This window comes from Artemia sp. Qi Xiang Cuo, chromosome 4, assembly GCF_049724085.1.
Source record: "Artemia sp. Qi Xiang Cuo chromosome 4, ASM4972408v1, whole genome shotgun sequence".
NCBI classification, from domain to species: Eukaryota; Metazoa; Arthropoda; class Branchiopoda; order Anostraca; family Artemiidae; genus Artemia; species Artemia sp. Qi Xiang Cuo.
This window is the reverse complement of record NC_142797.1, coordinates 61247078-61319166: the sequence shown is the minus strand read 5'-3', so window position 1 is coordinate 61319166 and position 72089 is coordinate 61247078. Positions and strand designations below refer to the sequence as shown.

The 72089-nt window shown below is 35.9% G+C and overlaps 1 protein-coding gene across 4 annotated transcripts; it reads left to right on the top strand.

Annotated features, from left to right (window-relative positions):
- Window positions 1-24472: 24472 nt before the first annotated feature.
- Window positions 24473-67355, top strand: LOC148953302 (vesicle transport protein GOT1B). Of its 4 annotated transcripts, none has more exons than XM_089087610.1 (5): window positions 24473-24702; window positions 38573-38664; window positions 45994-46172; window positions 58913-58989; window positions 67271-67355. In XM_089087610.1, the coding sequence occupies exons 1-5, from the start codon at window positions 24543-24545 to the stop codon at window positions 67300-67302; spliced, it is 540 nt and encodes a 179-aa protein (XP_088943736.1). In that variant the 5' UTR covers window positions 24473-24542; the 3' UTR covers window positions 67303-67355. The 4 variants fall into 4 exon arrangements, with proteins under 4 accessions (XP_088943736.1, XP_088943735.1, XP_088943738.1 ...); XM_089087609.1 differs by having other exon boundaries at window positions 58913-58994; XM_089087612.1 differs by lacking the exon at window positions 24473-24702 and adding an exon at window positions 24914-24978 and having other exon boundaries at window positions 58913-58994.
- Window positions 67356-72089: the final 4734 nt, after the last annotated feature.

Here is a 72089-nt window from a genome sequence, read left to right as displayed (position 1 = left end):
TTGCATATAGTACAAAAGTACTGAATGAGATCATGCCATAAAGGGCATATTGTCGCCATTTTGATCACCGCTTTTCATATTGTCATATTGTTGTTTTGCATATAGTGCATAAGTAATAAAAGAGATCATGCATTTTAAGTAATAAAAGAGATCATGCCATAAAATGCGTATTGTCGCCATTTGCATATAGTGTATATTGTTGCCATTTTGTTGTGCAAAACTTAGCTCTTGATCTAACCAGAGCCGAAATATGCTACCCAGGTTTAAGTTTTTTTTTTCATAGGTATCAAACAGTTCGTGATAACAAACTGTAAGTGAGGACTGATGCGGCTCAATAGTAACCGAAACTCTAAGAAACAGAGTCTTGATACAAATGGATACATCAAAAGAATCGAATTGTGATGCTTATTCGAAACATATAAAATTTATGAAGTTTAATGTTACCTATCAAAAGTTACGAGCCTAAGAAAACTACCTTGATTTTTGAAAAATGGCGGAAACACCCCCAAAAATCAAGTGATCTTAATGAAAATCCCACCCTCGTTCAGCATATCAGAGAAGCCTACTGTAGAGGTTCAAGCTCCTATATACAAAAATATGGAATTTTACATTTTTTGCCAGAAGTAAGATCACGGATGCATGTTTGTTTTTATTTTTTACTTTCTTTTTTTTAGGGGTGATCGTAACGAACCAGTGATCCTAAAAGATTGGGAGTGGGCTCGTTTGATCTGAAATCAAAAGTTCTAGTGCCCTTTTTAAGTGACCAAAAGTACTGGAAGGCAGCTAGCCCCCTCCCGTGCCCCTTTTTCCCAAAGTCGTCCGATCAAATTTTTTTGATAGCCATTTGGTTAAGCATAGTCGAAAGATCTAATAACTTTCTTTGAGGATGATTTAAACCCCCATCTCCCAGGGGAAGAGCTGCAAGCTTTCAACTTTGCCCATTGTTTACATATAGTATTGGCTATTGGGAAGTATACTGATATTTTTCGGGGGTGGGGGGGGGGGATAAGTGGGAGGATCTTTCCATGGAGGAATTTTTTGTGGGGGAAGAGAATTTTCCATGGAGTGGAGCTGGATATCCCGGCATTATTTAAAAAATAATCAGAAATTATATAAAAAAAGCAAGTTGTTTCAACTGAAACCAAGGAGCGACATTAAGACTTAAAACGAACAGAAACTATTACGTATATGAGGGGGGTTGTCCCCTCCTCAATATCTCGCTTTTCACGCTAGAGTTTTTTCAGAACTTTTAAAAAAGCTTAATTTTCCAATTAAACGGCTCTTGTTTTTTAGGAGTCATTCTTAAATAACAGGAACAAAAAGTAAAAGTTCAGCGTCAAGACTGATCCGATTCCATGTGGGATTGCAGGGATTTCTGGATCCCTTTTGGCCCCTTAAAAATTGCACTGAAGCTTTTCAATTTTCTAAAGAACAAGGTCCCTCCTAATATTTATTAGGCCATTCTCCTTTTTTTAATACGAATTAACAAAGGGGTAACAAATTATACATGTAAGACACATCGTTCTTTACTATATATATATGCTGCCTATTGATAGTCTATAATTAGGGTACGAAGGTCTCCAAAATGCATGCATTAGCCAGACGTAGGTACAACTGTAGACGTATAGAGACAGACTATTCAGGATGTCCCTGCGCTTTTTAAAGACTGCGCTAAAGATGAGAGGAATGTTTGATAACTTTCTGGGACATATAAATATTGACTGGTGTTTGGAAGAAGAATCAGAAACTAATGGATAGTGAGTTATGAAATCAGATTAGGGCAAAATTACAAAAGCATAAACTGGGTCAATTTATGAGGTCGTTTTTTGTCAATTTTTCTCAAAAATTGATATTTTCAAAGTTAAACCGCTTTATAAGCGTTTTCATATTCAAATAGTTCATATTCTTCGCAAGTTTTGCTTCTCCAAGTTGGCTATTGCACCACTAGCGGTGCAATAACCACTTAGCTGGTTATTGCACCGAGTGTGGACTTAGCTTGTTTTTGGGCCAAATTAGGACATCTTGAGTTTTTCCACCGAGTCAGTTCGCAGTTTGGATTTATCTCGTTTTATACCGGATTGAGAAAGCTTCTTTTTCACCGACTCGGGAGCTAGCTCACTTTTGCAGCGAGTTAGTCTGAAACGTGGCCATAGCTCACTGTTGCACCGATCCAAGACTTAGCTCGTATACCCAAGTCAAGACTTGTCTTGTTTTACACTCAGTCAGAGCATAGCTTGTTTGTTTTTTTTTTGTTTTTTTCTTCTTCTTTTTATCGAATCAGCACTTGGCACGTTTTTGTATCAATTCAGCCTGTATCTTAGACTTAGCTTATGTTTACACTGACCAGGAATCCTTGTCAAATTCCAGTTGCAAAAGATTACAACATGCCTACCTTTCTAGCCTGGGCAAAAAATAAATAATACGTAAGACGTAAATTACTTCAGTTTACGTTATTGTACTGATTCTCATTAGCTTAGTTAGGCCCAGAGGTTATCTAGTGATTTCAGAGATACAATATAAGGGCTTCGTGATCTTCTCTTTGGGTTAAAAGAAAAGAGTAGATCGGTGCTCTAAGGTTTGTTTTCGCAGTTCGAATTCAGTGGCCTAATTTCATCAAAATTCTGGGGGGGGGGAGTTGGAGCCAGTTTTTCCAAATCAAGTGGAAATGATAGTGAAAAGGGAAAAATAAGCCATATAGAACCATAAGGGCAAAGCTATACTAAAGAATACTGACCTGTTTCTCTGGATGCTTGAATTATGCAGGCTTATCTTAGTTTTGGCAAATTTTTTGGCAGAAACTAAATTTCGGTTGTGGGGGTGGGTAGTAAACTGATAGGCAGTTGCCCTGCCCTGCCCCATATCAAATTATGCCACTATTCCAATTGTCTGTTTGCTCTCGAAAGAGAATTGTTAACTAACAAAGAGCCAACAGTCAACGAAATATAAACATTGACACTCTGGGAGTTTCTGGCCTGAAAAAACTATTTAGATAGGTCACGAGTTTAAAAAATTTTTAGAGCCTTAATTTTGGAAAAATCATGTGAGGGACGTCACATTTAAAGAGTAAAAATTACGTTATTTTTTCCAGTGGTGATTGTATCATTTATAGTATCTATGACGCATGCAAAATTAAACAATATGATAAATGACTCTGAACATCTAAAGAAAAAGGAAAGGAACAAGAAAGATTTTTCAGAGAGAATAGGCGATGGAACATGTCTGGCTGTTATTGATTTATGTAACAACGTAATTAAGTAAAAATATCACCACTGGGGAAAAACTGGAAAAAAATTTGACTGGTATCAATCACGTCATGCAAAATTACACATGTTTTTGAATGAATCCATATAGCTAAAGCAAAACGCATGAAAACGACTGGTGATGATGAACAAAATGAAGCGCAACGAGATCTGCGGCTAGGAGACATGTGAAAACAGGCATCACAGTGAATCACACATTAAAATAATGAAACAAGGAATCTTCGGTTAAAAAATAAGTACCAGGGATGATCAGATCAAATCGTAAGCCAAATCTGTGTTTAGAAGTGGAGCAACAGTGAGAATCACAACGAATCCTGTACCGTGAGTAAAACGCGATGTATTTAAAATACCAAAATAAAGTTCCTTCTTTCTAAAGATAATTCCGACTCCCTATAATTAAGTTAAACCTAGTTTAAAAAATTAAATGTCCTTAATCAGAAAATAATAAAACTGCTGTTAGCCTCATAAAAAACACGGCGCTATCCAAGCTTTGGATTTCGCTAAGACAGTGAGCAATAAAAAAGGTGCTATGCACAATGTTTCTAAGGAAGTTTAAATGATAAGTACCGTGTGATCGTTTGAATCATCAGATATATTTAAAACAATTTATTGGACGAAGGGTTCGCATCCTTGGGCCACTTGAGCCAATTGTGAGCCAGTTCTCACAGCGCAGGACAAAAAAACTACGTTTGATAGTGGGGTAAAAGTGCTTTTTGGAAAATATTCGTAAATTCGAATCAGGACCATTCAGATAGAATTTTTCGCCACTCAAGCTTGGCAATTCTTTCATATTGTATCTCGGCCACCATTAGTGTCATTTGAAGTGGCCTACTGCTGTTCACCCAAATATGCGAGTTTCAATAAATCTAATGCTTTTTTACCTGTGTTTACTCCATTATATTTGTCTGTAGCCAGAATAGTGGCTGGTAAATGGTTAACAAAATCTCTATGGACGTTTCCAGGAACTCTGATATCCAGATAGATCAAGGAAAAGAGGTCACATTTGTACATCTACATGTTTTATTTTCTCTCGATAATTGTGAGTAGTGTGGTCATAAAGTTACTTCACTCCCCATTGTTGTGGCGCGAGGCTTGTTGGCACAATCTTTAGCGCTATAAGCGGCCCTGTCGGAGAACTTATAAGGTGTAAGTTCACGGCCTTTGAGCATAATATTACCTTCGACGCGGTCAATATTTATTACCAATTAAACCCAGTCCCTTTCTTTTATAGCCACACTTTCTTTATAGCCACACAAAAAAACCTTCATTGCTACAAATGGCGCGGTCGGAAATTGGAGGAAAACTTGCGAACTAATTAGGCTATAAAACTTTGTAATTTAAATTTAATTATTAGGGAGATACAGACATATAAGTAAAGTGATTAGGCCTATAACCGCTAAGCTACGGCAGGAAACCCTGTAAAATATCTCATAGGAGATAATAGCCTCCCCCAAAATAGGTCAAGTGAAAAAATAAATTAATTTTGAGTTGATTCAAACGCAAAAAAAAATGTCGGACGACCTAAACGAGTTATTAACAGTGCAGAACTTGGTCGCGAAAAATATAGAAATAGTGAAGTCTATCCCGGAGTACAATGGTCAATCAGATATTGACGAATTCAATACCCAATTGGCCCAGTTTATCCAACTAACAAAAACAGAGCTAGAAGCGTCAGTCGAGCTGCTCCTTCTGCGATTAGAAGGCCAGTCCTTAACCTTTCTAAAACAGATTGAACATACCATAGGCAATAACGCCAACTTGCCAATAAATACGGTTGATAAATTGTTAAAAGAATTTAAAGATAGATTTATCGAAACCAGTTCCATAAATAAATTAAAACAAGGAACGGTGAGCTTTGACTTTTCACAAAATATAAGAGAATATCTTGATAATATACGCATTTCGGTAGAGGCAAAATACGGAAGAGGTTCTGGGCAACTGTATGAAAAAGTCATACTAAATACCTTTTTGCAAGGGCTGCCCCCAAAACTATATAGAATGGTAATATCCAAAAATATTCAGACGTTGGATCTCGCAGTTCAGGAGGAAGAGCGATTGATCGAAGTCGATATGATGTTCGCAAATCGTAGTAAAGCAAAAATAAATAGCCTAGACGATTCGAATACGAACATAAACTTCAGCACTGATGAGACATCTCCCGATTTCTTTTCAAGGGATAACTCCCAAGTGCCACAAAGAAATAAAAAGCGAGAACCCACTAGGCAGAAAACAATACGTTTTCAGCCTATCAAAAAATCCAATTATGAAAATTTCCATACAATAATAAGATGCTATAATTGCAATCGACCTGGGGACATCGCGAGAGAGTGCCATTATGTCCCCAACCGCATACCAAGAATTATTGTCGGCAGTAGGCAAAATAATGGCAACCAATTGTTTGAAATAAAAATTTTTAGTACCGGTGGTGCACTAGGCTACAACCAAGGAAGATTGCGCCAAGCAGTACCCTACAACAGGTACCAACCAAATTTGTATAACCCTCCCCCCAACAGACAAATTAATTACCGATTTGAAAACCCAAATACTCGCCAAGCCCAATATAATGCGAGAAAGCTATATAGAAATAACGAAAATTTACCAACGGGAAATGAAAATTCTGCAAGCCAACGGCAATGGCAGTCAGTGCCAGCAAGCAGCACTGACACAGGACATCCACGTTACCATAATAATACATGGCGAAGGCAGACAGACGTAAATCAATTAGATATGCCTACGGAAACCCATACGTCTGAATATCTATTACAGGCACCGACACATGAAATAAATCCTCAGGGAAACGTTTCAGGCTCCTCAGAAATATAAATTGGACCCAGAGGGTGCCCAGAATATTTAATAGGTCCAAAACAATGGTAGTGCCGTCTTGTAGTGATAATAATAACAAGTAACCTATATTTAATGATTTTTGTATAGAAAACGTTTACTTTAAGGCCTTAGTTGACAGTGGAGCTACGGTCAATATCATAAGCTCATGCGTATTTAATATGTTGCCTCTGCATATTAGGCAACACAGAAATTTTAACAAACCCAATTGATCTAGTATTACAAGGTATAAATTGGATACAAGAGGTTTAATTCGCCTATGCGTAAAAAGGGATAATAAGATCTTTCCAACGAATTTTGTAATATGCGATAACTTTCAGTACGAAGCAATTATAGGTATAAATTGTTTAAGGTCTAATAGAGTACTATTAGACGTAGCAAACGAGAGGATCGTCTACCCGGCTAAGGTAGGGGAAGAAATTTCTACCTTAAGAAATCGTAACAGAGGTTACGGAGACAACGTAACAGTAAACAAAATTTCTGACGGTATAATGTCACAATCTTTTGAACCTTATGTCTCGCAAGGAGGAAAAGGAATAATTGGAAATTTGTCCAATTATTCTGAAAGACATTGCAGAGATGAAGTAAATTTAAATAATAAAACTATTGAATCCGCAAAAATAAAAATAGGAGATATGTGACAGTACAGGTTAAACGAAATCAAGAAAATAGTGGAATTATGGAAAAACATAGTAAAACCCAACGTGACGCCACAAGATGCCGCAATGGCGCAGCATAGCGCCAGTATGAATCTAATAAACAATGAAAATAAAGAGAAATATTACGGGTTCGCGATAAGGAAAACAAGAGTCCCTCCCAAAACGATGCAAAAAATTCAAATATCACAGATGATTGAGCCAGTGGTTAGCAAATCCGAAATATGGTTTGCGACCCAATCTGAAATTCCCGAAAATCTGCTATGCGAAGAACAGATCATATCTTATGACAAAGGAGAAGGTTTTATTTTGTTATGTAAAGATTTTACTAGTAATTAAGGATTATTAAACTATAAATTTTGACGTCTCAGAGCTTTGTTTCCACGGCGCAATTAGATCTTGCTTAAGAGATACGAATTCTTATAGGCTAGCAGGGTTAGAAACTCTTTCTAAGCTGTGGCGATGACAACTTTTGATGCTTGTAGGAATGAAAAAGCGTGGCCTCTTCTTCTCGGACTATCTGGAGATCAGATTCCTTTGGGAGCATTTACCTTGGAGACTGGCGAACTAATTACCTATTATCGGACTAGACTCAGACATATAAGTGAAATAAACACAGGTAAGAAAGACAATAGATTTATTTAACTTACATGTTTAGTTGTACAGCAACGGGTCACTTCAATGAAAATAATAATGGTGACCGAGATTATTTGCGGTACGAACTGTTTTAGATATAACTTAACATTAAAATTAAAAAACACATTTACCACACTCCCAAACGCAGTTCTTTTGTCCTGCGCTGTAGGAACTGCCTGCCATTGGACCAAGTGACCCAAGGACGCAAATCTTCGTCCAATAATCTCTTTAAGATTTTTCAGATAATTCAGGAGTTCACACAGTTTTTTTTTTGCCTTTTAAACTTTCTCAGAAATGTTTTGCATTGCATTTTTTTTGCTACAATTATCTTAGCGAAATTCGAACGACAAGCGCCGTTGTCTGACTGAAGCTAGAAATGCAATTTCTCTTTTTGCTGATTATGAATTTAGACTCTTGGGAGCGGTATTTGAAATCAATTAGGGGACGTTTAATTTCTGCCCGAATCAACTTTAGAAGGAAAGAATCTTGTATTTTAAATATATGGTATTCTACTGCTGGTGCACATCACCCTTCCCATCAAATAATGACGTCCCGTCATTAGTAAATGCTCATTAGGAGTGCTTAAATTTTTCGATTATTTTTCTTATTCAAATTTACATCCATATCTAAAATTCGTCTCCCGGACTAAGATAAATTTTGGTTCTAGGTTAGCTACTATACTAAAGATTTTTTTTTTCTATATCTAACACTGATTACTTTTATATTTCCAATAAGGTTGGAACTATTCTAGTTTTACATTAGTTTTTTTTTTGATTTTGCTGTCTATATTACGTACTACATACTATCTACACTAAGTTGAATGAATAACATGATAATATTACACCTAAATCTAATTGTGGTAAGTACTTGAATGATTTATAACATACAATATTTGGTTCATTACACTCACTGATGATATTAAAACACTTGCACTATTGAGATTTTTAAATTGTCAAAGCTATTAGGAAGTAACAAATGTAGCTTCACATCTATTCATCACCTTTCGTGTCCTTAGTGTACTACACCCTTCTGTTGTAAATTACTGTCCTTCACTCCTTTTGTCCTGGCAAAAATTTCGAAGCACTTACGTTATGGTTTCTTCATGGAACAGTTCGAGTCTAGTTTTCTTCATATGGCTTGTTTCCCTAATAATTAACCGGGAAGGTACCGGTAAATACCGCTTCAACGGTCAACTGGGAAGTGAGTCTTTCCACTGCCGTGGTTGGTGTTTTTCTTCTCAGCATATCATTTTTATGATTTTGAGGCACACAGAGAATGTATTCTCGCATAAAATTGTTCATTTGTGCCTTTTGAAACGGGTTGTCGTCATACTATAGTGACTCTCGTAATATATTGTCTTTAAATTCAACTTCGAATATCTTCAACTATCATTTAACTTCAAATATCGTTAAATATCGTTTATCTTGTACTGCTCGATGGTGTTCTCAGAGTTAAAGTTCAAATTGTCTTTAATTTCTGCTTCAAATATCTTCAAATGTCTTTAAGTGTCATTTAACTTCAAATATCGTTTATCGTGTGCTGATGGAGTTCTCAGAATTAGACTTCAAATTGTCTTTAATTTCATCTTCAAATATCTTCAAATGTCTTTAAGTGTCATTTAACTTCAGATATCGTTTATCGTGTGCTGATGGAGTTCTCAGAATTAGACTTCAAATTGTCTTTAATTTCATCTTCAAATGTCTTTAAATGTCATTTACCTTCAAATATCGTTTATCATGTGCTGATCGATGGAGTTCTCGGAATTAAACTTCAAATTGTCTTTAATTTCTCTTCGAATATCTTCAAATTTAAATATTATTTAACTTCATATATCGTTAAATATTGTTATCTTGTACTGATCAATGGGGTTCTCAGCATTTAATGGGTTATATAGTTCGTTAAAGCACTTGATACTGAGGTTCAAATATAGTGTTACCTGATACGTAATATGGTTCATGGTCGAAGAAACGACGATCGAAGGTAACTGTTGTTTTCGTAGACGAAGTTGGGATGAAACTTGCCTGGAGTTATGGTGAGTACTCTTCGTTGGTTGAGATATGATAAATTAGATGTTACTGGGTCGTATCTGTACTGGGCAGCTTATTGTAATGCTCAATAACCAATTTGCCATTTACTTCCTGTAATAAAAATAGCGAGGCAGAATCACACGTTCTTTAAAGTAAACACTCATAGTACAAATAAGTCACGTATTAATTGGGTATATTAATTTCTAAGCTATGAGACAGAACTAAATAAATACACTAATATTAGTACTCACAATGAAAATCTAAAAATTTAAAATAGAGATGTCTTCAAATTTGTTTTGAGAACGGAAATATCGATATTAAATAAACATAATTTACCCTACATTGTTAAGTTTGAGGTCTACTTTAACAATATTTTTTCATGCCTGCATTGTTCACGTAAGTCCGTGCTGTTTAAGAAAATCATGTGCAGCGTCATAACCACACAGTTTTACGCAAACGATACTACAATGAGGGAACGAGACATAACAAGGACGAGTGGAGACCTCTCTACCCACTCGTCTTCTAATGTCCTCCCTATTTCTAGGCTTAGACGTTCTCATTGGGTTCCGGGTTTAATGGCTGAAATGCAGAGGTGTTCTTCTTTGTTTCCCCGTGTTCTTCTCTTGGATTTTCCGTAATTACAAGTCAACATTGGTGCATCATATTCGCTTTTCGAATAAGGTCATTAGATGCAGGATTTCCAAGCTTGCCTCCGTAGATTCCGGTTAATGCTTGGCAAAGAATATAAGCATAATGAAGAACTGACATCAATATCTTTTTAGAAGGCTATTGTTTAAGCAAATCTTTCAGCACTAAATAAATAAATATTATATTAATGTCTTATTAGAATCCATTAAGTGAAAGACATCTTCACATTAATAGGGAATTCCTTGTGGGTTTTACTTAGGCACCATTGGATATGCGCAGGGTTCCAATCCATACATCTTAATTGATTAAATGGTTTTAAAATTTAACATATTATTATTGAGTTATAATTTCACATCCGCCGTGGAATTCTACATATAAACGTACCAATAGGTTGTTTGGTTATAGTTACCAATAGTTGGCTATTAGTAAATATATTACTCGAGTAAGAAACACATGAATGAGCAATGAGTAGGCCTAAAATAATTATAATCTGCACTAAGATAAAATATTTCATATAATTAGACGCTTCTGTACTGGTAGTTTTTTTTTTTTTTTATAAAGCTGCCAGATATAAGTGTATAGCCTACTGAATTGCATAGTTTAAAAATAAAACTTCTTTTAAAAACACCCGACACTCCAAACTAGTCGTGTTTAATTCAGCTAATAAAAACAAAATCGCTTTATCAAAATATACTGAAGGATGGCTGGAATTTGTTCGGGTATAATGGGGGTGAAGAAATATAGATTTCAAGACGAAATCTCTTTAGTAATCACTATATCAGAATGTGATAATTTAATTTACATATTGCTCAGATAGATTTCGCATGAACTAAAAAAAGGGGGAAACAGAAAAAAAATTGACAAAAATAAAGTTGTTCACTAAATGAAGAACAGTCTTTTCAAGTTAAACATAAACCTTAGTCTAACTTAAATAAATTATCAGGTTCTAAATAGTTTATTGTGATAATTAAATTTTAATTAATAACTTATTGAGAAATTATATTTTAATAAATAATTAAAGTAACAAATTGAGTACGAATTGATTATTAGAATAATTAAATATGAATTTGACTGATATTTTAGGCAAGAAAAACGAACAAAACGGCAAGTAAAAAGGAAGATTAAACACTAAAAAACTTAAAAATAGAGCAAAACACGATTTAGATCAAGCTCTAGCTAGGATAGTGTCAGATTATTGAATTTTTAAGTCAAGTTAGGCATATTTGATTTATTTTTGATTAAATTTTTTTTTTTTCAATCTTCACGTGGAAGGCAATTTCAGCAGGGATTCTACATCTTAGAAAACTCTTATGCTCGTTGTAGAGAGGAGATTTCGCCTCGACTTAATCTATGTATAAGACTATTAGTAAAGATATCACCGTCATCCCCTTGCAGTCTTCTTATTGGTGTAAATTAAACGATAAGTAAAAATTTGTTTTTTTTGTTTTTGATGACATCAATGTTTGTTCGGACCTGGGTCGAATTTTAATAGAGAATCCGAGGGACGAGACCTGAGTCAGTATAGGTAAGATATAACCTGACTGACTTGCGAAAATATATCACAAAAATTAGAGCACAAGATATTTCATAGATAAACCAATGAAATTAAAGAACATTTTTGTCACAGAACTATAGAACAGTGATCTCTCTGTTATTGTATATGTCATAGACATAAACTAATGGAATTAAATTTTTCGCCAAGGAGCTAAAGACATCAATGTCTCTGTTTCTCTTTGGAAGTAATGTTTAACACAGAGCTGTAGGACAGCATACGTCATTGATATAATATAATGAAATTAAAAAGCTTTTCTCTCTTTTTTTTTGCCTCGGAGCTATAAGAAAGTAAACTCTCTGTTTCTCCTTCAAAGCATGCTGATTCAAAAAAACTAAAACTTAACTAGCTCACAGAAGTTTCTATTCAACCGTTAAGTATTGTTTTGACTGGCCCTGATTGGCATAAAAATACTAATTTCTTACACTTGAAGGACTGAGAAATATCCCTTCCTACGATCGTTAAAAAAAATTACAAAAAACAATCATGGGCCTTGAGTTCCTCCCCGGGCTTCCCACAAGACGTGGCCCAACACCACTTGTCGTTCTCAGTCGACCACGAGCTTCCTACCTTTGGTTATTTTCTGTTCCAACCTTTTTATTATCCTTTGAAAGGGCATAGAAATAACACTAACAAAAATCAGACATCTAATCTTAATCACATCCTTAATAACATAGACTAATTTAGTCTAAGGTGTGCAAAGTATAGCAATCAAGAATGCTTGTTGTAACAAAACATTGAACGTATATTTAATTAAACTGAAGTACTAAGGTATGTCTTATGTCTAGCTACAAAAATAAAACCTACATATGCTCATCCTCTCTCACTCTTAAATAAATAGAACAACATAAAAAAAATTGACATTTTCAAATAAGCAGTTTTTAAGAACAATAGACAGACTTTTGACGACCTTTCTTAATTGTGTTGAATGATATCTGTTTATAAAAAAAGCATTAAGTTAAGTCTGATATTTGCCATCATTACAAATAACACATAAAATTAATAAGCACAAATAACGCGGATATTTATCCACTAGGGGACCTAACGTGTGCGAGGGGAGTCGACCCCAGCAATACAAATGACACTCAACCCAAAAAAATATATTCATGTATTTTTAATTATTCTTTGTAAACAAGCATGAACACTGGCTTGTTTTACATCTACATGGCTCTAAAGCAGTCATGGTTCAAAATTCAAATTTTCTTGTTCGCTCATTTTGCGAAGCTAATTCAGAATTTGAATTTTTTCTATCACCATTATTCAGATGAAGGTCATCTGTGTAGGTAAGGGAGACCCTTTTAAGACCTGTCCCTATGCCTCAATTTTCTGTGATTAACGGTTTCTTTCGCCGAATTCCTCGCCTTATGCAGAGTTCCAGTCACAGCTGGGTAACAACTCTTCTTTTTTTTTTTTTTGCTTCCTTCGGCGACTTTTGCTAAGCTTCCTAGGATGTGTGCTTATGCCGCTGCCGCCAATGTTCGTAGTGCTAGCTACCGCTGGCACCATTTATTGGGGTGTATGTGCGGGGTCACCATTTTTAAAGGCAAAAAAGGACGCATAAAGATTGCTATGCCACTTACTCGAATGACGCAAAAATATTGCTATGCCACTTACTCGAATGACGCAAAAAGATTGCTATGCCACTTACTCGAATGACGCAAAAAGATTGCTATGCCACTTACTCGAATGAGGCAAAAAGATTGCTATGCCACTTACTCGAATGACGCAAAAAGATTGCTATGCCACTTACTCGAATGACGCAAAAAGATTGCTTTGCCACTTACTCGAATGGGAGAACCCCTTGTCGGCCCTAATGTTAGTGAGATTCCCGCTCTTACCCCAACGGTTCTGCAAATATCGGGTTTGGTACTACCCTATTTACAGTATACCCTGTTCCAGGGTATGGTAACACGATCGAGTGGTCAAATGGCCACTTTCTAAAGCCAAATGTACCCGCCTTGGGTTACGGCTAGAAAATTTCTACTCTCTCCTTGGAGGTAATAACCCTCCCTGTCAATATAATAATGACGGCGCCTTGTAGCTCTATTCCTACCCTGCCTGGGTTACGGAAAATACTACACAGTTTGTAGAAAATACCTTACTTGTATTCTTCCAAAGGGGTCATAAATGTAATCAAAGAAACGAAAATAGGTCATTTATCTGCAAGGAAAAGAAACAGGGGTGGAATATAACAGACCCCATTTGCTACTATTATGCCTAAAATTCTTCAGTTTCTACCAAAGTTTCATCGGTCCAGCTAGATTTTGTTTTTCTTTCTTTTATTTTATTCTTTCAATTCACGGTACAAATAGTTTATTATTTAGTAATATACTGCACTACTTCATTGCATTTATTACTAACGCTAAAAAAAAATTACTAATTATACACTTGATTCTACTTGTTAAAACCTGAATACTATTTTTTTTTTTCATTTTACAATTCTTCATTGAGCCTTTTCTCCATTTTTCTATTGTACCCAACTCTTTTAGGAGATACAAATTTATTTCTAACAGCCAAAGTTCAAGCAAAGCTGCTCGAAGTTTTGCTAATTCGAGCGCCGCTAAAAGCGAAGTCCATTTACCTTCCTCTTTTGACAAAGCCATTTCTGTTTAAATATACAATTTTTTTTTAGTCAACTCGACCCAATTTTCCCAACTTCCACCAGTTAAAACTTAAAGAAAATAAAAATATAGTATATATGTATTGGGGGAGGCTATTATCTCTTATGAGATATCTAAAGGGTTTCCTTGTAGTAGCTTAGTGGCACTAGGCCTAATTACTTTACTTATATGTCTGTATCTTTCCAATAATTAAATTTAAATTAAAAAGTTTAAATAGCCTAACTAGTTCGTAGTTTTCCTCCAATTTCCGACACGCGCCATTTGTTATGCAAAGTTTTACTAGTAATTAAGGATTATTGAACTATAAATTTTGACGTCTCAAAGCTTTGTTTCCGCGGCGCAATTAGATCTTACTTAAGAGATACGAATTCTTAGAGACTAGCAGGGGTTAGAAACTCTTTCTAAGCTGTGGCGATGACAACTTTTGGTGCTTGTAGGAATGAAAAAGCGTGGCCTCTTCTTCTCGGACTATCTGGAGATCAGATTCCTTTGGGAGCATTTACCTTGGAGACTGGCGAACTAATTACCTACTATCGGACTAGACTCAGACATATAAAAGAAATAAACACAGGTAAGAAAGACAATAGATTTATTTAACTTACATGTTTAGTTGTACAGCAACGGGTCACTTCAATGACAACAATAATGGTGACCGAGATTATTTGCGGTACGAACCGTTTTAGATCTAACTTAACATTAAAATTAAAAAACACATTTACCCCACTCCCAAAAACAGTTCTTTCGTCCTGCGCTGTAGGGACTGCCTGCCATTGGACCAAGTGACCCAAGGACGCAAATCTTCGTCCAATAATCTCTTTGAGATTTTTCAGATGATTCAGGAGTTCACACAGTTTTTTTTTTGCCTTTTAAACTTCCTTAGAAATGTTGTGCATTGCATTTTTTTGCTACAATTATCTTAGCGAAATTCGAACGACTAGCGCCGTTGTCTGACTGAAGATAGAAATGCAATTTCTCTTTTTGCTGATTATGAATTTAGACTCTTGGAAGCGGTATTTGAACTCAATTAGGGGACGTTTAATTTCTGCCCGAATCATCTTTAGAAGGAAAGATTCTTATATTTTAAATATATGGTATTCTACTGCTGGTGCAATTTGGGTAACTAATAACCACGAAAATGATACAATTACAATAAAAAAGGGGACGTGTTTAGTTCAAATTTTTATCAGAGAAGTTTAAAAGTTTTATCAGAGAATGATTTAAATACATGGGAAAATTCTAAAAGAAACCTAGTTAACGGCAATAAAACCTCAAATAACAATTACCCTCTAACTAAATCGCAATTCTTAAACAAATTTAATATGGAGCACATTACGTACATGGAACTTAATAACAAATTATGCTATTTTTTATGGAATTTTATGTATGCATTTTCCGAATCTGAAGATTATATCGGACTTATACCTTTTTATTAACACTAAATTTTAACGACTGGTAATCCTGTAGCGAAACAGCCATATCGTGTGCCATATAAGCACAAAGAGTGGTTAAAAAATAAAATCCATAAATTAGAAAAAAATGAAATTATACGCCCCAGTATAAATCCGTATAGTGCACCAGTGATCTTAGTACCAAAAAAGAATGGTGATCTTAGGCTTGTAGTAGACTATAGAGGCCTCAACAAACAAGAAGTTAGCGATAAATTTCCTCTACCAAGAATAGATGAAATTCTTGACTCAATTTCAAGCAAAACAAAATTTTTACTTCTTTGGACCTTACCCAAGGCTACCACCAAGTGAAAATAGCCGAAAAAGATGTCCATAAAACTGCATTTTCAGCATCTGAATGTGGTTCATATGAATACTTAAGAGTACCTTTTGGACTTAAAACAAGTTCAAGCGCGCTATGTAGACCTCTATTACACCCGTTAAGAGGATTAAAGAATATCATTCATTTTGTTGATGATGTCATGCGTGGGAGAAAACACTGAACAACACTTAGCAACATTAGCTAAGGTGTTCGAGCAATTCAGACAGGGCAATTTGAAATGCCGGCCTGAGAAAGTAAATTTATGTCAACCTAAAATTAAATTTTTAGGGGTAGTTGTAACACAAGGAGAGATATCCCCAGACCCTGATAAAATAAAATGTGTTGAAAACCTCAAACCCCCCAGAACTATGAAAGAATTAAGGGGAATTTTAGGTCTTACTGGCTACTTTAGAAAATTTTCGTACGCAATAACACCCAAATTGCAAAACCCCTCACGGAATTAACTAAAGGGAACTCCCATAATGTTATCTGGTCCCAGGAAGCTCAAACTTCCCTAGACCGTCTCAAAAAGGCACTCACTTCAGAACCAATATTATCACTCCCTGATTTCGAAAACGGAAAATTCGTGGTCACGACGGATGCTAGCTCAAAGGGCATTAGCGCTATTCTTTCGCAAATAATCCCGGTAGAAAACCCTAATTATCTAGTGGGAACGCCTAAACAGAAACACACGGAAAAGGTCATTTACTATTCGATTAGAACTTTATTAAAAGGCAAAAGCAGCTATTCCACCACAAACTTAGAATTAGTATCTATAATCCACCACTTGGATAAATTTAGACAATATTTAATAGGTAGAAAATTTATGCTACGACCAGACCATAAAAGCTTGCAGTACCTGCGCACATTTAAAAACCCCACGGGAATTCTAGCCCGATAGATTATGAAAATCCAAGACCTAGATTACGAATTTGAACATTTAAAGGGAAAACAAAACGCAGCTTGAGACTTTCTGAGTAAATACCCAGAAAATATTCCATTGGAAGATGAGGAAAATGAATTTAACGCTATCAATGCTAAGAGCAAACATGGACGTAAGAAAAACAAAGTCAAAGACACAGTAAAGGAAAATAAGATTAACTATTGTACCCTGTCTGTAAAAAATATAAAAAGAAAGCAAAAAAAGGACGAAATGTGTTCAGGGTTTATTAATTACTTTGTGATTCACGATACGTTAGCGGATAAATTCAAAACTCTTAGAAAAGAGATAGATAATTTTTACTATGATCTTGATGAAGAAATACTATGTAGAATCGTGACCGCTGAGACAAATAGAAACCAAACCTCAATAATACCTGTATTACCACAAAACTTAATAGTGCCTGCATTTGAATGTTTTCATTCAGATATAGGTGGAAATTTAGGAGTAATAAAAACGTTCCATAAATTAAAACAGTATTTTTACGTGCTGTCGGCAATAACAAAACTTACAGAATTTGTAAGTAAATGCGAAGCGTGTAACGTAAGAAAAATCCCCCCAGCTCATCCTAATCCTTCAATGGGAAGGATCCCGGTAGCAAAGTATCCCTTCGATATTATCTCATTCGACTTATACGGAACGAGCGGAGGCTTGCCTGTTTCCAGCAGAGGCCATACTTGTATTTTTTCAGTTATAGACCATTTTTCCGGATTTACTTTTGCAAAAGCATAAAAAGATCAAGGTGCTTACGCCACAAGTAAGGCGTTGGAGAAATTATTTTTACAATTTGGAGTTCTAAATAGAATTTTGAGTGACAACGGAAGCAATTTTGTTTCAGAGGTAACAAAAGATTTAAAGAGTTTTCTGAATATAGATAAAATGGTGACAACCCCATACCACCCAGAAGCTAATGGTAAAATAGAAAATAGGCATAAAATATTTTCGAACGTATTAACTATTTATACAAAAGACAATAGGAACGACTGGGATCAATTCTTACCTTATTTAACTAACGTAATCAACACTGCTTATTCAGAAACAACCAAAGACAATCCATTTTATTTACTTTTTGGTCGTGATTTTAGAATCCCCTATGATGAGATTATTGAACCTCGACAGTATTATAATAACTCAGAAGATTACAAACAAGAATTCATAAATAGGATGAGGAAAACTTATAAAATAGTTAGGCAAGAGTTGGAAAAATGTAAGATAAACCAAGAGCTAAGAAAAAAACCCAAAGTCAAGGGGAGTATAGATTTCAAAATAGGAGACTGCGTCTACCTAGAGAACGAGGCAAAAAAGGAAGGGAAAAAACTTTCCAACAAATATTCTGGACCGTACAGAATAGTCAAAAAGTACGATAACGATTATACTTTTAAAATGGAGAACCCCGGTAGTGGAAGAACTTACAAGGCACATGTTAGCCGAATAAAAAGAGCCAAATTCCGAGAGAGATGGGTATCACATCCCTCCTCTACTGATTCGTCAGATGCCAAAAATGAGCACCCTAAATCAAGATTGACAGAGCTAAAACCCTTAAATTTTAAACAAGATTATTTTGAAGATGACAGTGATGAGGAAAACTTCGAAGAATTTTTAGCAATGAAAATCTAGTTGTTCCCAAGGAAAAGATCCCTAATACCAGGATTTTTTCCTGAAATAAAAAAGCCAAAAGATCCAAAAAGTTTTTCAACGGCAAGCGCAGGAGAACTAGATTATACGATATCTCCAAAAACCCAATTTTTCCCCGATAGAATTTCGACCCCTTGTCCCCCCAAAAGATTTTCAGACGATATGGTTTCCCCTGCAACACCAATAGAAAGGCCCCTGTCTTTACAGGAAGAATTAAACAGAGCTGTAGAAACCCCCGGTATTACTGTAAAGAAAACTCCTCCCAAAGATTTAACTAAACCAAATCTGCGAGAAGCTATGGATTTAATAAATTTCCTCAAAAAAACGAGTCAAAGTACATTACCCGAGAATAAAACTCCCAAGGATGACCAGCATGGACAATATCATGATATAACTGTGTCCAAGGTCAAGCCTAAACAGTGGACTTCATGGGGGGAAACCCTAGTGAAAAAAATGCCCCATCCCCCTGAGGATATGGCATTCAAACAGTGGAGGAACACGGCGAAAACTCTGGATTCCTCCCAAAGCTCTCAAGAATCTTTCAAATCTCTCGAGTTGGAAACTCATGGCGAGGACTTAGGGAATAAACCTTCTAATTCCAGGGGAGTAGAAATTTACGAAGGAAGGGCAAGTGATACCTCCAGAAGTGCCACCTCTAAAAGTTCTAATACGGAGTCATCGGAATCCAGTTCCGAAGAGTCTGATGACAAATCAGACCATGCAGTAGTTAAAGAAAAGGGAACATCAAGACAGATTTTAGCAGCCACACACACGAAACCAACAAAATTAAAAGGGCAAGAATTTTTGAAAAAACAATAAAAAAAGTTTGATCTTATTTCGCAGGCAGAACCGAAAAAAAAACCGCAAGAAACAGAGGAGAAAATAACGACACAGTCAGGCAGAACGGTTAAAAAACCTGACCGATGGAAATATCCCTAATTATAGTAAAGACTTTCAAATTTCTTATGAAAATCAATTTGTGATCCACCATAATAAATTTAACAGTGTGCAAGTAAAGTTAACCAAGTAAATATTAATGAAAAAAAAATATATAATACAAGTGATGTCAAAACGTTGGTGATCAGAGAGAAAGGTTGGAACAGGAAATAACCAAATGTAGGAAGATCGTGGTCGACTGAAAACGACAAGTGGTGTTGGACCACGTTTTGTGGGAAGCCTGGGGAGGAACTCAAAGCCCACGCAGTGTTTAATTTGCTGGGTTTTGGCGGTCCCCTAGGATTTTCTATGACAAAATTGACCCAGGTCCTAACAAAGATTGATGTCATCAAAATAAAAAAAAAAAATCTACCAGTACAAAAGCGTCTAATTATGAGCTGATCATGTTCATATTTATGAATGTTATCATTATTTCACTTCCAAGAGAAACTGTTGGAACTTTGTCTTGTTACAATAATACAGAAAGAATAGACCCAAGTTACAAAACAGAATTACTATTACAAAATGTGGGTACGATAACCATAAAACAAGGGTGTCGACTCGTAACTAAAGAGTCAACTGTTTGAACGCCGTTAATTACCACGAGCACAAAAATAATAAGTCCCAAAATAACCAACTTCAAAGCAATTAACCTGTCGTACACTATTCCCCATATAGGAAACAAGGAAATGAAAACCTCGATATGGTCCAAAATAGAAAAGAATAAAGGGACAATAAGGCTTACAAAAATAAGAGAAGCATTAGATTCCCCTATTTACAAATGAAGACCAAAGATTAACGTATGTGGATGATAGATACAGATTATTTTCATCCAGTTTCTGGTGGAACATACTACTAGCCGTATGTTTCGTATTTGCGACTTCCCTGACCATAAGAACCCTATTGACTTGTAATTACGGAAAAATACTGAGACTAAGAAGGCGAAAACCAAGAGAAGAACACGGGGAAACGGCTCAAATGCAGAAGTTTAACCAGGAACCCCATGAGAACGTCTAAGCCAAGAAAAAGGGAAGACATGAGAAAACGAGTGGGTATAGAGGTATCCACTCGTCCCCGCTATGTATTGTTCCCTCATTGTAGTGTCGTTTGCGTAAAACTGTGTGGTTATGACGCTGCAACATGCGTTTCTTAAACAGCACGGACGTGCGTGAACAATGCAGGCATGAAATATGCTGTAAAATTAGACCTCAAACTTAATAATGTAGAGTAAATTATGTTTATTTAATAAGTATTGAAGAATTAAATAAGCCCTTTATTGTTGTATCCTTTCTCAAAACAAATTTGAAGAAATCTCTGTTTCAGATTTCCCAATGGGAATTATGTCGTTTTATTTTAACCAACACGAAAATTTCATTTTGTGTACTAATATTAGTGTATTTATTTAACTCTGTCTCGTAGCGTAAAATTCATATACCCAATCAATACGTGACGTATTTGTACTATAAGTATTTACTTTAAAGAACGTGTGATTCTGCCTCGTTATTTTTATTACAGGAAGTGGATTGACACATTGGATATCGAGCATTACAATGAGTTGCCCAGTGCAGATACAACCTAGTAGCATTTATTTTCATCATACCTCAACCAACGAAGAGTACTCACCATACACTCCAGGCAATTTTCATCCCAGCTTCGTCTACGAAAACAACAGTTACCCTTGATCATTGTTTCCTCGACCATGAAACATATTACGTACCAGGTAACATTATATTTGAATCTCAGTATCCAGTGCATTATCGAACTATATAATCACATAAATTCTGAGAACCCCATCGATCAGTATAAGATATAGGTACATAAATATCGCCTTTGATAATCATTATGGACCCATATACCATATGACCGTACAGTATGATATTTGATGACCCCAAAAACGATTTATGTGTCACAGACTTACGCGTCGAATCCCTTTCGACCATCTCTCGGAATCCATCCTATCCCCTCTGTGTGGAAAGTTCATATCTCTGTTATCCCATAAATGTTACGAGATAATTTCTGAACAATGGACCTGGAAACCAAAATTAACCCCAGTGACCAACCCCTCAGTGACAATATACCCCTCCCACAAGATAAAGACAACATGTTGAAGGAGTCACTATAGTTTGATGTCAGCTTGTTCCAAATCCAAACTTCAATTCCCCCGTGATTAACCTAAGAATCACCTCACAGGTTAATAGATGCAAGTCACAAGCTAAAGATTTTCTAAGAGGTACGAATAAATAATTTTGAACAAGAATAGTCTCTCTATGTGCTTCAAAATATGCCCAAAATGATATACTGTAATGAAAAAAATGCACACCCAGTATTTGACCACTTGATGATAAGGCACCCTATCAACTATCAAAAAGCAGGTGAGAATGAACCCTGATAGCATATTCCAATACCTGTAGTTAGAAGCATCATTTTCCAGTTGACAATTAGAGAAAGCTTGTCGTGCGAACAAAATCGTGCCTGAACTGCCCCATGAAAAAACCGTAACGTAAAGAGCTTTAACAATTTTGCCAAGACAAAAAGAGTGAATGACAATAATTTACAACAGAAGGATTGAGTACACTAAAAACTCAAATGGTGATGAAATAGATTGAATTTACATATGTTACTTCTTAATAAATTTGAGAACTTAAAAATTCCAATATCCTATCATTAACGTTGCGCAGTAAATATCCCCAGTAAAAGTGTTCTAATGTTACCAGTGAACATGGTAAACCCAATATTGTGTGTTTTAAATCGTTCTTATATTTAATTTTAGATGTCTAGATAGAGTTATGTGTTGCGTTGTCGAGCTATTCATTTAATATAGCGTAGATAGAAAGTAGTGTGCCATGTAGACAGCAAAAAAAAATGTGAAGGTAGAATAGCCCCAACCTTGTTGGAAATGTAAAAGTAATCAGTGTTATACGTATAAAAAAAAATCTTTAGTATAGTAGCTAGCCTAGAACCATGAATAATCTTAGTCCGGTAGATGAATTTTATACAAGGACGTAAAATAAAATAAGAAAAGTAATAGAGAAAATTTTTCGCACTCCTGATCAAGCCACCAAATAAACATGAGAGAATTATACATAAGAAATAGTTAATAACTTGCCAATATTTTAAAATACCAAAGGCAAGCAAGTGGTAATGACGCGACGTCATTAATTGATGGGAAGGGTAATATGTACCGTGAGTAAAACGCGATTTATTTAAAATACCAAAATAAAGTTCCTTCTTTCTAAAGATAATTCCGACTCCCTATTATTAAGTTAAACCTAGTTTCAAAAATGAAAAGTCCTTAATCAGCATAGAAAAAAGCTGCAGTTAGCCTCAGACAAAGAACGGCACTATCCAAGCTTTGGATTTCGCTAAGAGAATGGGTAATAAAAAAGGTGCTACACACAATTTTCCTAAGGAAGTTTAAATTATAAGGACCGTGTGAACGTTTGGATCAACAGAAATAAGTAAAACCATTTATTGGACGAAGGCTTCGTATCCTTGAGACTCTCGAGCCAATATCATGCCAGTTCTTACAGTAAAGGAAAAAAAAACTACATTTGATAGTGGGGTAAAAGTGCTTTTTGGAAAATATTCGTAAATTCGAATCAGGACCATTCAGATAGAATTTTTCGCCATTCAAGCTTGGCAATTCTTTCATGTTGTATCTCAGTCACCGTTATTGTCATTTGGAGTGACCCACTGCTGTTCACCTAAATATGTAAGTTTCAATAAATCTATTGCTTTTTTACCTGTGTTTATTTCATTTTATATGTCTGGATCTAGCCTAATGACAGGTAATTAGTTCGCAAATCTCCAAGGACGTTCCCAGGGAATCTGATCTCCAGATAGCTCAAGGAAAAGAGGTCACATTTATATTTCTACACATTTTATTTTCTCTCAATAATTGAGGGCGGTGCGGTCATAAAGTTACTTCAATCCCCAGTGCTGTGGCGCGAGGCCTGTTGGCACTATCTTTAGCGCTATAAGCGGCACTATTGGAGAATCTATAAGGTGTAATCTCACGACCTTTGAGTAAAATATTAACTTCGACGCGGTCAATATTTATTACCAATTAAGCCCAGTCCCTTTCTTTTTTAGCCACATTTCTTCATAGCCACACAAAAAAACCTTCATCGCTACAATCCTAGGAGGATACAAATCCAATAAAATGGACGATTCTTTGATGCGCTAACAAAAAAGAGGAATTGAATTCACGCCAGAATTTCTAAATTCAATTAAAATTACTGATTTGACATCACATGGCATAAAACTAAAGAATAACCGTGAGTATTATGCTAATACGTAAGTAGAGAATAAAATATTTACAAGCCTGCCGTACCGAACGCAAATTCATGGATGCTATTTTTCAAAAGGATTATCTATTGTCACTAAACGTACAATTCTTCCCAGTACTGGCATCTCCAGTTCACCAGCATATTGGCTCTGGGCTCCTTAATCATTCCTGCACCCGTATGCAATCAGAGACCAAACACCTTCCCCAGCGACGACTGAGACCTAATAAACCGAGAATGCCATTTGAAAAAGCCGGCGTACTACCACTGCAAACTACTTGCGAAATCTTAAAAACTAATTTGAAAAAAAAGTATTTTGTATTAATGAAGAATTCGATTAAAAATTGCTAATAAGGATATCTGTTAGCTTGAAGCAAAACTGTCAGTAAGGACGTGTTTTCACGTGGCGTATTGCGAATAACGTGCAATGCAAATAAACCAATGGCAGGGCAAGAAAATCTGCTTTGATAAAAAAAAATCTTCCACCTTGACTGGGTGATTTACTCCCCAGTTCATCTATAAGACACTAAATGAAGATGGGATTGACTAATTTCTCGATTCTTATCCAAATCTGCCTTTCTTAGGCAACTTTACTAATGGTTCGTTTACACTTTGCGGAAATTCAAGCAGATTTAGCAATCCGTGCGGAAATTCCGTCCGTTTTCGTGCTAGAAAAAATCTCTAGCTTTCCGCAACGTTTTGGTCAAATCAGGACTGAATCTTGGCAAGGTTTTTAAATGAATAAAATCATGAGCATGGATTTTCAAAAACTACACGATCTTATAACTTTAGTTCAATGCTACCCCAGTTTGTATGATCCTGTACACCCAGTCTATAAGAAAACTAAGAAAAACGGTGTCATTTGGGTCTCTATTGCACAACAGCTTTCAGAAGAGGGTAAGAACATAGGTCACGCCGTTGCAATAATTTGAAATCTTTGCCTTAAAACGCAGTGTTATTTTAGCCATAGTTCGAACAGAAACGGACGGATTTCCCCATGGATTTCCGTAATGTGTAAACGAACCATAACTGTATTTGAAAAATACAGGTGACGATGCAGCTTAAGTTTTACTTTTGTCAGGTTGAAGGGACACGCCTTTAAGCAGCTAATGACGTGTCGATAAAGCGTCAAATTCAAAGAAGCTACCATGTTGCAGCTCAATGACACACAGAGTATTTTCTGTTGTATTTATTTGTTTATTTATGAATTTATGTTGATGAATATAAGCTTTATCTATTGAAGAAATATCGAGGTCATAATGGTGTTTAACCTTCTCTAAGATTTCCTTTTTTCTCAAATCACAGACATCAGGATTTAGCAAAGTTATCAGGCTGAAATTAGGGAAGGTGCCCAATGAATATTCTTAAAAAAAATTAGATTCTGTAGAATGTAAAAATAATATCCAACTAAACTTAGTATCAAGATAAAATATCATGCTAGACAGATAATAACATTTTTAAGACTCTTACACCTTTACCTACCTAGCTGAATATTTGACTCTATGCAATAGGCTATACAGAATATCTACCTAGTTGGATAATAGGCTAACATAGCTTAGTGTTTTGGATATATATCCAAATAGGCAGATAAGAAGATTCTCTAAGCAGTTTTGGGTTAATATCCAATTAGCCAGACAGATTGTTTCTCTAAGGCACAGCAAGAATATCCACCTAGTTGGATAATAATGTAGCTTAGTGTTTCTGATATATATATATATACAACTAGGCAGATAAGAAGATTCTCTAAGCAGTTTAGGGTTAATATCTAACTAGCCAGATAATTCATTTCTCTTAGGCACAGCATGAACATGTAACTAGGTGGATAGGCCTAATACCAAGTCTTAACACTCCTGATATATATCCAACTGGGAGGATAAGTTAATTCCATTAGCCTATACAGTTTTGGGATAATATCCAACTAGCCAGATAAATTGTTTTTCTTAGTTACAGCAAGAATATCTAACTAGGTGGATAATAATGTAGCTTAGTGTTTCTGATATATATCCAACTAGGCAGATCAGAAGATTCTCTAAGCTGTTTGGGGTTAATATCCAACTAGCCAGATAAATTGTTTCTCTTGGGCTGAGAGAATATCTACCTAGTTGGATAATAATGTAGCTTAGTGTTTCTGATATATATCAAACTAGGCAGATAAGAAGATTCTCTAAGCAGCTTGGGGTTTATATCCAACTAGGTGGTTAATACCAAGTCTTAACACTCCTGATATATATCCAACTAGGAAGATACGTAAATTCAATTAGGCTATGCAGTTTCAGGATAATATCCAACTAGCCAGATAAATTGTTTCTCTTAGGCACAGCAAGAATATCTAACTAGGTGGATAATGCTGAGTCTTAGATCTTCTGATATATATTTAACTAGGCAGGAAGTTACTTAACTAGCCTACCTAGTTTGATTAATATCAGAAGGGCTAGGATAAAGTATTATCCACCAAGTTAGATGTTTATGCTATGTCTAAGAGAAAAAATTATCTGACTAGTTGGATATTATCACTAATTTGCATGAAGAATTGGCTTATCTGTCTAGTTAGATATATATCACAAGCATTAAGTTAAAGTATTATCCACCTAGTTAGAGATACTAAGTTGGTTCTTATGCTTTATTGTATTTGGCTAGCAAGATAAAACTATTTTTATTTTAAATTTTAATTATTTTCCTAGTTGGATAATTTCTTATTTGGTTAAAAGGATTTACTTGCCTTGTGTGTGCTGTAGATCTATTTCTGGAAGTTCTATCTTTATAAAGCAAATTTTGTGCAAGTTTTCCAGTTTGTGCAAGTTCTGTACCCTTCGGAGGGAGAAGTGGTGGAGGTAGATGCTTAAAAATCTCCAGGGTAGGCCATAGTTTATGCTCTGAAAAATTTCATTCACCTAACCCAACTATCCTACCTTTGAAGATTCCAAAAAAACTCATCAAGAATTTCTATGCTTTTACAATAATATTTTCCATTTTTGTATCATCAATTCTTTTCTCCTTTGTCTATGCTTTTGTGTGGCTTCATCAACATTGTTTATTGCTTTAACCTTTTATTTGAGAGGAGTCATCATATAACTGTATGAGTATAACTATATATAGGGTAAAGTAGGGTTTCAGTATGTAGGAAAAACATCTAGGAATCTAATTGTTTGATGAGAAGTTTGAAGTTTTGTCTGGAAAGGGTACAAAACTCCAATTTTCCGAAAATTAGAGCATTTTCACTTACAAATTTGACAACAAAAAGTTAATTGTTATCGTTACAACTTGAAACTCCATTCGACACCCATCTAAATACTTGGGGAATATTTATGGGTAGAACCTGGTGTATTTGACACATATATTCTTGTTTCTTTGTTTTTCTTTAACTTTATTTAATGTATAAAAGTATAAAAAACTATGCGAAAAGTAGAAGTAATAAAACTAACAAAATTGTTTCAAGTATGTAGTATTTGGTATAACAAAATTGGTGCAAAAAATTTTAATACACATTATTAAATACAAATAGTATTTAGTATAACAAAATTGTTTCACTAGCATTTCGGAAGGGATAGGGTCCAGGAAAACGGGAGTAGATTTCAAGAAATTTAAGAAGTATATTTGATTTAGTGGATTTTATTTTCATATGCAGATTCTTAGTTTTGTCCAAAACATAGGCCTACACGTCATTTCGTATAAGATTTTGTATCCCCCCCCTGCCCCATAGCAATTTACGCCCCGGCATGGGATGAGGCCAAGCGGCAGTTCCTCAGATGATGGAAAAATCCAGTGTCTGTAAGTAAAACTTCAAAAGTTAAAAAAAAAAACCTTTTGTTTAAATGTTCTTTCATCTGAAATATTATTAGAAATAATAATCATCAAAATCTCTTGTTGCACAGTTTCGACAGGGCCTGTTGCTGTCTGTCCAAAATTTCGACAAGGTTACTACGAGATATTCGCCAAAGAAATAAATCCCTTGATAGAAGCCGATATTTACGCTTGAATGCGGCTGAAGGAACATTTTTAGTCCACCTGGTATTCCACTACATTAAACAGGAATTTTCGACACTAGGAACCTAGTTTCAAAAATGCAATTTTTATCACCATTTTCATTAAATTTTATCAATAAAAAGCTAACGTGGCTACATTTCAGAGAAGATCAGATGTATCTCGACACAGTTGCACTTACCCCAACTTTTTCTTGCAATAAATAACCAAGTAATGACAGTTTGAACATTACATACCTGAAAAATTGTTGGGAGCTCCTTTTGTGTTGAAAACAGGAAACTGACCAAATTGAATGTTCTTTTCTTATCTGGGTGTACCGGATATAGTGCCCACGTTTCGCACCGTCTAAATATAACGACGGCTCCAAGAGAAGGTGCTCTAAGTCATGGCTAACCAGAGCTATCCCGTTTTGAAGGAAAATTTCGACAGTCGTACCGAAATTGCACTGTCGAATCATCAGTGCCTTTACCCTAACTTTCTTTTAAATAAGATTTGAGTAAGATCTGATTAGATTTGAGCCTGCTGTTAAATAGAAGAAGAAGAGTAATTTTCCTTTTCATTGCTGTGCATATGAAAGAAAATAGTATTTAGGGGTAGGGGGGTCTATTGCCAAAAGGGAATTAGCTCTAGCAAGCTGATTAGAGTCACTGGTAATGAAATCAGCTACCCTATAATAATTATTTTAACATTTTCTCATGAATTTTGTGGCACCTAACTGTAGCAGAATACAATTTGCAGCAATATTAAGACATTGTCCTTGTCTATCTCTTTCTGGCCTTAATAAGTGTCTCACTTGGCAATCAAGGCTTTGCAATTTCATATCAATTGCAGCTGCAACCTGCTTCACCTCAACTAATGAGTATTTTCCTTTAACTGATTTTTTAACACCTTACACTTTATTCTGCAACTCTTTCACAGGTCTATTTCTATCAGTTTTTATATCTATCTTGGAATTTTTAAATGTTGTAGTCTTATGGCCATTTAGCACTGCTGTAGGCTCTTTTTTTCAATTAATCAGGACACTCTTAAAGATTACAGGTTTAGAAAATATTTGAAGATGTATGGTTCAGAAAATAAAACAACCAGGGGTTTTCTTTTAATTTTGTTCAACCATTCAGAGTTCATCTTTCCAAGAATTTCATTTGTATTCGTTTAATCAAATAGCTTTCGTACCAAACAAAACTGAATGCTAAATTATGCTTTCATAATCAGTAGTGGATATTTTTATACAGTTAATTTAGTAACACTTTTCATAATCATAACACTCAGTTGAACAAGATTGTTCCACAAAGTCTGATCTACAGCAAGTACATTTATTTTTCAAATATAGTAGTCCCCCCCCCCCCCTGTAATGTCTAGTTATAGTCTTTGACTATATAAAAATCTTTGCTGATTGTATTTATTTTTATTATTTTTTATGCTTATTTTTCATCAAAAGTTGGCTCATAATGTTGGTTCAAAACAAATTTATATACATCCCTTAAGGTGATTTTTAAAGAATCTGAAAAATGGAAGTGGTAAGGAGTTTCTTAGAATATTCCCAGGTCCAAATTTTGGTGTAGATCTATCCATTAAAGTGTTATTGATCTAGCTCAGCATCTTTACAAGCCTACAGAAAGCTCTAAATATAGTATTACCTCAACTTTGGTCCTTTTTCAAGATGTTTTCAAGTACCCACCACTTCCCTCTCTAGGACACTGACTTTTCAATGACTTGAAAACATTTTGTGTCAGGAAATAAAGCTTTCTGAACTAGGTCTATAGACCAAATAAGGCTATTATATAGCATTTAAATTTTAATCCACTAATCCCCTCTCTACTTGTTACTTTAGAAAGATTTCAAGAAAATCAGTCCTAGCTTTGAACAAAAATTCAAATTTAGCTTATAGTCCAGCTGAAATCCCAAGTAACTACCTTTACATTGCCCCCCCCCCATCCCAGAGATCTAGACTGCTGACCCAAATTTAGAAAAAAAATCCAAAGTCACATCAAGTATTTGTGTCCTAATTTGTGTATCCTAATTTAGGCTATGGGGTCAACTCTTGCACCCTCAATGCAACCAGAGGCCAGCCATGAGTGCAATCACTTTTGAAGCCCTGCTAAAATTTTACCAATGCTACAAATATAATGGATATATTGGTAAAATGATGTAATTCTATTTTTGAACCAGTGTCATAATTTTGCCAAAATCTGGGAGGGGGGCAAAGTTGGAGCCAATTTTCCCAAATCAAGTAAAAATGACAGTGAAAAATGAAAAATGAGCCATATAGTACCATAAAGGCAAAGGTATACTAAAGAAGTCTGACCTGTTTCTCTGGATGCTTGAATGATTGAGGCTTATCTTAGTTTTGACAGGATTTTTGGGGCTGGGGTCTGGAGGGGGCAGTTGCCCCCTGCTCCGTAGCAAGTTATGCCCCTGTTTTGGACAACTACATTTTTATGCTTGTATTAGTAAAATGATACTACTGCATCTCAGACAGTGATACAATCCATGATGATCTGTTCCCTTGTGGATGGTAAATTATTTGTCACCAATCCAAATATGATTACAAATATTGCTACTAACAATGCACAATATAAATATGCAAATTAAACACAAACAAAATATGCTTATATTGAAATTGTAAAACTAAAATTCATCATTACAGGTATTTTATGTTGAGAAATTATTAGCACAAATTTGTGTGTTGTTGTCACTCCACTTCAAAAGACCTGATTTTTTCTCCAAAATTGCTTTTTAATTGACATGCTTTTATTATCAGCTAATTGCAAGATTATGTGCAATTTTTTCAGCTTTTCCACTTGAGAATTAGATTTTTACAAATGTTCTGCTTAAAAATTGAAAAAAAAAATTTAAGTTGGGACAAAATTTGAATATTTGGTTAAAATGTTTCTTTCATCTGCAGCAATGTTGTGCAATAATTTTTCAATGATATTTTTACTGGAAAATTTTGGGCAAATGTAGATAGGGATTTTTATTCACATGCATGGAATATCAGTGCAATTTATGTTCTTTTTAGGGCTTAAGCCATACTGCAGACATCCCTGAACACACATATATTTTAACCTGGCTTGTTTTTAAAATTATATCATAATCAAAATGTATCTTAACCCAACATATCATGGGGGTTACAGTAGGCCACGTAGCAAAAAATGGTATGGGAGGAGGACTTGTTGCCTGTCCAATTATTGTTGACCTCTTGAAAAAGGCACTAGAATTTTGTATGGACATGTAGGGGAGAGTGGTCCATACTGAGCTGGATTTTGAAAAAGTGCATTTTCTCACTACCCATTGGGTGTTTTGTTACTTCTCTTGTATCATAAGGTAGCACATAACAAGTAGTTTTTTTTATAGTTTTTGCAGATTTTAATACTGGCTCCATCTAGGGAAAAATCTCAGTGGATCACTATGTACCACCTGGCCCAGTATGGACTGGGGGTGGTGCATAGTGAGCCATCCTATGGTACATACTGGGCCACTTGAAGACTTTCACATAAAAAATCATTCGTTTATTGTGTTAAAACGGTACAAAGGTAAACAAAACTTATAAAAAAATGGAACAGATGACAGTCATTTGTTTATAATATTAAAGCGCTAGAAAAGTAAGAAAACTAAAATGGTATGCTAAAAAAAACATTTGGCAAGAAATGGAAACTAAAGATGTTTACCAATCCTCGAAAATAAAGAAAGAAGAGGCCCTTGAAGCTGTCCCTTTTGCTGGGATTGGCTTTGAAATCTTCTTCAGAATATCTTCATGAGCATACACAATGGCGTATTTTTTTTGGGCCACTTCCACCTATTCACTCCTGCCATGCTTAGCACACTAACTTGGGCAGTCTTTGTTCTTTACGTGAACCACTCCAGGGAAGTATTTGCCTAAATAAAAAATTTTCACAAAATTGCCAACTATAATTGTGTCAAACAATCCGTCCTCTGGACATAGCTCGTCTTCTTCCTCCTATCCAATGTGAAGCAACGAATCATCACTGTCATCATGGAGTGAAAGGCTTCCATCACTGTCATCGTCATACTGTAAAGCCTGCTTTGCTGCTTTCTTTTGCACTCCTCTTGGCTTTGGCTCTGCAGCTTTCCCCTTTCTGCTGGCTCTTGCTACTTCCTCTGCTTTGATTTATTGCTTTACAGGCAAATAAGTCAAGATTTTGGATGAGCTTTGCTTCCTACCCTGAGAGACTGCTTCCTAGGAGCAGCTTTAGCAAAAGGCCTGACCTGTTCTGGACTGAAGGCGATGGAAGATGAGGGTATGTGGGCCTGTCTTGCATTGTTGGTCATGCTTGCTCTTCCAAGTTGAGGGCTGGTACTTGCACCTGTGCTGTTAGCCTCTGGACGCGAGTCCACAGCTTCTGTGTCATGATTTGTGGTTCTACTTGATTGGTTCTCCTCACTTTTGGGTCTGTCTGTGACATATTTGCACAGGACATCTTGTTTGTAAATATGCCTGGGTTGTAAGGCCAAATACCTGATCTAGCAAACCCACTCTGGATGTTGGAAGGGGTATATGTGAGTGGAAAGGCTGAACCAGCTAGTCCAGCAATATTGTGGATTGAGATGGTTTTTCCCAGATTGTTCAACATCCAATTATCCATTGCCCTGTTATACTGGGCCTTGGATGAGAAATAGACACTGACACCAAGGGGATGTAGTCTGTGGCTGCAGTGTGGGGGAATTGTCTACACCATTCTTCTAAGCAATTTCCAGTGCATTTCCCAAGATATGGGATTTGTGATTGTCTAGTATGAGCATCTTTTTCTGCTCAGCTGAAGCATCCGAATGTTTGGCAAAATGTTGCAAGTAGTTGCAAACAGTTCTTGGGATACCCATCCAGATGGGTTTGCTCCTCCTGCCGATCCAGCGGGACTTCCATTCAGCACATGTGGCTGAAATTTCTTTCTGGGAAAGATCAAGTATGGAGGCCCAGTTGCAGTAGAAATGTCCAGTTGCAGCAACTGTTGCAATCACTGTCACTAGAGTTCCTCTTTCTGCTGAAGTGACTTTACCTTCTATTTTTCTTCCTTTCTCGGCAAGGACCTTTGAAGGCTTGTGAACTGTCGTCACACCTCTTTCGTCCGTGTTGTAAATATCAGCTGGATCAAAGCAGTTTGTTTTTCAAGCACAGTGTGCAGGCTGTTGAAAAACTGCATCACATTGTGAGGATTGAAGCCAGTTGCTTGACTGAGTCTGGTTTCCTCAGTGATAAAGTAGAATTCCAAGATTTGAAACCATACATCCATTCTTTACCCGCTTTTTTGTGATCAACCCATGCCTGAGGCATTTTTTTTTTATTTGCTAATGCAAACTGATACACCAGTTTCCTGGCCTCTATTTCAGTAAGCCCATAACACATGTTCAAAGCGGTGATTAAGTAAGTGACCAAGGCAGCTTCTTCATTGGGAGAAAAACACGGTGACAAATCTATGCTTTCTGGTGAGACTGGCTGAGACCTTCTGGTCATCACTGAAATTCTTGTATTCGTTGTACTGCTGCTGAAGCATTGCTCTGGAAATGCCAAATATACTTCCAGCCTTTTTTGACATTGAGACCTTCACAGACCTTATTCAAAGCTAGTCTAGTATTCTCTCCGGATTCAGCCTGCCGTTCTGCTGCATCCTGTCTGTACTGTTCTATATGGCCCCTTGGGACTCTTGGCGTTTTGAGACTTCTTTCTGGGTATAGATCAGTTCCTAAAACAAAAGTACTTTGATTAGCAAATCATTTTCTAGATGACACTTGAGCAAAAAATGCTATGGTACATAGTGAGCCACTGACCCAGTATATACTGCTTCTGAGTGGCTCAGTATGTACCACAGGCCATCTGTTCTTTAAAAGTGAAAATGCCTGAAGCTGGTTGTAAAAATAGGTAAAACATGGACCTGCTTATGGTCTCTGCTAAACATGGGTGCCCATAAGCTGAATTCCAGGGGGGGGGGCAAACCCCGTCTAGTTGGTATTTCTCATGCTATATAATAGAAATCTCAGAACAAAAATATAAAAATAAGGCAACATCATTCAGGCAGGGGGGCGGTAGCCCCCCCCCTGCCCCCCCATATGGGCGCCCATGCTGCTAAATATGGATTCAAACAAGGTAAAAAAAAACTTCTATGATAAACTGTAGCAGAGAAAGATGAAGAAGTGCATACAAGAAATATTTTTCCTGGGGTATAACAAAAAGGTTAAAGAGAGCTGGTGAAAAGACGAAGATAGAAACATACCTTGAAAAGTGGAAAAAAACGTTGGCCATCTTGTAAACTATGTCATATGGCTTGGGGGTCCTTTTTCAACTCAGTAGATGGCAGTTAAGCTTAGTGGCTCACTATGTACTTATGCTCAGTATGTACCACTTACCCTTAATCACATATACAGACTCTTGGGGGACAATGGTTTACCATAGGGTATATCTCTGGCCAAGGATGATAAAAATATTGATAAAAGAGCGTTCTATCTAGGTTCTCACAGGGCAGGGCCTGTTGGCAACTTGTAAGGATATCTACTTCTATCCCCTGTCAGAGCTGTTCCTAGGGTTGTTGGCACCCTGGGAAAAATTAATTACAGTGTCCTCTCCCAACTCAATTATAAAATATCAAACCGTTTGTCGTAACGAACTGTAAGTAAAGAGTGATGTGGCTCAATAGTAACCAAAAGTCTTAAGAAACAGAGTCTTGATAACAATAGATACATCAAAAGAATCGAAATTTGATGCTTATTCAAAATATTTGATATTCATCAAATTTAATGGTACCTAACAAAAGTTACAAGCCTGAGAACAGTTTCCCCATTTTTTTAAAAGAGAGGAAACACCCCCAAAACATCAAGTGATCTTAATGAAAATCATATATGTAGTCCAGTCCTGGAGGTTTTCCATTTTTCAGTTTCTTTGCTGCTTCTAGTATCTCACTGGCAGAAGGCGGACCCGTTCTGATATTCAGGAAGAAGACGGGAATCTTTAGAATGTCAGGGGGTTCTTTTGAGGTAGGCCTATTTTGTAAACTTTTGAAATAATTAACCCATAGTTAATTGACTTCACTCTGTTCTTCTACCAATACCCCCAATGGATCTCCGACAGGGCCGTCTCTATTTGTCGGACGTTTTCCTATGATAGCATTGGTGATTATGTAAACAGTTCTCGCGTCTCCTCTTTTTGCTACTTCTTCTGCCTATATTGCCTTATGCTCTAGAAAGTTTTGCTTATCAGTACGGGCACTTTTCTTGACAGCTTTTTCAAGAGCTCAAGACTGCTCCTTATGGAAAACAAGACGATCAGGGACTTGTTGTTGGAGGACAGACATTGTCATCTTTTTTATTTCATCTATTAGTTGGCAAGTTTACTTGGACAGCCACTGGTCTTTAGGTTTCCTATAGAAGCCCAGGGTTAATTTAGATATTTAGTGGTAGCACTCTTTCGTGGCTTCCCATATTATTTCGTATTGAGTTTCCCCTGGTATCGAAAGAGCTTCAATTCCATTGTATTTCTCCATTGTAAAAGCCTGTTTTAATGTCTTGTCCTGGAGTTTTTCAGAGTCAAAAACAGGTTTTGGGACTGTCCTTTTGTTGCATATCTTCTTTAATTTTAGACAGAGTTTGGCTATCATAAGGTTATGATATGATCCGTCAGCTCCTCTATAGACCCAAACATCTTGTAGATTCGATCGCTATTTTCTGCTTAAAAGGCAGTGATCAATCTGATTTCTGTCATTCCATCTGGAAATCTTCAAGAGTACTTGTGCACGTCTCTGTGAGGAAACAGAGAACCACCAACTACTATGTCATTCATTAGGGCAAAATCAATTAGAAGCTCTCCATTTTCATTTTGTTGACCCAGATCATGTTGGCCAAGAACTCTTGGGTTGAAGGATCGGTCATTTCCTACTTAAGCGTGAAAGTCTCCAAGGAAGCAAAGAATGTCATGTCTTTGTATATCTTTGGCTACGGCTTTAAGTGATCTATAGAACTTGTCTTTTTCTTCACCAGTGGCTTCGTTTGTAGGGGCGTAGCATACAACGACTGACATCTTAGCATGTGCTCCCAAAAACCTTGCAGTTAATATTCTCGGTGATACGGAAGTCCATTTTTGGAGTGACTTGTGGGTCAGCTTTGGTATCATCACAGCAGCCCCGGCTTCATGTTTATCTGCTGGCCCGCTATATGTGATGGTATGGTCAGCATCAAGGTTTTTTATTCCTGAGCCAGTCCATCGCGCTTCTGACAATGCTAATACGTCTAGGTGGTTTTTTGTCATTACTTTTTGTACTTGGTCTGTTTTGGATGGTTGAGACATCGTTCGTACATTACAAAAACCAAACTTTAAGTTATTATTCGCTTTCATAAATCGTGTCCTTGGGTGCGCTGGTGTTGTGATCATTAAGGGGTTCAATCCGAGGCTCAATCTTGATGTTTCAATTGCTATTTCAGTTTCCTCCAAGGAATGTCCTCAAGGTCCTGGGTGTGGGTTGCAGGCCCACAGCCCAACTCTCCTCCTTTTCTAGGTTTTGGACTGGCTGCCTGAGCATTATATCCCAGCATTATTTAAAAAACAATCAGAAATTATATATATAAAAAAATAAGTTTTTTCAACCGAAAGTAAGGAGCAATGTTAAAACTTAAAAGGAACAGAAATTATTACATGTATTCCCCCTTGTCAATACCTTGCTCTTTATGCTAGTTTTTTTTTAGCACTTTTAAAAGGGCTATTTATTATAATTAAACAGCCTTTGTGATTCAGGAGTCATTCTTAAAGAATTGGGACAAAATTCGAGCTTTTTATTGTAAAGAGCAAGGTATTGACAAGGGGCTTACCCTCATATGTGTAATAATTTTTGTTCGTTTTAAGTTTTAATGTTGTTCCCTAATTTCAGTTGAAAAAACTTTTTTTATTTAGTTTAAGCAAAGAAAGCCAAATCAAAATGAAAAATTTGATCAAAGTTGGCAACCCTCTAGCTGCAGCGCCCCCCAACCATGCCGCCTGGGGCAGCTCGTCCTGGTTGCTCCCCCTTCTTTGAATGGCTCTGTCCCCTATTTGAGGAGGTATGAGTGCTTGAATGCTTTGGGAATCCCACTTGTTTAGAAAATTCGGGCCCTAAACTGCAAATCTCTGAGGTAACAGGCTGATGCCCTCTGGGAAAGCTCACATACCCTGCACAGATTTTGATGGTGTCTACATATCCGTTTGTGTAATCAGGGTTGCTACTAGACAAAATGTTTGGGAAGGGAAGCAAGATATTTGACCGATTGGCTGGTCATTTTTACCGACTGTTTTTGTCAATAATTAGCATAATGTCCGTTTCGAATGTAATACATTAAATCACTGCACAAGTCGGTAAAACCGCTGCATTTACCGACCGAGATTCAGATTTTGGTACATATCATGTGACTATTTTAATTCTGTTTAGTTAACCAAATGGAAAATTGTGGCACCATCTGTAAAATCACGGCAGGAGTCGGTAAAACGTTTACCAACCAAGTTCGAAATTTCTGTAGACGACATGTCAACATTTTTTGTAGTCTTTAGAATTTTAGAATTTTCCGAACAAAGAATATTAGCGGCGTTCGAGAAATCGTAGTGCGAAATGCCACAATTTTACTCACTTCTTTATTTTACCGAGTGACCAAAAACATTGGGGGAGGGGGGGGTATCTCCCCATACATGACGGCTTTGTGTGCAATATAAAATATCAGCATCTGACTGATGCACATAAAAGAGGTGCAGCAGTGAAAGTGGCATGTTTATGCACAACACTCTACAGGTATCTACTTGTGTTTTTTTTCTTGTTTTTAGTATTTGTCAAGATTGAATTTAGGACATTATGTATGTTTGCTTGAGAAGAATTTCGTTTCAAGTAATTTTACACTAAGGTGTGACGAGAAAACTATCTACTGCATAAGATTTTAATTTAAGTCCAAATTCGAATTGAACTAATATAAAGTAATTAATATGATTTAGTTGGAATTTTAATTTATTTCATTTCATTTTAATATAAAGCTATATATTAATCTAAATAAGGTATCTGCGTTTAGCTTTGAATTGTAGGTTAACATTTGTATTATATTCATTACAAGTATTTCTTTTATTACAAGTATCATTACAAGTATTCAGTATTTTATCCAATTTTTTATATTTGTTTTTTTTTTATATGTTTTGACTTATTATGACTGATGTTTAAGTATTACATTCTTATTTGATTCAATCTCTTGTTATGATGTGATTTTGTTACTGTTTTAACATTTATGTTGTCTTAATATTAATGTTTGTTGTGTCCATGCTTAGGCTTTTATTGTTAATGTATAAAGCGAATTTGGCTCTCTGAGAGCTCGTGAGAGCTTTCTTTTTTTTAAATCTTTTCTATACGTCATCTTATATTAACTATAATCGTTTTCCTTTACAGAAATTCGGCTGTTGCTTAAACTAAAACTTTTTCGCATGCTGACCAATGGTCTGCATTGTGCAGGTACCGTTCTCCTGATTCAATGCCTTAGGCTGTCAGTGCAATACGTGGTTGGGGGAAAATCATCCGACGTTTCCTGTGTCCCCCCCCCCCGATGTCTCCAGGTGCCCATTTAGAGTTGGGTTGACTCTAGCTGAGCTTCCAGAGTCACGCCATTGACCCCCATTCCAAACCAGATAACCAACAACACCAGGACTTGAACCCCTGACCACATAATTCCAAGTCTGGAGCACTAACCACTCGGCTAGGACGGATAGCTTGTGATGGCTTTTTAAAGAACAATCTCATCCATATGTCTTTCTTAAATTAACTGATATCATTCTCCTTTACAGAAATTGGGCTGTTACTTACTGTATTTGGATCAGTGTTCCTTTTTCTTGGTGTAGTCTTGCTTTTTGACAAAGGTTTATTAGCCATTGGCAATGTAAGTATAGCTGTTTTATTCAGATTTATTTCTGTCTTTTTCTCAGAATTAATTTTGAAAACTTTTTCCGCAAGACAAAGTTTTTCAAAGAAAAGTAAAGAGCTCCATTAAGCCAAGAATGATCAAAAATAAAGTCAAATAATCTTCCAAGCGTAAAACTGCCACAAATCAATAAATAAATGAAACTCAAGACGAATAGAAATTACTATAAATAGCTGAATCAAACTCAAAACGAGCAAAAATTAACTTGATTAGGGCTGATAACCCCTAGGCCTTCTCAAGACCAGAACCCAATTTGCGCCTTACTAAAAAAAAAAAATACAATCAAATAGGCCTAACCATGGATTGTCTATTAAATTGACCTAAACTGACATTTTTTTTGTTATGGTTTTGATAATTTTTCACTTATGAAAGTAAAAAAGGTTGAAAACATTTCAAACGTATTTTCTTATCAGTAAAGCGCAGTAAAGGCATAACTTACAACCCTTACTTTGAGGACTGTGGGGGTTGTCATCCTCGAAAACATAATTTCCAGACTTTTCAATTACGTTGAACAAAATGGCTGTCTTAAAATTTTTATTGGATGTGTTTTTGGAAATGGTGAGCGTGAGAAGGGGGTTAGTTGCCCTCCAATCACTTTTGACCATTAAAAAGGGCACTTGCTCTTTCAATTTTTCAATTGAATGAGCTGTTTTCGAAGTTTCTTTGACAACAAATGGCCATCTCAAAATTTATATTAGATGTATTTCAGGAAAATGCGAGGGGGGGGGAGAGGTATCAACCCTCTGATCATTTAGAATCTTAAAGATAGCAAAATAAATTCTGATTACCAGTCTAAGGAGCCTCATCCGACAATTTCACGGTAAACCTTCCTATATACTTAACTTATATGCCCCCAGGGCATAACTTAACTAGTGCTGACGGCTATGGGTGTGGGGGGTTGTCATCCCCAAAGAAATAGTTTCCGGTCCTTTCAATTACGTTGAACAAAATGGCTATCTCAAAATTTCTATTGGCTTGGGAGGGGTGTTAGTTTCCCTCCAATCACTTTCGACTATTAAAAAAGGCACTGACCCTTTCAATATCTAATCGAATGAGCCCTTTTCGAAGCTTCTACAACAGCAAATGACCATCCCAAAATTAGAATCAGATGCATTTCGGGAGAATACGAGGTGTGGGAGAAGAAGGGGGTATCCACCCTCCAATCAATCTGAACCTTAAAAAGAGCACTAGAAATTCTGATTACCAATCCAATGTGCCCCCTCCAAAGGTTATACGATCACCCTTTCTATATATACCTTATTATTATTATTATTATTATTTATTGGAAAACCCGTCATACAAAAAAGGAAAAGACGGAGCAATAAGCAAAACAACCAAAAAATAGCAATACACATAAACTTAGGAGTTATGCATGTGGTTTGTAGTGACGAACGCTGGAGCTAAGATCTAAATCAGCACTTAGAACAAATTACACAAAACGATAAAGAAAAACACAATTATACACTGCTCTGTAGTTACGCGACATTTTTATTTTCTTTTTTTTGAGGCTCCTAAATAATTAAAAAACATAAATAATATTAAAATAATTGAATCAAGCCTTAATTGGTAAAAAAAAAAAAAAAACAAAAAAAAACAACCAAACAATCAAAAGTGAATTAAAAAAGATATAAAGAATATAAAAATATTAAATAGTGTAAATATGAAAATAAACGGTAAAAAAAGTTAAACGACACTTGCGCCCGCTGGTCTTGAACTCAGATCACTCTCAACAAATGATTCATTTACTCCGATATACATAAATAACAGAAACAAGGAAATTATTCAATCACGGATCATTTTACAACTTTACTTAAAGCAATATGCTTAAAAGAATCGATAACTAATAAACAACTCTATTATTAGTAATATACGCAATATAATATCAAAAAAAAAAAATTGACACCAAAATTGAGAATAACCAGCGTCACTTAAATTGGACTCATACGAAAAGAGACTAAATCATCAGTCAGTTTAAACACTGCAGCAATTACACTAAGCGCAAACCAAACACTTAAAAAAACAAAAAAAAAAAAACACAACAAATACATCTTAACTAATGGGTTAATACTGACGACCAGGGATGATTCAACTTCATTAAACGGGAATTATAAGCACGAATTTGCTTTTCCACAGCTATAATGGAGTCAGCAATGCTGAATTTTCTAATCAGATAAGAGTTGCGCGTCCAAGAGCGAAAATGTAAAAGATATTTTGCGAACCAGAATAAAACTGACCAAATTTTTGACTTGTCAGAATTTGTGAACATTTTCTAAAACGGCGATATGTACAAATAATGTGGTAGAGCGACAGAGTTAAAAGGTTTAGAGACAAGATGGCGGTTGAACCGTAACTTATTAGTTACAAAAGAAGCATATGATAACCCAACTCTACGCTCAATTTGAGCAATTAACAGTTGTCGCGTGTGCATTACTGACGAACCAATGGGAAGACCGAGGTAGGTGATATGATCTACTGGCTTAATCCTACTATTTCCGAGAGGAATATCCCTAGGCGACGCTTGCTTCCAATTGAAGAATACAACTTCGGACTTTTCAGCATTGAACTGAAGACGTAGTTTCGCATACTCAGATTGTAGCGTTGCGAAAATCTCGCTTATGCGCTGGATAGTGCGGCTCACATTCAGAATGTCGTCTGCATAACATACGAGAGATAAATCAAGACCGCCAAAGATAAATGATGTGGGAACAGCTAACTCTGCATCAAGAACTCCATTATTGAAGAATGAAGAGGACGAAACAGCACCTTGACGGGTACCTTTTTCGACATTGACAAAAATATTGGGGATTAGTGCGTAGAATTGAGACCCGTTAACATTAGCTAATGGTTGTAGAATTAGGCGAACTTTAAGACGAGAATACATGTATTGAAGGGTTCTGATATATAAGGGGCTCACTCCACGTTTTGCTGCATGGAGTAGCATAGCGGCGTGAATGAGAGAGTCGAACGCTTTACGAACATCATGCCCAGCCAACACGAGAGTTTCACCTGATGCATCAGCATTGACCAATGCGTTCGCGACAACCGACAAAGCGTGGGCACAACCGAGACGTGGCTGGAATCCAAATTGGTTAAGTGGAACATAGCATTTTGCGTTCAGTTGGTCAATGAACAGAAGTTCAAAAAGCTTACAGAAGGTAGTAGCCACTGTTATAGGGCGGAAGGACGAGCACTGGGTAGCGAGTTTACCTTTTTTTGGAATTGTAGTGAGATCTCCGATTGAGAAAGAAGACGGTACAACTCCTTGGGTAACAATCATCTGCATCAAAAGAGCAATATGGTTTACCAGCAGCTCGCTTCCATTCAGAATGTGAAGAGCGCTTATTTTATCGATGCCAGAAGATTTCTTACGCTTTAGGCGTTATATGCCCTCAGGTCATAACTTACAACCCTCGCCCTGAGGGCTGTGGGGGGTTGTCATCCTCAGAAACATAATTTCCAGACCTTTTAATTATGTTGAATAAAATGGCTATCTCAAAATTTTTGTTAGATATGTTTGGGGAAATGGTGGGCGTGGGAGGGGGATTAGTTGACCTTCAATCACTTTTGACTATTAAAAAGGGCATTGGCTCTTTCAATGTCTAATCGAATCAGCTGTTTCCGAAGTTTCTTCGACAACAAATGGCCATCTCAGAATTTCTATTAAACGCATTTTGGGAAAATATGAGGTATGGTGGGAGGGTATCCACCCTCCGATCACCGAATCTAAAAAAAGGCACTAGAACTTTTGGTTACCAATCCAATGATACCCCTCCCAAGTTTATGCAATCATCCTTTCTATATATACCTAGTATGCCCCAGGGCATAACTTACAACCCTTGCCCTGAGGGCTGTAGGGGGTCGTCATCCTCAAAGACATAATTTCTAGACCTTTGAACTATGTTGAACAAAATGGCTATCTCAAAATTTGTATTTGATGTGTTTGAGGAAATGGTGGACGTGGGATTGAAGGGGAACAATTGCCCTTCAATCATTTTCAACTATTAAAGAGGGCACTAGCCCTTTCAATTTCCAATCGAATGAGCTCTTTTTGAAGTTTCAACGACAACAAATGGCCGTCTCAAAATTTCTATCAGATGCATTTTGGGAAAATACGAGGTTTGAGGGGGGCGTATTCCTCCCTCTGATCACTCTGAATCTTTAAAATGGCAATAGAACATCTGATTTCCAATCAAATGAGCCCATTCCAGAGTTTTAGGATCACCCTTTCTATATATCCCTTATGTGCCCCAGGACATAACATATAACCCTTGTCCTGAGGGCTGAGGGGGAGGGGTGTCGTCCTCAAAGACATAATTTTCGGACTTTCAATTACGTTGAACAAAATGGCTATCTCAAAATTTTGATTGGATGTGCTCGAGGAAATAGTGATTGTGGAAGGAGGGGTAGTTGCCCTCCAACCACTTTCGACCATTAAAAAGGGCACTGGCTCTTTCAATTTTCAATCGAATGAGCTGCTTCCGAAGTTTCTTCGACAACAAATGGCCATGTCAAAATTTCTATCAGATGCATTTCGGGAAAACATGAGGTGTGGGGGGAAGTCCAACCTCCGATTACTCTGAATCTTAAAAAGGACCCTAGAACTTTTGATTACCAATCCTATGATCCCCCTCCGAAGTTTATACGATCACCCTTTCTATATATACCTTATATGCATCCATGGCATGACTTACAACCCTTGCCCTGAGGGTTGTAGGGGGGTTCTCATCCTTAAAGACTTAATCTCTGGACCTTTCAACTATGTTGAACAAAATGGCTATATCAAAAATTGTATTGGATGTCTTTGAGAAAATGGTGGGCGTGGGAGGGGGTTAGTTGCCCTCCAATCACTTTCGACTATTAAAAAGAGCACTAGCCCTTTTAAATTTCCAATCGAATGAACTCTTTTCAAAGTTTCTACGACAATAAATGGCCTTCTCAAAATTTCTATCAGATGTATTTTGGGAAAATACGAGGTGTGGGGGAGGGTATCCACCCTCTGATCGTTCTGAATCTTAAAATATGCACTAGAACATCTGATTTCCAATCAAATGATGTCATTTAGGAGTTTTTAAAATCACCCTTTCTATATTTACTTTATATGCCCCCGGGGTCATAACATATAACTCTTGCCCTGAGGGCTGTAGGGGGGGGGGAGGGGTAGTCATCCTCAAAGACATAATTTCTGGACCTTCAATTACGTTGAACAAAATGGCTATCTCAAAATTTTGATTGGATATATGTGGGGAAATGGTGGGCGTGGGAGGGGGGTTAGTTGCCGTTTAATCAATCTTGACTATTAAAAAGGGCACTAGCCCTTTCAATTTTCAAGTGAACGAGCTCTTTTCGAAGTTTCTGCGTCAACATATGGCCATCTCAAAATTTATATCAGATATATTTCGGGAAAATACGAGGTGTGGGGGTATCCACTCTCCGATCACTCTGAATCTCAAAAAGGGCATTAAAACTTCTGATTAGCAATCCAAAGAGTCCCCTCTGAAGTTTTACGATCACCCTTTCTATGTAAATGCCCCCAGGGCATAAACTACAACCCTTGCCCAGGGGGCTGTGGGGAGTCATCATCCTGCCTAAGCGCCTAAGTTCGTTTTTAAGAGTGTATTTCAAATTTATACTAAAAAATGGGTTATCTCAGTTTAACTGTCAAAAAATTATTATTTTTATGTAATGTATTTGCAAATTCTAACTCATACTTCGACTATAAACATTTTAATTTACAATGATAAAACAACAAAATCTTTTCTATCATTGGTTGTTTAAAAGCATTGTTGTCAATTCATGAAAATTTACGGAGGGAAAGTGTATTTTCCAAATTCTAAGGAGGGGGAGGGGCAAAGTTGTCTTTTTTCAATTAGAATACCAAGAAAGGCCTTTTTTTTTATAAAAAATACCCCCCCCCCCCAAAGGTGTTTTCAAAATCTAGGTGGGGTGAGGCAGTAAAATCTAGAGGGTACAGCCCCCCCCCCCATCAATTGACTCCACTATTTAAAAGGGCTGTATGTCATATTTTTAATACAGATCCCATTGAAGCTGGATAAATAAAGAAAACATATAAATGCCAATAGAATAAGCTAAAATTGAAGCTGCATAAGCTTAGCCTAGCCAATACTTTGGCTTACTCTTACATGTAACAGTCTAGAAAATGTAAAACAGTGCAGTAAAAATTGAATATCTGAATTTTTTTAGGGGGATGGGAGAAATTGTAACTCCCATCCTTTTTCTCTATAGGTAAACTAAATTTCTCAAAAAATATAGGTTAGCCCTGTTTTTCTAGAGCTTTTCGTATTCTTTCTAGAGATTTCTTTTCTAGAATTTTTTCTAGAGCTTTTCTGAATGTCTTTTTTTATGACTATGTGCGTATATGTAATTATCAAAATCCTCCTGTCTATTAGATATAATAGAGCATGTTTTTTTATAACTCTGGGATATGGATTGAGAGAGTCCAAACATTGAGCAGTTTGAAGGAAATATTAATGGTTTTTTTCCTTGTACGTTCTACTAAAAAATCTACTGTCTTGCACTCTCGGGATAAATTCCATACAAAACCTGCCACAGAAAATTTATGTTACAATATTGTCAAAATAAATTTCTATGAAAGGTTTTAAGATTTTAGAGAGAAACAAATTTTAGGGTATAAAAACTACATACGACACTGGAGGTGATAAAGCAGTGTATTTATTAGAAGAAAAAAATTGAATAAGGACCGGTACGTTAACGATGGCCTATACATCATTCTCAAATTTTTTGGGTAATGACTGTGAATGTATTCATCTTCTATCTTCTCTACATTGGCGTTTTGTTTTAATGTGGCATCATCCGTACTGGGCACATGCGGTTTTAGGGGGGCAGACGGGGCACTTGCCCCGGGCACGAAAGTCTTAGGGGCTAACAATTTAAATTAAATGATCTGATATTTACAATCATTTTGTATTTGTTGATGTTTTAATTCTATTAAAACAAAGTAGAGGGCACAGATGGCAGTAAGTATATGCAAATACTTATTTTCCCATATAAAGTGAGAAAAGTCATATTTAAATAAATGAAATTTTTTTTTTAATTTGGCTTGCAAATTTTTCAAGATTTTGCCTTGGATGCAAGTAAGCCCAGAACCGCCACTGGTACTTTTTTTTTTTTTTTTTTTTTTTTTTCTTCGGTATTGTTTTGAATGAATAATTACACTTGTCAGCTTAAATTGAATTTAATTGTTTTAATTAAATTTAATTCAGTTAATTAAAAAAAACTGCAATATTTGTAATAATTGTTTCTTTTCAGATATTATTTGTATGCGGTATAGGATGTTTGATAGGACCTCAAAGAACCTTCAGGTTCTTTTTTCAACAACATCGAGTTAAAGCGTCTCTTGCGTTTTTCGGTGGAATGACAGTAGTTCTGTCTGGATGGCCAATCGTTGGAATGGTCATCGAATTCTTTGGCTTTTACTTACTTTTTAAGTAAGTAGGGTTTACATTTGAAACTTACAGTAGTGTCTTTTCTACTCTTCAGGACAATTCTAGTTTAGGGCTTCTTGCTATCTTGGAAATTAGGTGAATAAAACTTACGGGAATGAATGCAGGGCTAAAAATATACTCCTGGTATTACTAAGCTATTGTATCTACCTTTTTGTTATTTCTAGAAGACGGAATGTATGACCGGTACATACAATATTTTTTACCTTAATCTTAAGACCTCTGTTTTATTGGCTTTAGTTTTTGAAAATGTAGTTTCTGTTAATTCAGTAGAATTTTAAGCGATATCAAGGTTTTTTCCTAAATTTACGAAACAGTTTTACAAATCTTTAAAACCTTACAAATTGGGAATGAGCAAAGGTATAAGGCTCAAAGTACTTTTCTTGGGCTTCATTTGAGCAAGAGATCTATTTTGTAAGATTTTATCTTCTGTGACACAAAGACTGTCAAAGGCAGGTGCTTCAAAATATCTTCTCAGGAGATCATTAAGGTTTTCAATGCATTCCTGAAAGTTTCATTTGCCTGTTTCAACTATTTTTAAAAATAGAAAGAAGCACCTAAACTAGAATTTTACCTTATAGTAGCAAAAACTTCTGGTAATTTTTCTTTATTCGTTGTCTCTGAAATAACCTAATAAAATGAATCGTAATTGATAATCAAGTTCTTGAACACAAACCTAAATGTATACTGTTGTCTATATTCTGCATTGCTTATAAATATTTAGATACCACTAAAATAATAGAAGTTGGCTATGGAAAATATGCTGCCATCTATAATATAACTACGACAGAAGCTACTTAAAGTATATTATGCCTACTAAAGTTATTCAGCGCGTATTTGATTATGGGGGATGGGGTGTAAAACTACACTGTCTAATCCTTCAAAAAACAATATTTATGCTAGATATATTGGTTTTAAAAGCAATTGTAAACGACGTGTACTTAAAATTTTTGTGCTTGATTTTGAGTTGTTCCAGTTCAATGTCACCACTTGATTTGCGTCTTAAAATTTTTTGCGATAGCATTTTTTTTGTATTTTGTGCCTTTGGGTTCTCGTTACTTTAAGTAAGTATGGGTTAATTATGGAAAAAGAATTTTTGTTAATTGGATTTACTCTGACTACTAGTGACTCGTTGCAACGCCAAATTTGCCTGACACAAACACATCACTAATTTTGGCTGTATTTGTACTCCCATCTACAGCACAAAAATGTCAGATTTTTGGCTGTATTTACCTTTGCACGTTCATCACCTGTCGATGTAGAAAGTCTTGCGATAGTTAGGTGTTGAACAGCTGTCAAAGGCGCGTCTTTGTTCTAGGATAGGATTTATTCCGAAAATAGCTTTCACAGGCCTAGAAGGGTCGAATTTGTATTAAAGACAACAACACAGAGTCAATAAACACAGCAAAAGAAAAAAAATGGATTAAAACAAACAAAACAGAAAAAAAAACAATTTAGTCTTGTGACTAAAATACAAAAAAACAGAATTTAGTAAAAACAAAGAATACAAAAAGAAAGCTAAAAAAAGAAAAATGAAAACTGAAAATTAAACAATTTCACAATAATAAGGAGGGGTCCGGGATAAAACGTCCTTCTAAATCTCTACACGTTCATCATTTGTCTATACAGAAACTCTTGCGATAGTTAGGTTTTGAACAGCTGTCAAAGGCGCGTCTTTTTTCTAGGATAATATTTATTCCGAGAAATGACTATCATAAGTCCAGATGGGCCGAATTTCCATTTCAGAGTCAATAAACACAGTAAAAGAAACAAAAAGATTGGTTAAACCAAACAAAACTGAAAAAAACAATTTAGTCTTGTCAAAAAGACAAAAAACATAATTTAGTAAAAACGAAGACTATAAAAAGAAAGATAAAAATTGAAAATTAAACAATTTCAAAGTAATAAGGGGGGACCGGGATTCATCATTTACCATAATAACTATGTACGGGGAAATGGTCCTTCTGGGGAAAATTTTAATGGGGCAAAATAGAGAGTTTTGTTGAAAGAGAAAAATGAAAATGAGGTTTAAAGAGTAAGAGGGGGGAATACTAACTAGGGATAGATTAATTTATGCGGGGTTATGAACCCTACGCGAAATCACAGGATTTCTACTAAGGTTCACATGAATCTACTCACTCGTAAGTTTCCTTTACCTACGCAATTAGCTATTTCTGGACTATCAATATATTAAGCGTGGTTTTCTGAAAAATAGGTTTGGAGTTTATGTCTTTTGATTTTAGAAAGTTATAAGCTCTTAATAAGTTGTGTCGGCTGGTTTTCTAATAAAGTATTTCGCTCTCTAGTATATACAATTAAAGCAAAAGCTTTAGGTTGGTTTATCGTAAAAATTCCCGGAGGTACTAAACTTAATTTTTAAGCACGAAAATCGAAACTAAAAATCGAAGCTATCTTTTGTTTTCTCCAAATTTCCAAATTTCCCAGAATAGGAATTTGCGCTATATCTGTTGTTTTCAGGCATGGCAGTCTAATATCTGAAAAAAAGATAAAAGAAACTTCACTTTTGACAGCAAAGAATTGTCAGAATAAATCGAAATTACTGTTTTTATTAAGAATTAGCATTTGTGTTTTTTATGATTTGTGACTATTGTACGTCTTAAATTTGAAAATACTCTTGTATGTTTACGATGTCTATTTCTTATAATGTGGATAGCTTAAACAAATATTTGTATGTATATTTATGCGAGCTTACATTAGAGTGTAAGGCAATTCGCCTTAGGGCTGCTTACTTGTTCAGGTCTTCTTGACAAACCGGAAAATTTGATCTCAGACTTGATGGCTTAATTTTTATTAGGGGGGAGGGGTAGAATGTATCATTCTCTAAACCTTATTTTTATTTTACAGCTCACTTCAATTGTTTAAAACTAAGTGTGATCTGCTGGACTCAGTTATAATTAATTATCATTTATTAGCTTCAGCTAAAAATAGTGTAAAACAACAAATTTAACCCATAAAATGCTTAAAGTACATACAAGGGGCTAATCCCTTCTAAACTTGTATCAGTAAAAATTGCTTATAATTCGTGTTATCTGTTACCTTGGGACGGAGATAATACTAGATAATAAATTTTTGTTAATGATACTTGAGTTCTGGCACATGTCCATTGGAAAATTTACTCTCAGAAAGGCTGGTTCTTCAAGAAAAAATTTTGTTTGGGTGGTAAATAGATCCAGTTCTTTCAAACGTTGAGAATTTAGCCAAAATTTAACCACGGTTACCTTCATTTAGTAGGAACATTAGGGCGGGTGCAGAATTTTAAAGTGTTATTCAGTTGTCGGTTCTAGATAGGTCACTTTCGGGAGACGTAAACAAAGCGTACGTTTGCAAAAAAATTTTTTTTATTGGTTTGAAGGTTTTTAGGTAGATAGCGTGACTGAGCCTTTCAGTGACAGGATTTTCTTTTATCGTTAGTTCATACTGGTCTGTTTTTTATTTTTTTTTTACCTGAAACGGCTTATGGATAACGAATGCAGAAAAAGCGCAAAATCGGCCACACCAAATTGGTCTCGCACATCCGTTAAAACGTTGAAAATAAAAATGGGATTGAGCAAAATCCTTTTGCCTTTTGTTTGCAACTTTTATGACCAAATGACGTTTACCACGATCAGAATGTGTTTTTTTCCTTATTGATTAACTTGCATCTTACAGCTAAAATTAATTTCTCAGTAGAGTGTATCCTTAAATTGTCAAACTAGGCTCTTTGCTGCATCCATTTTAACTGGTGAGTTGAAATGTTGCATGCGTCGTCTCGTCATAACGCAGAAATGGACATCAGATGACGCATGTGTCTCAACAGATCGGCAGATCTATCGACAGAGATGTGTCTCGACAGAGAGGAAAGGGCTACAATCTCAAGCAGAAAGGTGTATAAGTTGACGTCTTAAGGTTTTCAGACAAGAAGGGTATATAATTAAGCGTCTCAAAAGATCTCGGCAGCGTCTCGCCAGTCGTTGCATTAAGCTATTTCTTCATGCGCTAGACTCTTTGAGTGATTCGTAATGCAATATTTTAACATGTCACTTGGTCCGAAAAATAAAAAAAAAAGTATTTATGAAGAGTATTATTGAGACATAAGAGTCCAGGTAAAATAGTACAGTCATTAAAGCATTACAGTCATTTAAAGACTTACAAAGCAACTAATGTTATGGCTTTTGAACGAGCCCCAAAGTCAGGGAGGCCATGGTCGGCCACATAGTTCGCCTAAATGGTAGGGTCGGTCTTGAGTGAAACATTTGTCAGTTAAGGACATTACTATGGAATCAGTCACTAAAAAAACATAGTATAAATTTCAAGTGAAAATAAGCTGAACAGGTAATTTGGTGTTGATGATTCTAACTGATTCTCTGTTTATGAAACCGCGTTTCAGTTGGTGTTTTTTTGTTTTGTTTTTCTTAAGTATTATTTTAGAAATATATTATTATGATTGTTTTGCAATTTAGATATGGCCGCTAAAGCCTGACGGCTTATTGGCTATTTTTATATTTTGTATTTCCTGGTTTTTGTCAACAAAATCTTACATTTCTAAAAAAAAAAAAAAAAAATTCATGTTTTGTTTTAAATACTATTTTAAAATACTCTATTATAATTGCGCAGCAAGCCCTTAATTTTTGTTGATTCTAAACGCTATGCCTAAGCTGAGTCTGCGCTTTTACCGATAAAGAATCATATTATTTTCTTTCTGGTTTTGACAATTATTCTTTATGTTAGTTGTTCTTCCATTTTATAATTTTTGCATTGCTTATATTGCTTTTATAGGATTACAAGATCACGAATTATTTTCACTTCATGCTTTAATATTTTTATTTTACCTTCTTTAATTTTACTAAATTTGCAACAGTGAGGTCTTCGCTATTTGAAGCAAAAGAGATATGTCCCAAGAAGCCTTATTTACTGGTAATTTTTACCAAAGTCGTATAACGGTTCTATTTAAAATATGTCTTATTGTGTGGTAGTTTTGACAATTTCTTAGCGAGAAATTGTTAATTTGTTACTAAGAAATTGTTTGGTGAATGAAACCATTTACCCAAACCACTAAAAGGGCTGAACTGACGTAGCATTTTTCAAGTTAAAAATGGTCATATTTATTCATTGCGGTCATATTTTATGCCAGCTTTTGAACATGGATTTGCTTTTGTTTATTTGTTGTTTCAGGAAAAAAGAACTAAATAAATTTTTATACAAAAACTATGGGTGTTTGGAGAAATTCTTATTACATTTTCAGGTTTATCATACAAAATTGACTTATAAAACACTTTTTAACTGTTAAAAAAATTAGGAAAAAATTGGAAAAGTGTAAATTTGCCAGAAAAAAAGATTCTAGAAAAAATATGGGAATGAGATTGTTTTATAATATTATTTCTCAGCAAAAAAAAAAAAATCCACACCAATTGCTAGATTTTAATTTTTTTTTCTGCTCAAAAACTAAAATAGATGATTCTGTTAGTGATTTTTACGCTGCATTCAAAACTGCAATCGGATTGCAAGCTTCCGTAGTTTTTCAGCAATATTTTAAAATTGATTTTTTTTTTTTTTTTTTTTTTTTTTGTAGACGGTTCAAGATTTTTTTTTTTTTTTTTGAGACGGAAAATAGAAATAGTTGAGATACATCATTTAGGGTTATGGGGGAAGTCGAATGCTTTGATATTACGGTAAATAATATTGACAAGGAATTTACTATGAATAAATCGGAGAAATGATAAAATAAAAGTTCAAAGTAGGGATAAAATCCTTTTTAACAGACAGTGTATAGAAATTCACAAAAATATCAGATATTTTGGTCACATATACAGTTACCGTCATCAGTAGTAAAACTGATGTCAAGGAAAGGCAGTGTGGTCTCCGAAATTATCTGTCGGAGAAATGAAAATCGAGATTGGTTTTTTCAAGGCCAGGGAAAATACTGAACAAACAGTATTTTCTGTTCGTCCAGGAAGGGAGGACATCCCCCTTCCTTCTTCAAAGAATCTACTCAAAAACAAATAATTAAAGTCTTCTTATTTAAGATCCTGAGCTAATGAGGAATAAGAATAGGAAATAATGTGTGAGGTGCTCAAACCCTACTACCATTTTTCTGAGTCTAATGATGGTGCTATACCTAGATGTCATAAGTTCTGTTCGAAATTGATTCCAGAAGTTCCCATTTTTTCACTAATAGCCAATAAATTATTTAGAAAATGATGATCCATGAATGGCTTTGTGGTAGAAAATCGCGAGCATCTACTGTATTATACTGTAGGTACTTGCCTGCAATGGGGATATATTGCGTATATTACTAATAATTTAACTGTTTATTAATTATCCATTCTTTTAAGCATATTGTTTTAAGTAAAGGAGTAAAAAAATCCATGATAGAACAATTTCCTTGTTTCTAATATTTATGTATATCGGAATAAATGAACCATTTGTTGAGAGTGATCTGAATTCAAGACCAGCGGACGAAAGTGTTGTTTAATTGTTTTACCGTTTCTTGTGATATTTAGACTAGTTAATATGATTATCTACTGTATTTTTTAATTCACTGATGATTATTTGGGATAATGTTTTTACCAATTGCGGATTGATGCAACGATGCTCATATTGCTTATGTTTGTTCAGTACTTGGGAATTTAAAAACAAAAACATATCACGTACCTGCAGTGCAGTGTATATGCAGTGCAGTGCAGTGTATAATTGAGTGTTTCTTTCTCGTCTTTGCAATTGGTTCGATGTGTGTTTGTGTTTTTTTTTTATCTCTCTTCTTGTCATCTTTAGTGATACTCCGTCTTTTGTACCTTTTTTGACGGGTAATAAATCTATAATAATACTAATAATGATTCTTTTTTAACGTTTCGATTTAGTGATTCAATGACTGGCATGTCAGTGTTTCTTTCTCGTCTTTGCAATTTGTTCGATGTGTGTTTGTGTTTTTTTTTTATCTCTCTTCTTGTCATCTTTAGTGATACTCCGTCTTTTGTACCTTTTTTGACGGGTAATAAATCTATAATAATACTAATAATGATTCTTTTTTACATTTCGATTTAGTGATTCAATGACTGGTATGTCTTCCCTCACTTTTGCAGCCAGAGGAAACTTTGGGGGATTAGTACCGTGTATTTATTGTGTGCTTAATTAAACAATGTATAAATCTTATCTATCTTATCTAATCTAATAAAACGCAATCGCAGAGCATGGAACAATATAACTAGAGCATTATAGCCAATATAACTATTAAGATCCGTTGATTTGAATACCTACGGCCTGGGTGGGGGATATTCTAGATAAGGGTGCATCCATGATTTTTCTTAGGGAAGGGGGTACAAAAATTTTACAAAACGCATCAAAAATTTGTTTCTATGCTGTTTTTTTTTACATTTTTACGAAACAGAAAAAAAAACTGGGGGGGGAGGACGTCAAACCCGGTACAGTTTGTACCGGATTCCAGGCAATAAGATAAGATGAAATCTGTAAGATTTCAGATCTTTGGTCTAAAATCTAAAAAAGGTCGAAGACGGCAACTAGAGGTTTGAAGCTGAATCTTTAGACCAGGTAAAATTGACATGTAATTTTATACAGATAATTCTCCTAATCCTTGAGAATGTAACTTATTTCGTGATTCTTCTTCTCCACAGGAAGGCTCAGAAGCATGAAAAAACACATAACGTATTTTACGTTTCAGTTTCCATTTTGATTTCTTCAACTTTTTGGGACCATTCTAGTTTAATTCTTTAAAAATATTAATTCAACTAAAAAACGTTAATTATAAGACTTCTGTATTAATAAAAACCTTGACCTGTTAAGTTTTTTTGCCAAGCGTTGGTTGAAATTTCAGAGGTACAGTAATTCTCTTCGTTTTTTCTTTTACCGTTTGCCATTTATTGTTGTTTTTGTTTGGGGTTTGACACGTTCAACCACTAGGTCAATCCGTATGTATCACTCGATTGTTCTGTTACTTCTGTAATCACTAGCTTACTTGGGTGTCACTTTGGTCAATATTCACTGAACCTGACCATGCATCACTTATCTTGCTATTGATAGGGAGTAATTCACCTGCAGCAACTGCCTGCATTGAAATACAGGAAACAATATGAAGCAACTGTGCTTCGTCAAACAACAATTAAAACACCTATACGACACAATTGTAATAAATAATAGACTGGCAGATTACAGCCTATTGCTTACCTCCATATATATGAAATTAACCAAATAAAATATGAGAGCACAGATAGGAATAATAAAACAAATAAAATAGAAAAAGGATAACTCTAAAATAAAATAATATGGGAGGGGCATCATGGCCATCAAGATTAAAACAATGTATAGCCATCTACCAATTATCTTGCTTATTTTAGGGGTTAATCCCCATCAGCACCTGCCATCAATTATAAACAGGAAACATAATGATGCAAATGCCTTATCAAACAGCAAATACAATTTTTATACAAATAAATTATAATAAATAATACATTTAACCTGTCACCTAGATCAAATTATAAACAAATAAGACAACTCTAAAAAAGGAAATATGCAAAAAAATATAAAAAAAAATAATAAAAAAATAAATAAATAAATAAGAAAAAAAAATGAATTTATGGAATGAACCGAAGCAGTAGTCTTAACCAATTTACTTAATAAGTTTGTGCTTAGTCAACCATGCCAAACCCAACGGAAAACAATGGAGAGATAACTAGTCAATTGTCTGAGAAGGGGCCAACCTAGGTCTGGCCCTAGGTTGTATTGTAGCACCGTCTGGGCTGGGTTCAGACTCCTTTCCTTTACGTTTCCTTTCTGCTTTGCCAGGGCTACTGGTATCTGCTGACATTGTGGGAAGGAATGAACCTTCCCTAATAAGGTTTTCAACTGACTTATTTATGCTACTTATTAGGTTTTCAACTGACTTATTTAGGCTATTTAGGTCAGGGCTGCTGGTATCTGCTGACATTGTGGGAAGGAATGAACCTTCTCTATTTAGGTTTTCAACTGACTTTTTTAGGCTACAGACTGTATTTTGAAAAGGTCTTAGTGATAACTTAGAAATCAGTTCACAAATAGATGAAATTACCTGAGTTAGATCTGAGATCTGCTTTGTAATACCTTTAAACATGCTCATGTACCTAATTCTGAGTTCCTCTGTTGGAGGTTCATTAGAAGTCAATGGAGGAAAATAGTCTGAGTGTACTAAGGGATTGTGTTCTGTATGTTTAGAAAATACATTTTTCATAACATCAGCAGTAGTCCTTATGGGGATATTATCGGTGAAAGAGGAAGTTATAATTGATTTCTTCTCTATGAATACTGGGCACTCCTTAGCATTAGCAGCATGGTTACCATTGCAGTTAGGGCACTTGAGTACCTGATCTTCCTTAACTGTATAGATTGGAGGCATTCATCAAGGGTTTGTTGTCCACTACCAAGTAAACATCTTCAGCCTCTACGGCAATTTAAAGCCACGTGGCCGAAACCTTGGCAATTGTAACACTGAATTGCATGAGGGATAAACTGCTTAACTGTATACCTTGCACCCCAAACAGATTTTCAGAGGGAACTGAACATCCCGATTAAAGGTGCAAACCAAAGGGATAATTGATGGGCTTGGATTTTTAAAGGCCAATGTCACTTGTTGTATTCTGTCATCAAGTTGGGCCTCCTTGACAAAATCATCCAGATGGGTGACCTCCTCAGATGGGATAAATACAATGCCTTTTCTGTTTCTGATTAAAGCAGGGTTGGAGCTAGGACCAAGCACAAACTTTATCTTACATCCATTTACTGCTATATCTGAAAAAGAAAGTATAGCAACAGTTACTGACTGGTTCACAGCTATTATGATAATAGCGCCATCTGGTCCAAGTCTTTCTAACATTGAACCATAATGGCCCCTGAACTCATGATTTTGGAGATGTTGAAACAGTTTTTTTGGCAATAACTGTTCTGCTGCCTAATGTCAACAACCTAGGCCTACTGGTCTCGTTTGGACCTTCAACACTTAAAGCCAAAATCCTTACACTAGAGTTATTGGGTCAGAGGTGACAGGACTACTAATCGTCCTGTCAGTCATCACAAATATAACCCCAAAGGGCTAAAATAATTTAAACAACAAAATTAAATCACAAAAAGGAAATAAATTGTCAAATAAATAAAACAATTAGGCTACAAGCAGAGGGGGACCCTCAGTCAATAATAAATTAAGCAAACAATATAAGTCGAAAGCAGGCATAGCACTAAGTTTCAAAGCAGGGTATAAAAAGGTTTGATGAGCACTTTCAAGCAATTGGGAGTTGGAATATGCAGGAATATAGTGAAAAAGGTTTATTTTTAATAGAAAGGAGAAAGGACTTATACAAGAATTATCTGAGTGATAGATCGTATGAAAACAAAAGAAATGTAAAAAAAGTGGAGAAAACATTAAAATTTAAACTAAGAAGTTGTGAAGTGGAGGCCATAGATAAAATTTCCGAGGATCTGATAGATGCATCCAGACGGCATAATAATAAAATATTGTACTGGTGTCTTAACAAACTAAGAGGGTGGAGTCAAGCTGAAAGTGGTTAATTGAAAGATAGGAATGGAGTCGCAACTACCTATAAGGAAAAAACTAAGACGAGATGGCCCAAAAGTTTTGGGAAACTACTTCACCAAGATAGAATTGCAAGAATAAATATGAAGAAAAATGAAAAAGTTTGTGATACCTTGGATGTGAAGGAAGATTTGTGTTGTGAGGAGGAATTAGCAACAGTACTAAAAGGATCAAAGAATAATAAGGCTCCAGGTGCTGATAGGGTGGTAAATGAGTTTCTTAAATATGGTGGCTGTGAGGTTAGAAATAAGTTATTGAAGATTATGAATATGATTTTTGAAAAAGGGGAAGTACCTAACGATTTTAGGAAAACCTTAATTAAGCCACTTTATTAGAAAGGTGATAAAAGTGAGTGTGGTAATTATCGAGGCATTAGTCTGGTCTCTGTAGGTAGTAAATTGCTTAGTAATATGATACTTTTTAGACTGAGAGATGCCGTAGACAAAGTTTTAAGAGAAGAGCAGTGTGGTTTTCGAAAAGGTAGAGGATGTGTCGACCAAATTTTCACTCTTAGGCGAATAATTAAGAGGTGCCTGAGTTTTCAAACACCTTTGGTCCTCAGTTTTGTAGATTACGAGCAAGCGTTCGATTCTGTTGATAGAAGAGCTTTAGTAAAGGTTTTATCCTTGTATGGTATACCAGACAAAAACATTAAAGTGATTAGTGCTATGTACAAGAATAACACTGCTGCGGTTAAGGTAGGAAATGAGGTTAGCAGCTGATTTTGTATTAAATCAGGAGTTAAGCAGGGCTGTGTTCTATCCCCCTTTATATGGATTATTTTGATGGACTTTGTTTTAAGGAGCACAGGAAAGGCAATGGGAGACCACGGAATCAAATGGGGAGGATCAAGTCTCCTGGAGTTGGATTATGCTGATGATTTAAGCATCCTAGATGAAAGTGTGAGCTAAACAAATGAGGTTTTAAAGATTGTGTGAGTTTAAGGTTCGTGTATTGGTTTAATAATTGATAAGAGGAAGACTAAGTCGTTAATGCTTGGAGTGTCTTATGAAGAAAACTTAAATATGGGAAACAAACAGACTGACAAGGCTGACAACATAATTCACATTTGTGTCCTTATCAGTACGTACGATAGGATCATTGAAGATATTACATGTAGAATAACCAAGTGTAAAGATTTTTTTTCACATTTAAAAAAAGTTTGGAAGAATAAGAAGATAAGTCTGTAAACCAAGATTAGAATCTTAGAAGCTACAGTGATGACAGTGGTCAAATATGGCTCTAAAGCATGGACGCTGCAAAAAGCGGATGAAGATTTGCTAAATATTTTCCAGAGAAATTGCTTAAGGATTGTTCTGGGTACCCGGCTGACTGACTGTATTTCAAATAATAGGCTATACGAAAAAAGTGGTTCAATACCGCCCTCTAGGGCTATAATGAAAGAAAGGTTGAGGTGGTTAGGGCACGTTGTACGGATGAAGGATGACAGATTGCCGAAGATTGTTCTTTTTGGCCAACAATCTAGGGCTAAACGGAAAGCAGGTCGTCCCTGTCTGGGCTGGGAAGACGTCATAAAGAAAGATTGAAAGGAAATGGGAACTTCGCGGGCGGGTGTAAAAAGGGAGGCTTTGAATAGATTGGGGTGGAGGAGGATCGTGCGTAGCTGTGTTGGCCTCAGGCGGCTTGGTGCTACGGTGAGTTGTTAGTAGTAGTAGTAGTAGTAATATGCAGGAATCTGAGAGAGTTTGTAGCAAGCACATTTACAGTCAAAGCAAGCCAAAGGCCAAAAAATGCACAACAAATCGAGTGTACAGGCGTCAGGGACCCCAAAGGGCAGAGCCCCTTGTGTTTTAATCAACAAACCGTGGCACCGATCTATCCCTACTAGGGAAATAGCAATTATGAATATCTTTAGATCATTTATTTGGGCTCACAGATATTTATATTGCTGGTGGGTTGACAAAAATTGATTTTATTCAAATAGCGTAGAAAAGGCTGAAAAATACTCAACTTGAAGTCGATCCATTTATACGATAAAATTTATAATGAGCATCCAATAAAAATCTGTGAAACACAATGAAAAATGTGTCTGGCAAACCTTTTTGGAATTAAGGATAATTCTTATTCTTCTTAATGCGATTTTTTGGGGTATTTGTCAGCAAGAAGTTTGTATCGTCTAATTTCTTTTCAGGGGCTTTTTGCCATTTATAATTTCATCTCTGCGACAACTACCAATAATTGGCTCTATTCTGAGAACACCGCCACTTGGTAGGGTAAGCTCTATTGTTTAGTCTTTATTTTCATTTTTCTCCTCTGAATATTATACAAACAATAATGGAGTGATTTTTACTGTTCTTGAATAGGTTAGAAATTGAAATCCTCGATAATTTTCCCTTGCTGTACTGCGAACAGGTACATCTGTGAATTTGTATCCCATCTTGTTGAAATGACTATTGCGGATCCCAGCTTTAGGGGGGATGGGCGCCTAGTCTTTTATACAAATTTTTCTTGACACATTCCTATTAATGTAAGTGGTAACGTCACGGCAGGGGAGGGGTCCTCCCTGCAAGTTTTGCTACGGTAAAACAATCAAAACCGCTAAGTGTTCATGCTCTAGTTATTGTAGCCAATTTTTATTCTGCAGAAAATTTAAAAATAAAACCATATGGATCCTGATGATGAAGATGATGGAGAGGACTAAGACGATGATAGATCAGAAGAGGGGAGAAATTGGTTAAATGCGTAAAAAATGAAGATAATTAAGAGGAAAATCGTAAAATTTCCAAATGTCGGAGGAAGGAAGGGGTAAGCAGCTTTACACAGGCAGTGAAATAGCACAGACTAAGTGGACGCTGTGTATTATTGTTTTTTTTTCAGGGGTGATCGCATGGATCACCCCCTATCCTCAGTATGCCAAATCATAGAGTTCCTAAAATACTCTTCCACTGGCGACCGGAAGGCACCCGTCCCCGAGAAAAGACCAAGAACACGATCCGTAGAACGTATGAACGTGACAGAAGAGCCCTTCAGACGAGTCTCATCCCAGAGTGGGAGGACATCTACGCAGTGGCCCACTTGAAGGAAGATTGAAGACTTTTCACTGACGCCCTGTGCGCCTCTGGAGAAACTAATGTAAGGTAAGGGTTGGATCGAACCAATGGTGGTAGAAACTTCGGATGGGGCTTATTTAATTAGGAATAGGAATTTAAAGTGCCCTTTTTAAGACTCAAAAGTGATTCAAGGTCAGCCAGGCCCCTCCTATTGCTCGTTTTTACTGCCCTTCCCCATAGACATCTGATCAAAATTTTTAGGTAGACATTTTGTTCAGCATAGTTGAAAGGTCCAATAACTATGCCTTTGGAGATGACATGACCCCTACGGCGTTTGAGGCAAGGTCTAGGTTGCATGTTGCGGTTGCCCATTGCTTGTATGTAGGATTTGCTATTGGGAAAGTAGGACAGGTTTGCTTCTGAGTCTCCAAAACTAAGGGTATTCACGGTAAGGTTTCAGAGAACATTGAGGCGGATGTTGAAGTAAATTAAAACCATATTATGTGCATGCATGCTGTCAAAAGGGTGTATTGCAATATGTCAGGAACGGCTTTTTCTCAAACTGTTCAGGGCACTAAGTTGAAGTTTTTAGGGAATGTTGTGATGGATGTTGAACTAACCAAAAGACACAATGTTATTGCTACTCTACTACTTCAGCTACTGCGTCTGTAAAGCGCAAGTGACTTTCTGTCCCTTACAAGGCATATGGGACGTTAGCCTCACCCGTGTTTGTGATAGTTTCTGTTATTTTTAAGTTTAACTTGATTATTTATTGTAATTTCTCTTTGTTTTGGATTTCACTTCGTTACTGATAGTGACTTATATTCATTTTTATACTTAAATTACCGTTTGATCTTATTTCCGCTCATCATAGCTTTAATGTAGTTCTTTACCTTTCTTTGAAATCTTCTTTTGTGTGTGTGTGTTTTTTTTTTTTTTTTTTTTTAATTGGGAAAGTAGAAGAGGCAATACCTCTTAGAAGAGGTAAACGAGGAGGCATACAACTTGCTCTTACTATCTAAGGGGTTCGTACCATGGACTGAGCTTGGTTCGATGATGCACATTCATTTAGAACCATCTTTCGGAAAGGGTTCGCTTCATCAAAGCTATTTGTTGATTCATTCAAATGAAGGCTCAACAGGTGTGTAAAAGCTATAGTGGAATCTTGGTAAAAGACTATTGGCATGCTGTTCATTTTGATGTGTTTAAAGTCGCAAGTTGACTTAATTTTGAAAAATAATCTGAATTCCCGGATTCTGCTAGCATTCACTATTGCCATTTTACTTTGTAAATATAGACAACTTTCTTCTAGAGAATGATTGCAGAGGTGTGACAACGGGAAAGGAAAACGACAAAATAAGTGGGTTTTTTCACTCCACGTACCTCTGTTTGCAACTGAGCGACTGTTTTCCTGTGTTTCTGAACTAACAATAAAAAAGGAAAAGTTTACCGTCCATTACCATGTGATGGACAACCGTAAAGATGGGCTTGACAGATGTTCTAAAAACTAAACATCTGATGATCTTCACCTGTTCAGAAAGAAAGAAAATTATGCTAAAAAGTAGAAAATTGTTCCCTTATTCATCCAAATTTTTAAAGTCATTGTAGTCAATGGAAAAATTGCTAATTTCAAAATTTTTCTTGTAAAAAAGCTAAACAAATTGAGAGTCGCAATTGTCAGTTTCTAAGCTGTTGTGCGCATTCTAGGGTAATTCCATGAATAGAATAACCAGGAACACATCATTTATTTTTTACTTTGCATTTTTGGGTTTATTAATTCAAGCGGGGCAAGTCAACATCTTGTATTCAACATGTCTTATTTTTTTTCTCTCTCTTACAATATATATCCTCCTTCGTATTGTCTCTCTCTCTCTCTCTCTCTCTCTCTCTCTCTCTCTATCTTTCGCTCTCTCGCTCTAACTCACTCACTCTCCCTGTTTTTCTTTTATTCTTTCTTTTCTCGGGATGTCATCTCCCCCTCCCTCTGTAAATAGGGAATTCACAGGCGAAGCTAAGGTTTTCAAGGCCCGGCGACAATTTCAATTTTTGACCCCTTTCCCCTCGCTATCACTACCATAATATAAGTAGATCATAGTATTGACGAAAAAACTCAGCTTGGCGTCCCCTCAGAATCTGCAACCCCGGGAAAGCTGTCCCTCTTGCCCCCCTTCCTAACTACGCCAATAAGGGAATTCTTGTGTTAGAACTAATGACCTAATGGTTAAAATTGTTTTCCCTTACTATATTTGATGAAATACGATTATTTTATATCTCTCTACCTTATGAGTACCGAAGGTCCACACGCCACAGGTATATAGTTTAAAATGAAATGACAAGATAATGTATGGGAATTTCCATTTGTTATAAACTGGTTTATAGTTTATAATACAAGTTTTGAGTTTCTTTTTCCCTTTTTTCGCAAAAATTTTAGTTCAAAGAAAATAAAAGAAAATGCTACGGGGGCAAAAAGTACTATAAAGGCCTCTTGAGAGTATTTTTGGTAATTAAGAGATTGAACTGCCTTATTATTTTTGCATAAATAGCGCTTCAAGTACAAGCACTTGAAGTACTACGAGGGCCTTCAATTCTAAGAAATGTAGGAGTGGGGGTACTTTTCGATTCCAGAGGGAAATTTTTACTTTTTTTTTAAATTAAAGTACTAAACACAGGGTATTTTTCAAAATCTAGGGGAGAACATGGCCAAAAATTTTGAGGATAACTGCCCCCCCCCCACGCGCCTGACTGCTTTACAACACTGATTGAAAACTATGGTTTTACAAGGATTGGGCCTGTTCTCATTCGTGTGAATTTCGGAACCCTAGTACGCTTTTAAAGTGATAGTAGGACTTATCACAATAAAGTCCTTTTTCCACCAATTCCTTTTACCAGAAAAAGACCATTATGGCCGCAAAGGGGCTTGGAATTGTCTATGGATAGTTTTGATTGAACACTCGATTGAACGACTTTTTATAAAAAAAAAAACAAGCTGTGCAAAAACTGTGGTTCGATTCCACATTCGAGGGCTGTGATGAAAGAAAGGTTACGATGATTGAGGTGAGGCAAGGTCTACTTCTTATCCTTTACCGACTCCAAGTATAATTTTAGAGGCCGGGCCTTGATATGGGTCGTAATAATTATATTTCGATATAATAGAGAAATCAACCTGCAAACAATCGAATATACCATTCGATTCCCCATTCACCGCTCCTTCCAAATATACTAATAACTACCGTCACAATGTCGGTGTGACTAGGGATGTCAATTCAAGAAAATGTAGATGAGGGGGGCAGTTTTGTTGTTTTTTCGATTTGTCAATGAAAATACCCTTTTCATTGAAGTCTTGTTCTTAAAAGGAAAAAAAAACAAAAAAAAAACATGAAAATATAGAAAATTTCTTTTTGATATTTTTTTAAGGAAAATTTTATTCTGCCCCATTGAATGTTAATTTTTGCAAAAAGTATTGGTAACTTATAAGAGTGGAAAATGGCGCCTATGTCAGCAAAAAAAAAAACTATCAACGCTGTCTAGTGTCCGGCGACACTTGGCATTTTTTCAAATAATTGTTTTTCTGTCAGGAACTGACATCAGACACTTATTACTATCCTAATTTTACCATTTACACTAATTAATTAAATATTCTTACTATTACACTGAAAAAAATCCTAAGTTTCTCCAAACGCTAGATGGCGTTGATAGTTTTTTTGGCGTCACTACCGCCGGTTCCCACTTTTATAAGTTAGTTTTTGCTCATTGATCTGGAAGCAAAAGTGCACGATTTATTTTACCGAAAGACTCCTTCAGGTGTCATTATGTATATCAGAAATTTTTATATTTCTAGCGCATTCATATGTAATTGCTTACGCTCAGTCTTTCATGACAAATTGAAAAGGCAAAAAAGGTGTAATTATATGCACTTTTGCTTAGTAAACAGGTAAAAACTGTAATTATTTTTGGACTTACTTTAAACAAACATAATCTCGAAATTTAAAATGAATATTACGGTAATGCAAAAAACAGGCTTGTTTTTTTCTAGAAAAAATGTCTATGAGAAGAAAATGCTGATGTTGTTAATCAAATTGTTGCATGTGAGTTGCTCCATTTTCAATTGTTTTGTGCAACTCGTGAAATTGGTAGCTCGAGTAATTTTGTATTCTATTATTTTGTTCAACAGGTTTTTGGAGGACTTGAATCAAGTATAACCTTTATACTTCCCCGATGTTTTGTTTGATTTTTAAGCTTGGTGGCCTTTAACCCCGTGGTAGGACAATGGATTGATTCTCTGCTAAGGAATAGGGGTCCAGGGTTCGATCCCCACTGCTGCAAGGTTGGGCAACAGGCATGCTACCTGTCCCTATAAAAAAAAAAGCTCAGCAACTGAAGTGTCATTTCGCCGCCCTATGCGCCATCAACGGCTCTGGAGGGTCTTTAACCTTATGGCATTCAGTGACACAGTATTTTAAATTAATATGTTGATTGCATCTTACTAAATTTTGGTAACGAGATTATGCAGCTCTGGGGCATTGTTAGTAACTTAGTGAGAGGATTGGTTTGTGGGGTCAAAACAAATACTTTTTAAAAAGAAAATGAAGGCGTTTGTATTTTAATTGTTGCGTGCGAGTTGCTCTAGCTTCAATGGTTTCAAGTGACTTGCATGATTGGCTGTTGCAGTAATTTAATATTCTTGTATATTCTAATATTCTAGTTTTGCAAATTCTTGAAAGTGTAGAGTAATTTAACTTTCATCAGGATATAAAATCTAGAGATTTGATTTTTAGTTCAAGCTGGAAGGGGGGAGGGGGGATGGCTGAAAAGTTGCCTGTCAATCCCAGATAGTTTGCGATCCCCAACCCATCATGGTTTCCAATAAATTTGATGGATCATCCCGTATTTGACTAGAATTGCTGCATCCGGATCTAGCTCTGGCTTGTGAGCTCAAAATGATCCATGCAGACCGCTTGTCAGATATAGACAGAAAAGCCAGAGAAGCTCGTGCATTTCGCTTAGTCTTTATTTTAGTTAACCGTCTTCTTTTTAGAATTTCTTGATTTCTTCTAATGTGCCCAGCAGTTTTTGCCTGGCTGAATTCAAAGGCCCTATCTCGGAAGAGGGAAAATTAGCGTCTTAAGTTTTCGGGGGGAATATTTTTTTTTGGTCGAAGATTGAAATGATAAAAAAGGTTTACTGTTTTCGAAGTATGACACTTGAGTTTCAGCGGTCGTAACCAAACGTAGACGTATTCCATTTTTCATATTCCACTTTTCAGGGGAGCCAAAAAACGAAATACATTTTGCATCCATCTGTACGCTTTAGTGACATGTTGCCTTATCTCTATGACGGTTAGAATAGAGAAGTTCTCACTGAACCAATTTATTCGTTATGCTAATGTTATTGGGCTGCATATGCAAGTCATCTTTGACCAAAATCGCATATTTCCCTTTTCGGATTGTCAAAGCCGATTTGGTATATGGTGATGTCAAGTACGCTTCGTTATGTTTGCACTAGATGTGCTGAAGAATTCATCTTCATGTAATTTCATCCCTTTTGGTTTTTTACATTTTTTAGTTAAAAATAAATGTAGTATAATTTTTGGCTTATGTGTTTGCTACATACGGTGACAACTATTCGACAAACAATGCACTTCAAATGCTTCATTAAGGTATGTCATTGTTATACACTGTTTTATCAGTGAATGTACTGTTCTCAAACGTACGTTTTTTTCCTATTTTGACCCTCTGTACGGATAAATGCTCGAATTTACTATAATCTGTCAAACATTAGTTTGAGACTTATGTGAAATGTTTCCTAAGAGGGTGGGACATCGAGCTTACTAAGGGAGGAGGGACATTATTCCTTTTTTATGAAGAGTTCTGATGTCTTTCAAGAGAATTGTTCCTGCCTCACTTGGAGTAAATGTGCTCCTGCGAAAGCAAATGATGGACAAAGATTGATTAGAGGAATCTTTGTCGTTTGATAGCTCATTTTCAGAAAAAAATGTCAGGTTCAATTTTTCGTTTTAAAACAAGACGATGTAAAACGTTCAAATAATATATAAAGCACTCTTTTATAATAACATACTTTTGTATACACGATAATATGGTTAATAGACATATAGTTTCAACAGCGTAAGGCTTGTTCGCTCGTTCAATTTTTAAAATCTTCCAAATTTTAATGGAAGCTGCTTGCAATAGGTTATATTGCAAGTCTGTTTAGTCTTTCCTTGATCGTTATTTGGAGAAGTATATATCAAGCATACAGAAGGTGCGAAGACAGGTCCCCTTGAACCCCAGAACTGTGGTAACGGGTGCAAAAGAGGGCACTATAAAAATTGTTAGTATTTGAATTACTGATGAATATCCAAACTGTTTACTAAATTTTGTTGTGTGTTTTTCTTTTTGGGTAGTATAACCAGTCCCCCTCCCCCAAAAAAGCCTATATGTATTGCGTTCCGGAAGCAAAGGTCCTAACGTACTTTTTTATGCTTTGGAAATTAAGTAAGTATTCCTTGAGTACGTCCTTATCACACAGTCGAGAAGCGTATTTAATCAATAACGGGTAAGAGGGACTGGCCATGATTGGAAAATGCAAAAATTATTTAAGCATCCCTAGCTGAAGTAATTCTTGATTTTAATTGAATGTAATTGTAGAATAACAATATAATTACAAATCTAATTATATCAATAATTGCAGCTATTTAATTATTATTCAGTACTGCATTGTAAATTTTTAGATTTTTTGTTATTAAAACCCTTGGAAAAGATGATCCTTGAAATAATAATATCTTGTGATAAATACTGAAATTCAAAGCGAGTGTACAGTGTTTTCCTCTGGGGTTTAGGGAGTGCACGTTTATTCAGCTTATCGGTTTTTTCTATCCTCATTTATTAATGTTCATACTTCAACAGAAGCGGTTTTAGGGGGGATGAAGGCGGCGCTTGCCCCGGCCGGAGAAATATTAGGGGTGCAAAATCTTAAATAAATAATCGAACAGTTACAATCACTGTAATTTTAAATATCTTATTTTTATAAAATAAAGTAGAGGATGCAGTTACTAAATGAAAATAATTAATAAATCACTAGTTAATTAATGAAATAAAAATAAATTAAAAAGTAATTAAATAATAATAATTAATATTAATTAAATAACATTAAAAACAATTAAGAAATAAATTATCAATCAATTAATAAATTGAAAATAATTTTGTTAATGAAACAAAAAAAAAATTTCAAATTTTGCCTGGAAATTTTGGAGACGATTTTGGGTTAAGACTTTGCCACAGGAGCAAGAGAGGACAGAACCGCACTGTACTTCAGTACCTCATTTGTCAATTGTTCGGTTATTTATTATATAATTAGCGTTTAAAGCCAGGCCCGAGGGAGGTAGGGCACTAATCACCCTCCTTTTATTATCTGTGCATGGACAATAATTCAATGAGTTAACCCCTTAACATGCTTTGCATATAGTCCTTATTTAGCGTTTGATGTGATATTTTTCTTTTCAGATGCTGGACAAACTGGAGGGAAGCCGATCTAATGTTTAAATGTGTTTTTATAAGTTTTTTAAGATAAAACTAACTTTGCTTAAAATGTTAGTAAAAGGTTATTATTGATCATAATTAATATGGTTTGCTACTAAGTCCTTCTGCTTGACAGTCCAATAGTCAGATTCACAATTGGATTGTCGTAATTTGGTTTGACTCGATAAGTCGATTGAGAAAATAGATTTTGCATGGTTGTCCGACAATTATATTTTTGTGTGGTATAAAATCGACGATGCTCCGTGTAAATATGACTGTCTATTTGGGATTGTCAGGATTGTGAAAAAAATTCAAATATTGAACACATGGACCAATTTGTTTAGTTCTGGTTGCAAGGAGATCAGTGTTAAAACGTAACCTAAATCAATAACAACACTATAGTCTTGTTATTGTGGGTATTGTCCGTTTTTCAATTATTTTGAGCTGTAATATGTGTATTTGTCATTGCCTATAGTAATAATATTCATATTATCAGTCTCATTTTTTATGAATGTAATTTATTTTATCGCTCTTCTTATGCACTACTCAAGTTTCGCCCAAATACCTTTACTTTTGATAATGCAATTGCTGTAACTTGTATTCGCAGCAGCAATCCAGATTATGATAATTATCTTTTTTTTGATAATCTGATAATTCAAATTGGGAATTCAGATCATAAAAGGAACATGCCTACTAATAGGCAATTTATTAAAATTCTTGATAATTGTATAACCAAGGAATAGCCCACTTTCAAAGATCGTGTATACCTTGTCACTCTTGCCATGTGCAGTTAATGTGTGCGATACATGACACGGTGAGCTACAGTGCGGTGGAAGCATGTCTAGAGGATGTGCAGAGTTTTCTGTTTCCGGCGGAACAATTAGTGCTCCGAGATGTATATTTGGTGGTGGTGATTGTCCTTACTTATTTTACTTGTACTCCTTCCTGTTCCAAGCTCTTGGCTCATTGTGGCACATGAGGGGACAACCCCTCGAGGATTGTCAGTTGTATTTTTCTCTTCAATCTAAACTGTTGACGTTTTTTCATCGTTATCATCATTTACCCAACCTAAAAACTCTTATTCATGCCTTAAGTATTGCACAAGTTGCCCTTGGAGCAGCTAAGAATCGTGATCTTATTTACTGCCCATTCAAACGTAACGCAATAACTTATAAAATCACCACCAGGAGCTGATGGTCCACTTTATTTTATCTCAGTTTACTGTTTACACATTCAAAAGCAACTTGAATTTTTGGCTCGACACAAGTGCCATAGCTCTAAAAAAAAAATCATCCATTTGACTTACATCACAAGAATAATACGGTTCCGTTACTGCTGAACCCTCGTGTAACTTAGCCCCGTGCAACTGAACCCTCGTGCAAATTAACCCCCGTGCAGCTCAACCTTCGTGTAACTGGACCCTGTTCAACCCAACCCTATTCAACTGAACCCTCATGCAACTCAACCTCCGTTTGACTGAACCATTGTTTAACTGAACTCATTGCAACTCAATCAGGGGCGGATCCAGGATTTTTTTTTGGGGGGGGGGCAAAAAATAGGTTGATCCGAAAAATTTGCGTTATGAGCAAGTTTAGTTAATGCAAATTTGCGTTAATTAAGTAAATTACACTACTTTCGACTATGTTAGGGGGGTGGTCGCCTCCTGGATCCGCCACTGAACACAATCTCCATTTAGCTGAACCCTCGTGCAACTCAACCCCGTTTAACTGAAGCTTCGTGTAACTCAACCACCATTTAACGGAACCCTATGAAACCCAGCCCTCATTCAGGTCTCTATTTTGAAAATTGTTTTTTAGATAAACATTTAATAGAATAAAAATGACTTGGTAGTAGATAAAGCTATGGACTGAAATAAGTAAAATGCATGGCCACTAGAAATGCATAATCCATGCATGGCCACACACCTGTCCTGGCAAAACTGCCATGTTCTAAAAAGAGAAGTGGGAGGGGGCTAAGGTCTCCCTTACCTCCCATGCCTGAAAATCTTTGAAAATATGTTTCTCTTGGTGTTTTTCCCTCTCGGTAATGTGCCCCGAAAGTTTGAGCTATGACACAAGCCACTAGATTTACTTTAAACGGGGCCTCTACCCCATCCTCTTTAATGGAAGAGGGTCGAAAATTACTTCATATGCCTTGCTTGTGATTCTATAACAAGGCTCAAAACTTGAAGGCACACGACAATATGGAACGTTGATTAAGAGTTATTTGACCGTCATCAAAATTACCGATAAATCTAAGCAAAAATACAGTTCTACTATGATCTGTATTTTGCATAGTTTGCAATAAAAAAAAAAAAAAACACTTTATTGGGCCATGATTTTGGCTATAAACTGATTCCTGAAAGTTTACTTCAATTCGGAAAAGTTCTGGATTTATTCAGATGGGTAACATAAGTTAGAAATTGTGAACTAAGCGAGAAGCAAATTTCGAGCTTCTAATCAGCGGTTAGATCAAACTTATTTAGACTTCGGGTTGAGTTGAGTCAAACAGGGCTTGATCGAATGGGGGTTGAGTTACATGACGGTTTAATTTAACGGGGGGTTTAGTTAAATGGGGTTCAATTGCACGGATGATGATTTTCATGGGGGTTGAATTGCACGGGGGTTCAGTAACAAGGCAGTCCAGTCAAAAGTAGTTTAGTTGCGCAGGGGTTCAGTTACACGAGGATCCAGGTTAAATTTCGCAAATTGCCCATTGTTCATAGATAGGTTTTATAGGGAGAATAGGGCGGGAATGCTTGAACTTTACACTCTGATTGGCTTAAAATTTTTGGAGATCACTCCTTAGGCCCAGGAGACCAGATACCTTTTATGGGAGGAGAATGGATGCTAGAGATCTGAAAATGGGCCAAAATACTTTTTGTGTTTGATTAATCTGAAGTCTTCAGTTCTAAGTTCCAGAGCCAAGGAGGTCCCAATATACAAGAAGCAATACTGACTCCCCTGAAAAAAGGGAGCTGCCTGCTCCCCAACTGGTTATTTTTTAACTGCTTGAAACTTACAACTGTAAGTCCCTGGGACAAGAGAACCCAGTTTTTGCTAAACACAGCCTAGGTATATATACAGTCATGAACGTTTGTTTCAGAAATGGGACACATCACAGCGCCACCGGCGGACGGTGGTCCGCTCGGTAGCTTGCCTCGGAGTATTGATTATCCACTGCGTATATACCGGGCCATTGCCAAAAAACATCGTCATTGCGCACCACGAAGGAGGAGCCAAGAAGAAATGTGCCAGACATGATGTGTCCCAAAACTCTTTAATGGAGAAGGTGGAAACGTTCATCACGGTCGCCAACTTGCACACTTTCGCAGTTTTTGTACTCTTTTTAGCTCATTGCACTCTTTCCCTCGAAGGACGGGAATTGCATTCTTTTTGCTATTTCTTAGCTAAAATCACTGGTTTTGCATTCTTTTACGATAGATGATAGAATTTTTTTTGCAAAGTAAAAAAACTTCAAATTAATTATTTGAGTGCAAAAGACGCGACTGCTATCTGTGCCTGTGCCTTTTCCCAGTCTTCCAGTCGTCTTCCCAGCATTTCCAACCCTTTAAGTAGAAGTAGGTCAAAGTCAAATTAACAAATGGAAACGGGGAAAGTGTATACTTAAATTTAATAAAAGAAGTCAAAACACTTTCGGAAATGAATCCAGAGCCAAAAATATAACCTGGAAAATATAACCAGTCACTATGTCTACCCCATTTTATTTTTTGGGCTTCGAGGATTGCATGCATGACAGTTTTTGCATAGGGTGAAAGCCAAGAATATTTCCTCTACAGGTCTGAACCTGTATTAAGTCTGACAAAAAATTTATGGAGACAAAATCTATCTAAATATTTTATGAAGTCAAGCATCCCCTTTCAATTAAAGGTCCAAGCGATCAAAATTAGCACATGCAAATTTCTATCAGAGTATTTCTCTTAGCTATAAAAAAGAGCGAGAATTATTATGTAACTCAGTATTTAGAGGTTCATTTAAGTAGGGAGCCCTCCTGACTTCATTTTAAATACATTTGAAAAATTTCAGGACAATATTTTTAATGATCACAGGATATTTTTTCCTGTTTTGGGGATTAATTGGATATTAATATCCAATTGGATATTAATATAATACAGTTATTTGGATATTAATTATTTCTAAATGACGTAAGAATGATCAGAACAGTGAGATGGGCTTCGCAAAGTTTTTGGCTTGCACTCTTTTTTAGCAAAATTCACTCCTTTTGGGCCTTGATTTGGGCTCTTTTAAGACATCAGCAGTTGCTAACCTTGGCGCTCATTACTGTATAGATATCTGCTCTGGTGCTAAAGATCTGTAAATATGGAGCAATTCCGGCTAATAGTAACCAAAACTCTGAAAAAAGAAGTTTCGTCAGCAATATGTACGTCATAGAATCAGTTTTTTATGATAAAATCTGAATGGTTTCAAATTCATGAGTTTGAAGTTATCCATTAAAAGTTAAAAGCCTGAAAAAATTTGCCTGATTTCCGAAAAAGGGATAGAAGACTCCCAAAAAGGGGATCCTTATGAAAATTATCTCACCAAATTCAACATATCCGACAACCCTATTGCTGAGGTTTCAAGTCACTATCTAAAAAAAATATGAAATTAGTTATTTTTAAAGAAATGAACGTGATCAAATCAAACTTAGTAGTCGTTTATTACTGAAAAAGTTTCAATCTACTGAAAATTTAAAGATCTAGTGTTCATTTTCAACATATCCGACAACCCTATTGCTGAAGTTTCAAGCCACTATCTAAAAAAATATGAATTAAGTTATTTTT

Bases quoted from the DNA above. Each gene is read 5' to 3' on its own strand.
- LOC148953302 (XM_089087609.1), top strand. From the start codon at position 24,543: ATGAATAAAATCATGAGCATGGATTTTCAAAAACTACACGATCTTATA. The intron at 38,665-45,993 runs GTAAGTATAGCT...GTTTCTTTTCAG, and splicing joins GTTTATTAGCCATTGGCAAT to ATATTATTTGTATGCGGTAT. The intron at 58,995-67,270 runs GTAAGCTCTATT...TTTTCTTTTCAG, and splicing joins GAACACCGCCACTTGGTAGG to ATGCTGGACAAACTGGAGGG.